This window comes from Phaseolus vulgaris, chromosome 10 (assembly GCF_051622355.1).
Source record: "Phaseolus vulgaris cultivar YP4 chromosome 10, ASM5162235v1, whole genome shotgun sequence".
NCBI classification, from domain to species: Eukaryota; Viridiplantae; Streptophyta; class Magnoliopsida; order Fabales; family Fabaceae; genus Phaseolus; species Phaseolus vulgaris.
Genome location: NC_143507.1, coordinates 11,221,138 through 11,282,085, shown reverse-complemented (window position 1 = coordinate 11,282,085; position 60,948 = coordinate 11,221,138). Strand labels below are relative to the sequence as shown.

Genomic DNA, 60,948 nt, shown 5'->3' with positions numbered 1-60,948 from the left:
GGTCTCTAAGAAACTTATTTAACCCACTTTCTCCCCACCTCATGCCCCTCCCCAACCAAGACGAACACTCACTTCTCATTTCCATAAAAAAATTTCTTGGGTTTGTGCAGGAAGTGTAATGTGGGTCACCACATATTCCTACTAGGGTCACCACATATTGTCACTCTATAAGTTGAGTGAATTTTTGTGTTCACTTCACACTGTCCTACTCTCATGACCTTGCACTTGCAACAATGAAGGACAATGTGCACTGCAACAATGAAGGACAATGTGCACAACATTTGCCCGAGAATGAAGGATGTGCACAACACTTGCAGCAATAAAGAACAATGTGCACGACACTTACACGAGAATGAAGGAACGTGAACAAGAATACACTTACACGAGAATGAAGGAACGTGAACAAGAATGAAAAAGACAATGGCTACGGAAGAAGAAGACACCCCAATATCTTAAACCCTAATTTTTATCCTTTCTGACCTTTAAAGAAATTTTTAATCTATTAAACGTATTAAACTGCTCCACAACTTCAATAAAATAATATTAACTTTCACACTACTTTGACACGTAGATAGTTGTATGATTGAGCAACTGCGGTGCCAGTGGTTTAACCATCATTTTCCTTATAAAAACCAACGAACTTTATTTATCATTTGACAATTGACTTTTCAGTTCTTTGAGAAACAAGAAAACGATGGAAAGTACTGAGAAAAGAGTGAACAAAGCAGAGGAAAATGGTGGCTTCTTTTGTTCTCTTTCATTTTAAATAATGACATGAACTTCAACATTAGCACGCAGTATCATGCAAATGGCATGTTCAAGAGTGTGTTTGGGTGTTCTGATTCCTCTGATATTGTTCCATAAGTTGCATGCTTCATCTTCCTTGTCTCTCTCCGTAGAGAAGTTGAAAGAAGACGTGATAGTGTCATCACCCAAACCAACATTCACAGCAGGCTTTTACGCCGTCGGACAAAACGCTTTCTGCTTCGCAATATGGTACACCAACTCACCCAACACCCTCGTTTGGATCGCCAACCGGGACCACCCCGTTAACGGAAAACGCTCCACCCTCTCCCTTCTCAAATCCGGCAACCTCGTTCTCACCGACGCCGCCCAGTTCCAAGTCTGGTCCACCAACACTGCCGCCACATCTAAACAAGTCCAGTTACGTTTGCAAGACAACGGCAACCTCGTACTCCTCGAAAGCCAGAACATTTCCTCCGACGTTGTGATATGGCAGAGCTTCGATTTCCCAACCGACACGCTTCTTCCTGGTCAAGCTCTCACGAAGAGCACCAGCCTGGTTTCTTCGAGAAGCGGGAGCAACCACTCCTCCGGTTTCTACAAGCTCTTCTTCGACTCCGAGAATGTTCTTCGCATCATGTACGAGGGTCCTCAAGTTTCCAGCGTTTATTGGCCTGACCCTTGGCTTCAGAACAACAACTTCGGAAACGGTGGCACGGGAAATGGTAGATCCACTTACAACGATAGCAGGGTCGCGGTGCTTGATGATTTCGGCTACTTGGTTTCTTCCGATAACTTCACTTTCAGAAGCATTGACTACGGGGCGGTGCTGAAACGGAGGTTGACCCTCGATCACGACGGTGGTGCGAGGTTGTACAGCAAGAACGATGGGGAAGAGAATTGGACAATGTCAGGGGAATTTCGTTCACATCCTTGCTACGTTCATGGGATTTGTGGGGCTAACAGCTATTGCAGATACGACCCTCCCAGTGGTCGAAAGTGTTCGTGCCTTCCAGGTATGAGAACGAAACATGTTAAACTTTTCCAAAACTAGATTTCAGTTTTTTGTGTTAACAACTTTTCTGAAGATTAACTTTTTGGAAAGTATATATATAATGGACCATTTTAAGGGGAGGTTCTGTTTCTAATTGCGTTTCTTCTTCAACAAGTTTTTCTTTAAATTAGTTTTAACTTACATGAAAAATATTGTGATTTTACCGTGTCAACATGTTCATGAGCTGATTAACGTACAAAACTCTTGTGTTCTTTTACTTTCTTGATTCCTTTTTCTATAACAACATATTATGTTCTTTTGTTGTGAGTGTTTAATGAGAGGAATTATGTAAATAGGTCATTCGTGGGTTGATAGTGAAGACTGGTCACAAGGTTGCAAACCAACTTTCCAACATTTGTGCAGCAAAAAGAACAGCACCGACGAGTATGAGGCTCGCTTCCTGCACATACCTGATGTTGATTTCTACGGATACGACCTTGGCTACTTTGGAAATTACAGCTACCAACAGTGTGAGAGTCTCTGCAAGCAGTTGTGCGAATGCAAAGGGTTTCAACACAGCTTTTCAGACGAAAATGCTTTCTTTCAGTGCTACCCAAAGACGCATTTGCGTAATGGGAATAGTCAACCAGGTTTCAAGGGATCATTCTTCCTCAGACTTCCTTTATCGTCTCGTGATGAGTACGAGAACACCATCCAAAATAATGGCTTGGTTTGTGGGGGAGATACTGAGGGCTCAGAGCTGCTTAAAAGATCGTATGTTCAAGGGGGAGAAAATGGATCGGTTAAGTTCATGCTGTGGTTTGCAAGCGTTTTGGGGGGAGTTGAGCTGGTGTGCATCTTTCTGGTGTGGTGTTTCTTGTTTAGGAATAATAGAACGTTACCCTCAGGGGCTGAAGGACAAGGGTATGTTCTTGCAGCAGCTGCGGGGTTCAGGAAATTCAGTTACTCTGAACTGAAACAAGCCACCAAAGGTTTCAGCGAAGAGATTGGAAGGGGTGGTGGTGGTACAGTGTATAAGGGTGTCTTGACAGATAATCAAGTGGTGGCAATAAAGCGTCTTCATGAAGTAGCAAACCAAGGAGAAAGCGAGTTTCTGGCTGAGATAAGCATCATTGGTAGGCTTAACCACATGAACTTAATATCCATGTTGGGGTATTGTGCGGAAGGAAAGCATAGGTTGTTGGTTTATGAGTACATGGAGAATGGTTCTTTAGCTCACAACCTTTCATCAGCTTCAAATGCACTTGACTGGAGCAAAAGGTATAACATTGCTGTGGGAACAGCAAGGGGTCTGGCCTACTTGCATGAAGAATGCTTGGAGTGGGTTTTGCATTGTGACATCAAGCCTCAAAACATACTTCTTGACTCTGATTATAAACCAAAAGTAGGGGATTTTGGGTTGTCTAAGCTACTTAACCGGAACAATCTTAACAATTCAAGCTTCTCAAGGATAAGAGGAACAAGAGGTTACATGGCACCTGAATGGGTTTTCAACTTGCCAATCACTTCCAAGGTTGATGTGTACAGCTATGGCATTGTTCTCTTGGAGATGATCACTGGAAGGAGCCCAACAACAGGTGTCCAACTCACAGAGTTAGAAGCAGAGTCACCTCATCATGAGAGGTTGGTGACATGGGTGAGGGAGAAAAGGATGAAAGGATCAGAAGTTGGATCATCTTGGGTGGATCAAATCGTTGACCCTGCTTTGGGATCAAACTATGACATGAATGAAATGGAGATATTGGCAACAGTGGCTTTGGAATGTGTAGAGGAAGAGAAAAATGCTAGGCCCAGCATGAGTCGAGTAGCAGAGAAGCTGCAGGGTCATCACACGATTGTTGATGCTTTGAACAAAGAATAGCCATGCATCTCTTCTATGACAGCAAAGTCACTTCCAGTGATCCTATTCTTGATAATAATGCAATTAATATTTTTAATTCAGTTATGGACTGTGTGCATCTTTATTTTCATTTGTTTGTTACCATGTTGTTCTCTTGAAACAGTGGCTTAGTGTGTATTGTAAAACTAGTTTGAATACTTCTTTTTTCTGTTCTAGAAGGTAGGAATAGATTAGTTGACTTTTTCTTTTCCAAAATAAATTATGTCCAACACTCATAAACTGGTTGCTAATAAGTACAAGCCTTCTGATGAGAATGAAGCAAAGTGTTTGTGTGAGAGTGGAAGTACCAACAGAATCCAGGGCACAACATTCTTACAAACCTGTGCAACTAAATAAAATTGACTATTTTTTACATTAATTTATATATATTGTTACATGTGAAAAAATACAAACAGTTAGATATAATTTTATTCCATGTAAAAAAAAAGGAATGTTAGTTTATATTTCTATAACTTCTATTTTTTATCCTTCTAAAATTGATTTTTTTTTTATCTTTTATATCTAAAATATGTGTTCTAAATAGTCTTGATTAGTATTTGTGCTATAATGTTAGCATGCAACACTCCTAACAAATATTAAACTTCATAAAATAAATTAAATTTATTTATCTTGTGTACTATTCATCCCTTTCCAAATAATAAATCTTTAGTTTGATTCAAAAGTTGTTTTTGATATGAAGTAATGTAAAGTAGCTAAACTGGTTAAAGAAAGAGAGTATTTGGCATTGGCAATGTAGGAAACAAAACACACATTTCCATCATCTTTACACAAGGAAGCCAACATGTCCATTTTTTGCTCCAACAAATCTGATTCATCTTCTCGTTTAGCAAGAAGCTTCAAAAACTCTGCATGGAGCATGAGCTCCCTAATGACTGCATTGCCAGAATCTCCCTCCACCATCTGCAGCCACGCCTCAACCATACTTCCTCCCAACACACGCCACTCCCTTCATTCAAACACAACACACCATGCCACTGAGTTCTCCACTCCAAGAGACCACGTTCGTACAATTACCACCCCTTCAAGAAACTCCTTCTTTGCCTCATCTTCCAATGAATCTTTCTACCATAATAATCACTTTCTCCTTTACTTTGTTATCACCCACCTAAGTTTTCTTGCTGCATTCCATTTGATTCTTTCTAGCTATTTCTTTTCCGGGTTCTTGAAAATGTTTCCCATTTTTCATGTGTCACTGATACAAATTTTCTTGATTCACCATCATGCATGTTGTTGACTGGTTTGCTTTACGTCATCATTGAACAAACATAATGGACTCACTCTAATCTACCCTGTTGGTTTTTTTTGGATTCCCAGAGCTTTGGCATGGCCTGCAATATTGACAATGACGACAACAACATCAAGTTCTCCACTTGCCTCTCAGATATTGATGAATGGTTGGAACATGCCAATAAGTTCTGCAGATCCTCTAACCATCTTACAGGTTTGTCACGTGATCTCATGTCTATCTGGTTGCTGCTTTCTAGTAGTGTGTTTAGATTCATGTTACATGATTTAGAATTGATTTTGAGTTGAACTAGTTTAGCATTAGTTTGAAGAAAAAAAATACCACTGAGTTTGACTACTAACTTGTTTGTAGAATAAAAACTATTTGGACACAAGTCACTTCAAAATCAATTTTACAAAATCCAATTAGTAAACAGATTAACTAAACACACTAAAAGCTATTATTCATTACACCTATTCTAATGTTTTGATCAGAATCTATTGATTCGGGGCAAAATGGAAGCCAAGAAGAAGAAGACTCGAGACTCTCAGCAATGTGCAACAGCTACCTTGTGGCTCCAGAACATCGTGAACTTCACAACATAACATTACCCTGTGTAAGAGAAGATAGTCCTGTTTTCAAAGGCCAGACCTGCCTTACCTGCACTCACAGAGCCGCAAAGTGTGGAGGCTATGAACGAACAAGATTGATTGGACCATATGATGAATTTTTCGATGATGTCAGGAGGAGGAAACAGGAAGCAGAAAGAGATGCACATAAAGCCAAGCATGTTGAACTTATGCTCAAGTGAGTGAGAACAAAGCAAAAATTTCTCAAACCTCTCACTTTTTGTTTGTGTGATTGTCATTGAGACAGTAACAAAGCAAGTTTTGATAAATTTGGTGATAGGATGAGAAGAAAGGAACACGCCATAAATGATTGGGAGTTACAGCAAACAAGAAAAGTTATGGACAAGATGGATAAAATTCAGGCATGTAAGCTTGTTCCATCTATATTACATTTAAATATGTAGATTGTGCACACATTTCACCCTTAATAGGGTAGAAGAACAAAGCACAAACTGTGCAGTATCAAACTGCTTGTTTAACATTGAATTGTGTACATCAACCCTCAAATGCTCTGAAGGATTAAACACAATGCAAACTTGAACTCTAGTTATCTGGTAAAGTAGCAAGAGCTTCACATAAGGATCATAGGAAGTAAGAACCCAAGTTTAACAGCGTCTCCTCATGTTTTGACTGAAATGTTAGCGACTCCACAGAGAACCAAATACACAGTAAGATTTTGAGAAGGGTTACAAGTCTATTTGGAAAAACTTCTTCATAAATAATTCTAAAAGAGAAAAGTAAAATTAACTTCTACATGAGAAGTAAATAACAGAGAAACTGATTTCAGTTTTCATTTTGTCTTTATCTTCTACCTGATAAGTTTCTCTACACAGTGTCCTTTTATGCCACATTAGCAACACAAGTAGATTCTTAAGCAAATGCATGTCTTCATTGTACCCTCCTCTTTTTTTTCATAAATCCTTTATCGCCTGTGATTACAGAATGATCTGGAGAGGAAGCAATTTAAGGCCTCAGTGAGGACTCAAAAGAAACTATGCCTAGTGAGGGAAAAAGCAGAGAAGCAAAAGCTAGATTTGAGACGATCAACAATGAAAAGATTTCAACAGATGAAAACATCTGAGACTCTCTCCCCTTCAGAACCTTCTTGGGGTTCAGACCTCCCATTACGTCAAAATGGTTCCTTCTACTAGAGCTTTGTTCCTCGTTGTTTGTAAAATGGTTGGTTAGAGTTTATATATGCTCATGGTGAAGTTGAAATAAGGGATACTGTGACACTTTCAGGTTTTTTTCCCTTTATTTGGACAGGACACTGACCACATTAGGAAACTTTTTATGTGTGCAAATTCCTTTGCCAAAAAAGCTGAAGATGCCACACTCATGGCATGCCTAAGTTCCAAAGTGTTTCCAGTAAGATATCTTGAGAAGGGTTGGAAGATGAGGGAGATAGTTTTAGAGATTCTTCACCTTTTTGTAATAGAAATTGTTTCCTCCACAGTTAACAAATTGGTTGAATCATGTTCTGTAAGCTTCACTTCATTTTAATTTGTTCTCTTCCGTCTTCAAATTAATTTTGACCTTTTATTTATGTTTCTTTGCAACTTATAAATAAATATAAATATTATAAAACAAATTCTTTTATAAAATTTATCATTAGTTTTCAAACTTATTTTTCACTTATCCATAAGCACTGGCGTATCCAAAGTTACTTCAGGATTAACAGTTGCACTCTATCATTTTTCTAAATATACAATTAAATATATTTAATTTGCATATTTTTTACACCTCTTAATATATATATATATATATATATTGATCTTCTGGTTTCATGTATTTACATATAAGAGTTGGTAATTATACTGTTTGCCCTCACTGATCCGTGGTCTTACATATGTTTAAATATGTTTCAGAGAAGTGTTTATGAAAAAAAAAATTAGGAAAGGTTAAAGAGATTAGATATGATGAATCAGTGATAACGAGCTTATATAAACAATTTATAAAAGCACTTTTCGTTTGTTTTACTTGTAAAACGGTTGCTTTATTATATAACAAGTCATTCATATTTGCCTTTATTTATTAAAAAGTATATTCTGTAATTTACATAAACATGTACATAATTAAAATGACAAATTTATAAACATATTTTTAATAAAATAAATTCAAAATACTTACTGAAAAGTATTATAAAATAAAAAAATTTATGTAAATTTTTTCATAGAAGAAACCACATGCATATTCAAGGAGAAAGAATTAAGAGGCATGAAAAAGAAGAGAATTTCACTAAAACATGATATACAAAGTAGAAAGTGTTAGATTACAATTGAGGAAATAGTCCTAACTAACATGGTTAGGGTTAACTGGCTAACCTACACAAACTAACAAGTATGAAAAGACTATATTGACACTCAGACCCAACCAGACACCATGTTGTCATCCACTGGTTTTGGACCTCCACAAGATCTTGACACAGATTCAAAAAGCTTTTCGATCTCTGGGGCACATCTGATGAAACTCCGGTTCCAGAAGTTATACCTAGGATTCTGCAATATCACAAGAAAATATTACAAAGAGAGAAGAGAAGTGATTTGGTTAATAAGCTGTAATATGCACCAAAATAGAAAATACCTTGATAAGTTCAATAAAGGTAATGAGGAGGCCCCAGGGATGAGGACGGTTAACAATTAGGCGTTCCAACAAGACTCTAGTAATTTGTTCTTGGATAACTTCCTGCTGTCAAAACATGAGTATATAGTTAAATAATAATTGGAAATATGTCTGACATAGCTTAAGATAAAAGGCATGGCAAGAGTTAGGTGTACCTGGTTTGATTCAGCAAACAAGTAAAGAAGGATGAAAGAAAAGTAGTGTGTGTTGGTATTAGGATAACGCAGTTGGTTGGCAATGGCATTTAGAAAAAGGTAGCGGCCTTCGGTGTCCAAGTCCACGATGAGTGTCTGGAAAATATCCAAAGCAGCACCAACAGAAAATACGGCCAAGGGGAAAGCATTTGCTGAAGATTGTGCATGGGGAGTTCTTCCCTGAAGCTGATGGATTGCCTGTTATACCAAAACATTATTTAGATCTTTGCATTGTGATCATAAATATGATAGGATCTAACATGCTATGCTTAGAACAAAAAACTTCAGCAACTTTAAAACTCCAATTTAAAATGGCAATCTTAATCTATAACAGGTGGTTATTGTTATAGACTCATTAATGCAGAGGCAAATATGAAAAATAAGAGTTTCCCATTTAATGTACCTGCATTCCAACATATAGCACAAGTGAGTTGATTAATGGCACATTGTATCGAGTACCAGCAGAGGCAGCTTCATTGGGTGCGAGAAGCATCTTATCCTTCAGTTCGGACAAAAATGGAGAACTTTGTTGCCTTGTCTGCAAAAAAAGTGATTGGAAACTTATGAAAAAAAAGGTAGGAAAGTAAAAATAGATTGGAGAGAAACAACTAAGGAAATAAAAGGTAGAAAATCTTGACCAAAAAGAATTCACATGTTGTAGACAAGCAACAAATGCATAAAGCATAATCATTCTACTCAATTATAACATAGCAAACCAACTATGAACAACAAACCAATTCGAGGAGGGAAGGGCGGACCTTGAGGTAGTCATCTACATCAGCCTTCATCTGCTTTGCTTTAAGTGCAGCATCAACCTCAGAAAGAATGCGGGGTGATTGGGTAATTTCTTGAAGTAAATCAATCTGCATACAAAAGCACAAGGCAGTAACATCAACTTAAAGCTCCTTAACCTTAACAAAACGTTTAGGGGGGAATCCGAGATTCTAAGACCTTCAAATTAGGAGTAGATGGATCGGGCAGTCTCATACTACGTGGAAATGCACTTAGAATGATATTCCTCATCTGTATGCAACTTGGAGGTATAACATCACAAAAGGTAAAGTGATAGTCACATAGAAACTCGGGGAAGTCATGAAGTAGCACTAAGAGCACCCTAAGTGTCCCTTTGTAGAGGACACGGACCTGATCACAACAGAAAAATTAAAAAAAAAGTGTAGATGTAGAGAAGCATTATTGTGCATAGACCCAGTTAGAAGCTGTTAGAAAACCTATAAGAATTATCCTATAATATATTTGTGTAAAATAGATAATAGGATATTTCTTAGAATTTCTAATAAAAGAAAATAATTGAGGCATAGATAGAGACAAACCGGGTCTCCCAGTTCAGCATGCCTCAGAAAGGGCTCCATAAATTGGAACAGGTCTACAAGTAACCGTTGGATATAAGGCCAACCCTTTTGACCATTACCAGTCAACATTTTAGGCATGAAGCTCCTGTGACTTATCAGCTCAAGCCATGCAAAACTGAAGAAACATGCACATAAAGGAACTAAGTTAAAAATACAAAAACAAACGAAGCATTAAAAATGTATATATAAACATACACACACACACACATATAAACATGTGTGTGTGTGTGTGTGTATGCCGTGAGCACGATAAAAAGTGATCTGTAGACATTACAGACAGAATTGTTAATGAGACTAGGCAGAACCTATATATAAATATATACACACACACACACATCATAAAGACTCTACAAGTAAATATACTCACTCAAAACAATGATAAATACTAGCATCAGGACAATTAACATTCATAATCATTCTAACAAATTACTATATTCTGTATTTCACTCGTCAAAGGTACAAAAAAATTGTCCAAAGTCTAACACGATGATACAAGAGAATATAGAAAGTTCAACCAATATAGAGGACACATTATTACAATATGATAAATTCAGGAACATTAAAGGTGGGATAGCTTGCCAAAAGACAGACATCCAACACAATTACATATAGATAGAGATCCACATTTCAATAAAAAGAAAATCGGTAAAATAAGTCATATCATAAACAATAATGAGGAGCATGTCAAATAATGCCTGCTCAGATTGGATTTAAAATGTATTCTTAGGTCAAGTCCGCCTTAATTTTGAGATTGCATTAAGCAACGCGTATATAATCAACCCAAATCCCAACATAATTCACAAACAAAGTTAAAGCGTTTTAAATTTCTGATGAATTCAGAGCCCGCTAATCATTTTACTCAACATAACCTCTTCCACAAAAAAAGGGGCATCATCTTTAGCAAGTAAATATCTGACAAAGTAAACTAAAAGTATATGATCCTTAATCAACAATGTTTATACATCTCTCCACAAAAAATAGGAATTGGAATTCTTAAATGACAGAACAGAAAATAATAGAACAATAAAACAGTCTGCATAACAAAAAAAATAGCATTCCATTACAAGATTGTTAAACCAAAATACAGCAAACTATGAATCAAAAGTAGACATTCCTAACCTGAACGCAGGAACTTTAAGCGGCTGCAATGCATGAAATGCATTGGCAAAAGCAGTCAAAATCTGCAATTCATGAAGCGGTATTAGTCAAGCCTGTTCTTAACTTATTGGGTGATGGAAAGGGGGTTGAAATGCTTTGGCAAAATCAATACAAACAAAATAACCAGCCTAATTGGCAGGTCATTACCAGTCAATAATAAAAGTATCTACTGATAAAATTCCTGACAGTTTCAAATTCACACATGTATGAACAAATTTAATGGTTATAAACAGTTTGAACCCACGTTTGTACCCAAAAAATATACAAATAAATAAACTATTCAAGTAAATGAAAGTAACAAACACCTGAAGATTTGCACCGTCAGTAACAGGCTCAAGGGAACCAAGATCTAGAAGCCAGTTGATGAATAATCTGAAAAGTGGTCTTGGATTAAAAGATGCTTTCTTCTCCTCTGCATCTTTTATAATGAATCTGACAGCAACTGCCAGAATCTATCATAAAGCAATGGGAAGTATTAGACAACAATTATATAATTAGTAATGCCTGGGAGAAAGAGAGACTGCATTAAAACTTTAGTTTATAACACACCTTGGAAAGAAGAAAGGGTTTGTTTGATCCCTGTTCCAGAAACCAACAGAACAGCTAAGATGCTAAAAATACCCAAAAAAAAAATGAGAAAAGAAAAAGATATACAGTTGACAACCTTCAAGATTGAGAAGACAAGCTTTGCATAAATATCAACTGCAAGAAATGACATTGTCTGCAGCTGTTGGGATTGTAGTGACCCTGAATTAATCATTTCAGTGGATAAGCAATGTGCAACCGCAAGCTCCTGGAAAAAAAGAACAAGGAAAGTGGTTAAACTGACAATCCTGGTCGTTAGTAGAAATGAATAGCTAGCATGAAGAAAGAAAAGCCACCAGTAATAGGCGGAAGAATCGATCTGTAAGATCATCCCCCTTCAGCAGGCCATTCTGATGCAATTGCAAGATGAAGTGGGCGGAGACTGTATCATTGGCGCCAGGAAGTTCACATATCCTATACCATTCTGTAAACAAAATGGAAACCTACAATTTGTGCATAAAATAAGTAATCATTAGAAGTTCAAAATTTTGTTTCTGGTCCAACACATACATAATTAAAGAAAGATTTGATGCCAATGTCCCTTTGCTAAACAAAGGAAAAATAAAAGGTAAGAAATAAAGGGAAAAAACTACTCAACATCTGAAACTACACGCAACTCAGCATTCTGAGCAAGATCACGCTTACAAAAGCAGTAAAGTCATAACTTGCAAAATATATTTTCTCCTTTTATGAAATGCAATAGTATCAGATTTTAGGGTTTTCAATTGGTTCTACATGACACTTCCTAAGGCTAAAAGGAGCCAGTGAAATTTTCATTTCTTTTTGCATAACTTCACAAGGGTGTGTTTTCAAAAGGCTTACTGTACACCTTATGTGGACTTGTATTATAACATATGATATGTCTCTACTAAGGTGTTTTCTTTATTTGAATCAGAACTTCAAATAGCTTACGAAAACAAGTTAAATTTTTTTCATTCAAATGAAAAAATAACTTATACATAAGCACTTCATTAAGCTGTCTATCCAAAATGGAAAAAAAATATAAACTCTCACTGTTGTGCTCATTCTTTTATTTCAAGAGCTTATAGATCTTACAAAGACAAAAAAAGTATTAATTTTTTAGTGCAATTCTAAGGTGTAATTAACTCATACATCAACTATTCTACTCAGTCATAACACAGGTACATTTGGATGAAATAAAATCTTCAATAAAACATTAAAATAAAAGTGGCAGGCGGGAAAAATATAATTAAGCCAAAATGTGAAGCAGTTATGTTGTGCCAAATAGCCAAGCAACAAAATTCACACTAATCTATCAATTTCGACATCAAGATACCTGCTCCCGGAACCCAGCTGGATCTGGTTCAATAGAATCCACGCTGTTGAACTCTTCCCTGTTCGCAGGTAGCAGACCAGGAACCTGCTTTGACACGATGACAAAAATACCCAGATTTCAGGAAAACCAAAAGCAACAACTGATAAAAAAACAGAAGAGAAGACAAAAAGTGCATGAACAATAGTGGCAGCTGAACCACATTGCTCGTGTGACCTTAATGTCTCTTGATTGTCTTGCCTTGTCCTCTTTTCCAGCATTGCCAGAGGTTAGAGCACCAGGATTCTTGATCATTTCAAGAAGTTGTGGTAATGGCTCAGGGCATCCAGGTTTTGTAGCAAGCTGAAAAATAAAATATTGTTAGGAATTTAAGGCACACACTAAGGAATGCAGAGATTCATGTAAATACAAACCTTAGCCAAAGCATCAACAAGATTGTGAAGTTCTGAAATAACTTTAGGTTCCTCGATAACCAGGGTTTGAAGAAGGGAAATGGAAAATTCCGTTGCAGCCTCTGCACATTCACCCAGTAAGTTGCTTCATTATAGTAGTATAGAAAAAGTAAAGCCTAAAAAAATATTTTCTTTGGACATACTGTTCCTTCCTCCATCAATAAGTTTTGCCATATGAACATTGTACTCAGTAAGATTTAGCAATTCACTACGGATGAGGCCAATAGTAGTTTCTTTGTTATATTTCCTTTCTTCTTCTGAGTAAATTACCTACAAGGAGTACACAATGTACAGTTTAAAACAAATCAAGAGCAATTAGGTGTCATTAAATATAAACACTTACTTAAATCATTGAAATCTATGAATATTGGAATAAAAAATAAATATACTGACATTAGTAATTAAATAATTAACTAGCTTAACTACTTTAACTGGTCTTGATGAATTAAATATTTGTTTTTTTACAAGACAAGGAGGGAGGTGTTAGTTTTAGGGTAAATAAGAAACATCTTTGGTAACAATCAAATATTGTTTCCCATCTTCAAATGAATTGTTCTTTATCAGCAAACAACAGACGTTACCTAAATTGTCAAATTTAAGGAATGAGAACAACAATATGCCATTCATAATATGCAATTTTGTAAAACAAAACTACCAAGTATACATAACATACTACAAAATGTAAGTTAAAAAGTGTCAAAAATTAAATTCTAACAATCTATAGAACATTCAACTCATGGCAACTTTTGTGAGTTCAACAGTACATACCCAACTAGTAAGCTCCTTCACAGCAAGCTTGCAAACATCACGAATGGCAGTCAAGATTGCAAGATGAGCAGAGACATGGATGTTGTTTGATGCATTATCGTATAAACCCTTGAAAACCTGTTTAAAAAAACTAACAATTGTCAATCCCATCAACCGAAAGTGGAGGTATCAGAAATGACACGGACAATAAGTATGAAACTATTGAAGTAATCAATTCAAGATAACATATATAGCCTTAACGTTCAGTAAAATTCATCAATAACAAAATTCTCCGCAGGGGAAGCACACCTTTTGAGCCACTGCTAAAGCTGCCTCATCTCGACTAACACATCTAAGTATGATCTCTGGAACCTCAGAGATGACACCCTGAACATCATTAAGAGCCCAAAACAGATATTAAAACAAGTGGAAAAGAAACTATCAAGGTAAAAAAAATGCCAGTAACCGTAATTCATATTAGGCGAAACAGTACAGACTGTATAAGTTATGTGAACCACAGTAAAATACCTGGATTTCTGCATCCCTGGAATCATTGCTGACCATAGCTTCCAACTGAAACCAATGACATAAAGACAGTCAATAAACATCTGAAAGAAACATTGCATCCTAATAATAAAAAAAAATTAATCAACAATCCATAGCACAATTGGTGGTCCTGCTTCAAAAATTATTTTACTGCACCTGCGTGAAAAATTGTAGCTTGATCGGAGATGAAAAGAAAATCAAAACAAAAAATGAAAGAATAACATAAGCAAAATTCCATTGAAGCAAAGGTATCATTTTCAAAAGTATATCTTGCAGGAAAACTTATTCCTTTTCAAACACATGCAATTTCCTTACCAGCCATAAGTTAAATTTACAATTTCCATTATCATAAAAGGTTAACCTAACAAGAAAAACCTCAAGAACAGCACCTTAATTTCCATCCTCGGTTGCATTTGCATTTAATCATAAAAAGATAACATAACATAAAAAGACATTCCCAAAATTATCTAAAAAATGCATCAATTCACCAATAACTTCAAAAACCTAGTTACCTAGGGCAAGTCTTCCATCACAACATACACACATAATATGTTATGAAACTTCTCTAATTGGCATGTTTTGCACAAGAGTGCGATGTATATGACAACCAGCGAAATTCCAACATACTCTAAATAATAAAAGCCTGGTATAAATTAATGAAACACACCGTGTAATGAAGCAATAGTAACATTCATTAGTACAATTATATAGAAATAAAATATATTGGTTATATTAACCTTCTATAATGGGATATACACAAAGAGACACAATAATCTGAAAGATTAGCAACAACCTTATGTGCAACAATTTGGAATTTATCTAGGGCATCTCTTGTTGTGAGAGAAGGCTCCAAGAAACTACTTCCAAGGCGCTCCATAGCACCTGATGTGACTAGTGTCTGTGAAGAAGTTCCAGATTCCTGGCCATAAATCACAAACATTTAGTCTATAATCATGACATGTTGAAGCAATAATAATGTTTATTTAAAATTCTCACTTTCACATCAGACGAATCCACTGCATGCAACTCAGGCGTGGAAGCAGCTGAAGGAAATGAGGCAACAGACTCTTTCTCCAAACTTAGCTGGGAAGCACTATCAGATGCTCTAATGTGAATTGAGGAAGCACTGAAACATTCAATGCAGATTGTAAATAAATTTGAATTTATAGACCTATAAGACAGAAAAACAGCCATAGAAAATAACAGGTGGGAACCTAAAATGTTGAGCCAAGTTAGACTCTGTCATATCTTCTAATGGTCGAGATACTCCTTCATATCCTGTACTCACAGGGTAACCAGGGTTAACCTGACCAGAGACAGAACCATTCGTGCTAGGAAGACCAGTATTGCCAGATTGACCAGCAACACCAGCAGACATAGAATGTGAGCTCTGGCTAGACTGGTTTTGCCATGGAAGCCGAACAAAGTCCTAATATAAAGGAACAGAAATTAAAAACTGGTGTTAATCTCTACAAATCCCAGCAAAAATTGAATACATGCCAAATGCATTTCCTAATATAAATAAACAGAAATTAAACTCTGGTGTTAATCTCTACAAATCCCAGCAAAAATTGAATACATGCCAAATGCATACCTCATATACACGCTGTTGTGACAGTGACAACTGGCCAGGCTTAGGGCGAAGAGGCTCTGGAACACCACCCATAGAACCTTGTGGATACAAATTTGCATCAAAAAATGTAGAACCCATACCTTCTCGATGCTTCCTTCTCAAAGAGAGTTGTTGACCAATCTCTGTATCGATGGTGTTTATTGCCTATAAGATAGCATCACAGACAACAAGCCAGTTAAATTGGATTTATCACTGTAAATGCAAAGTCAGAAGAGAAATGGCAGTTGTAGCCACCACTATCAACCAAATATTTTACTGATGTTACACCTAAAACAATTTGTAAAATTAGTGACATGAAATAATAAAATGTCTTGTCGCAATTATAAAAGAATTAAACTAAGAAATATTATTTTTCCTTCAGTAAAAGATTTAAACAGTCTACATAGACCCCAAAAGCAAATACTATATGTCAAAAGAAGCTATAACCTACACAATGTACATTGACATTGCGCCTCTTTTTGTTTACTCTTCACATTCATACTTCTTCAAAACAACATACAATCAAAACAAGATAAGGAAAATATAAATGGAGAGCTATGGAGGTACTTCTACTCCATCCCCAATGTGTTTCATCAGTTAACTATAACGCAAAAAAGCATTTCACATAGTAATCAAACAATCACATACAAGGAAGGATACAATTTGATAAATACTCATTCTTACAAACCCAACAATTTTACAGATGTGAGCAATTGGTGGTTCATATATCCGTATCTAACAATATACTTCAGTAATAAACAATGGAGACATCTAAATAATGTCTACATTCTAAAATTAATTATTATATTACCAAATGAAAGAAGCAACAAAAGAATTTTTCACCATTGTTGGCATTGCCACTAATAGCTATAACCACAGATATTTAGCAACTAACCTTATCAGTAGCAGCCTGTTCAATGACAGCACAGCCTAGATCAAGATTATCATTGGTGACAAGTTGCACAGCTTGTTCCAAAATTTCATTAGCAATATTTAGGTTCTGCAGTGAAGTCCTCAATTGACCAGAGATCGATGCCCGTAATGGCTCCTAGAAATTGAGATGCATTAACCAGAAGAAAATAAAACAAAAGTAGCCTAAAAACATAACACTCTAAAAGAATTAGCTAACTAACATATATGCAACAGAATAGATATCATATTTAAGGGCATTACTTTGCAAGTAACATGAGCCAAACTCCCAGCAAGACTTGCGACCATTAAGTGTGCTGCATTTAATATGCGTGTCTCATCAGATTCCATGGCATAATCCTGCATATGATTTACATAAATTAAAATCAAGAAAAAAAAAACTAAAAAAGCTGTTTATCTACACAACTAATCAAGAGTTAAAAAGATCGTTACTAAAAGAGGCGACATTATAAACCATATCATCCTAGATATATCCAATGAAAAGATTACATCAGGAATTACAACAAATGGAATTTCAAAAATCAAGCAGTTAAAGCAAGGCTTCAGTAATATGTAAACCTTTAAAACAAGCTCCTTTGTAGTTTGTGTTGCTATGGAAACACTACGCTGCACAATACTAGACACTATCTCTTTGATAGCTCTATCCATTGCAATGGGTACCGCTCTGTAATAAAAAAATAGTATCCAAATCACACATATATTCAAACAAGAAGTACAACATAGTGATAGCACCATACCTCTGAAAATGCATTTGCAAACCAAAACCACTGAGCTTTTGATTAATAATAACGTGAGTCCCAATGTTAGGTATCTGTGTTGGAAGCTGTAACCACAAGAAGCAACAATCAGTGATGCTTAAAAATAACCTTCAATTAATCTATAAATAGTCCAAAAAGGAGGGAAACGAGATTTTGATTCCAAACCTGGCTAATAGAAAACGGTGCTTGGGCAGGAGTAGCTTGTAACAGCCCTTGAGCAGAGGGAAGTTGATCAGACAATCCCAAAGGTGTTACCTTTTCATCTTCCATCAATGCACCCGAAGACATATGAAGAGGACCAGCATACTATCCACACAGAAATATTCAAAGAAATATTTATAAATCAACAAAAGGAAAAGATCACCATAGACCAAAAAGAACGCAAAAACAAACCTGAGACAGCATATGTGGATGAGCACCCGTATTTGATTGATTGGTGACTTCAAGTGGCAATTCCACTTGATTTACTGGAGGTACAAGACCAGATTTTATGTCAGTAATCATTTGTGATTGAGATGCTCCAACATCTTTATTAGAGAAATCAGGATTTCCTTCAAATTCTCTTTTTCGATCCTTCAGGAGAGAAGTTGGGGTGACATCCTTCATATCAACACCAAGATTTTTGAATAAAACCTGTATAGCACAATTATTACATTAAATAGGTGGATGAGTAACAAAATTATGCAAATGATACTCCAGCATGGAAAGAGAAAAGAAACTGACCTCTATGTCAAACTTGAGGTTCATTTTCAAGTTTGGCATTGAATAAATTTCAACAAGCAATCCCAAAATGCCCATAGTCCAAGGATTAGGAGGTTGGTATGCAAGACTGCTTTGGCATGGTTCAAGGACCTATAGCATAAAATTGAATGACAATGTAGCATGCCTATTGAATATAACCAATGAAAAATAATCACAACCAAAAATTATACCTTTGATGTAAATGGAATAACAGCAATCATTAGCCCCTTCTCATATGCCTACAATGTGGAAAACAATTTGATAAGCAAATGATAACTTGAAATGCCATCTACTCCTAAAATATATTCAATTTCGAATTTACCTCCATAATCAAAGACTTTGGGTCTATTTCACGAGCCCTCAAAACCTGATTCCGGCCAATTGTTAACTTTCCAAGCCAGCTCCCCAAATTTTTAAGCAAAGAGCGTTCCTCTGAACTTGATTTTATGAGTTCAGATCCTAAAAGAACCTGAAGATTATGCAAACACAAAGTATTATTTCAAACATTTTACACATCTACTCATAAATCAAGCAAGGAACAGAAACAAGAATCAAAACCTTGCAATTTTCATAAGTTGCCTGAACAATCTCTTTGTTCAAAGCCTTTGAATTAACTTTGTCCAGGAATTTCAGGTACAGGTCATGGAAATTTGGTTCAATGCTTGCTCTGGAAGGAAGTATCAGTTGGTATTAAGTATATGCATAAAAAAAATAGAGGTACCATTTTGATAAGATAAATATAAAAGCTGTGTATAGTAAGATGTGCCAAAAACAGTTTGAAAAAATAATTCCTATGTTAATGAACACAAAATAAAATATGAAACTTCTACTATCTACCCCCATGTTCTGTCTCAACTTCTACCTTCTCAAAATTCAATTGAGAGAAACGGAAATTATTAACAATGGTTTGCTAGATTCATCTAATACTCACTATTTCCATGTTAAACCCAAGTTCTTGGTTTAATTTATTTTGTAATGGAGTACACTGAAAATATCTATGAACTCAACAGTCTCTGTAATGGAAGAATAAAAACATGTGGTTTATACTGATCAACAACTCAATAATAGCAGGACCTAGAATAGTTACAAAACCAAATTTCTATGCTTCTAAGACCTGTTAAATGCTCTACACCTTTTAATTCTCTATTTACCCCCAACAATCCAATTAAACCTCCTTGCACTTAATCACTGTAAAGCAGGACTTAGAAAATATACAAATCCAAATTTTGTAGTCTCTAAGATCTGTTTAGTTACCCTACTCATTTATTTATTAGCCCCAATAGTCCATTTAAGCTTCCCTGCTGACCCTTAGTAAATTCGCTTTCTGCACAGTCAATATACCTACGTGGATGTAACATTTTAAGCAATTGTATGACATGTGACATAACACGAAGCAAAACTAACCTTTTCATAACCATATACTGCGCAAACCAAGGATAGTACTGTTCTTTCAAAATTTCAGTGAACTCTTTTGATTTAGCTTCAATATTAGCAGCAGAAACATTATTAATTATAAATAATATCTTGTCCTGAACTTCTGACCCTGGAGCCTGTTAGCAAAAAAATGAGGCTTAAACTACAGCAAGTAAAAGAAACACAATTTAAATTCATATAAGAAATTAAAGTAAAACAGGGACCAGGTGAAACATAAAAAACATCAAAATTATTTGTAAGCAGGTATGTAAATCCATTAAAAAACTCAAGAAAGCAGCCAATCCCATAAATTAATTGTAAGAGGCTAGAGCACCTCAATAGGAATTTCTCTTTTCTCAGCAGCAGCAACCAAAGTTTCAATGTTCAAGGCAGATCCAAACCCTACATCAGATGCACATATCAAAGGGGTACAAAATATATTCAGAAAATAAGAACATAATTAAAGGATACTATCTATGACTTTATGCTATGTAAAGGAAACTGTTAACAAGTAAAAAATATATACTGGTAGAAGTAGGGACACGGGAAGGGCGGACAAAACCAGGAGAAGAAGATAGCATTGACGAGGTGCTGACTGAGCTATGCAACTGCAATTGTAGCAACAAAACTAAGTCCCGGTATAAAAATATGAGAATGTGAAATATAATAAAGCATGGTAAACAGAGAAAGTTAAGCAGAGAAAAATAAAATCCGAAATATTCTGAGAAAATCACTGATAAAATTTGTGGTTCAATATATGAAAATCACTGACTACGTAACAACCAACAACCATGAGTTACAATGGAAACATATAGCTTCCGTAACTGAAAGTAGACTATCCTTCTCAACTACCCAAGTATGTCACTAACACAATATAAGTAAGAATACAGAATATTACAATGCTCAAAGAACAATATAAAAGTATAATACCTTATTGGTATTAGAAGCATCAGTAGGTGTTAGTACTGAAGATTGCCCTAGAGAAGATAACTGTGGTTTGACATCAGTAGATGAACCAACAGAAGCTTTGTGACGATCATCCAAGAGATTTTCACGTCTCTGTTGAAGCTGCAGTGACAAATGTTGCTGCCCAGGTTGTATGACTGTGGGGCCACTGAGCTGCTATAAGGATACAGCATAAATAAAATGTTAGCCGGACAGAAATTCAATAAAAAGTAATTGAAAGGAAAATAAAATAACATCTATTATCCATAATCTTTTTTTTATGATATAACCTTATCAAGTGACAAGTAATAATAACAGGTTTCTTTCCCCACCACAAATATCCCAGAAAAACAAACCCTGCAGCAATGGGTCTCCACGGAATAACAACAAAGACCCTACCATACTAATGATTCACACAATGGGAAACAAAACACCTAGATGTGATACAACCGATCTTCCGCTCATAAATGGAGCAAATGACTATTATTCAGAGAAGCAGCGTAGTCTATAATGTGATGAATATGAAAAAAGTTTTAGGGCGATATGCAAAAAAGTTTCGGCTTATACTAAGGAAGCCCAAGTCAATGAGAAAAAGCTGGATAGAATAAATAAACAAATAGAACATAAGGGACACTCATCCCTGAGGTTAAAGTCCCTTGAGTATCCACAATGGAATTAAACACAGGAAGCAGATCGGGAAAATTGGGGATCACTGCGGAGAGCAATTTTACTCACAAAATCAATGAATGGAATCATTCATCATGTCAATCCTGCCAGATGTGTGCAGGCTCAAGCTCCTAGTAAATCAATTGACCCAACTCATGTAGTTGGAAACTCCAAATAGGATATTGCAAACCAACTTTAATATTTTTTTTAAAAATAACCATCTTTTCCCTTAGGGTTCCCAGTTGCAAATTAGAGAATATATGAAGCATTCTTCACAACTCCACTTCTTCACTAAAAGGAGCACCAAATAAACAACACTGCCATAGTCATCTTTGGACATTGTCATTGTCAGTCATCGCAATGCACATACTGTAGTCACTTGCCATTGCAGAGGTGGCTTTGTGGTCTCTGGCCGTCAGCAAGGCTCACAGCAACACCAACTACTACATTGTGTGTGACTGTTTTTGGATATTGCTGGCTGTTCTGAGCAATTTTATGACATGTGAACCTATTTCCAATTGTTTTAACTAATGGATCTTAAAATTTAAGATTTATTGTTAGTTATTTTCTTCTCTATATTATTTTTAATACATGTGCAGGTCTGTAAATATAGTTATTCATATATGCATAACTCTTACAAGTCAAATTAAGATCTCATGTTATGATATTTTATCCCCCTCCAATCCCCGAGTTTCACAACATCAATGGCAGCGCATAAGATTTTCAGATGTATCTGCCAATTCCAATCACATTCCCTTAATAAAGCCCAATTTGCACAGGACCACAACTCCAAATCGCAACCTTGCCTCTCACTTTGTTTCTGCAGACACAAAGCCCTAATAGTTTGATTGGATAGGTGAAGATAAAAAAGAGTTACTTTGTTTGTATCATAGATTTAGAGTACTTTTCCACTCTATATCCAACCTATTTCCACTATGCTCTCTCTCTCTCATTTCCTCTCTATTTTATTCAACCAGAATAACTGTAACTTTCATTTTATCTCTTACCTATTTCACTCATCCTGGAATATGACCCAAGATCCTCAATAACCAAGGCAGCTGCAAGGACCAAGGCTGCCATGGTCGCAATTTGGGTGAAACCCACTACACTATAGAGCTATTGTGCCACAATAACTGATATAGTTAACAACACCCTCAGCCAAAAACAAAATACATCAAGCACAAACAGAAGTATGATCATATTGAACATAGGTACATAAATAAATAATCTTTAATACGAAAACTAGGTTTAGAACAACCAACTTAGGCACAATGTTACAATGTCATAAACCATTAACGTAAAAATATATAATATGTAACAGAAAAAGGTATAAAATTTAATTATAACTGACTATCCATGAGCAATTGCACTTCTAATGTAAAATTAAAACCAGACTCTTAAATCTGACTCATTTTAGAAAATAGAATACAAGACAAACACAAATGATAACAAGTTATTCTTACCTCTACATGCCCTAATGTAGCCGGTGCAGAATGATGGTTACTAATAACAGAAGCATGACTTGCCCCATCACCATCCGAATGACCAGAAGAAATCCTAGCAAGGGCCTGCTCAATGAAAGCAACTATTTCTGAATGTGTACTGCGCAAATGGGAAATTTGAAGAATATGATTGCAATACTGAGGCCACTCAATTAGACGATCCACAAACTGCTCCAATGCCAGACTTCCAAACAAAAACATCTGTACAAAAGTTTCGTCAGCCCTCACATCAAATGAAAACTTCAAAGGAATTCACTATTCAAAACAACACAAACTTTTGAATCTGCAGGCTTGCGCAATGCATCAAGAACATAACGCAGTGCAATCCCCAAAGACAGATGAGTTACAAGCTGATGCTTGATCACAGAACCTGGTACATGATATAAAAATAAATGAAGGAAAAAATGGTACCAAAGAATATGAATGTGGTGCAAAATCGTGGACCGATAATGTTAGCAAAAGCACGCACTGTGCGTACTAAAAAACATAATTTTAATAATGACACCCAATGAAGAAAACCCCAAAATTTATATGCACTACATACGTATAGGATAAGAAGTTTACAAGTTAGAAAAACAGTCTAAGGGAATAAATTTTCTAACAGAGTATGTAACTATCATTGTCACAGGTTCAACTTAGCCTGGTCAATTTTGTCAGCAAACGGAATTATTAATGCACATTATCATCTAAATGCATGATTGCAGCCTTATGCTTACATGATGAACATATACGAGCACAACTCTGACTAAAAACATTTTACATTACTTACCAATTCACCAATCCAGATCAAAAGTTGCTTGGTTGAAATGAAACACTATCATAAACCTCAATAGTTGATGATCATATGAAGTTAAATTTCATCATCTACAATGCCAAAAGAGAAACTTACCAAAGAGAACTGCAGCTATTTTGAGTTGCCTTTCAGGATACTTTGGAAAAAATCTATACTCCTCGAATAAGTTTGCAATCATGCAATCAAAAATCGATTTCTCCCTGTTAACTCACCAAGAGAGAAAGGATTTTAGTACTTAGCCCAAAAACCACAAACTTAATGCCATTGACAGAATTTCCAACCAAGGGACCAGGGTTGGCAAATCAATCCACTTATCAACCATTCACCCGTTAGTCCACAAGTAAATTCATCTAATTATGCATTACAAAAATATAAAAAAATGGATTCATCAACACCATCCATCTAATTTTAGGATGCTTGATCTATCCACTATTATTCAAAATCCAACAGATCATCCTATCAATACTTAATGGATTAAAGATAGTGCAGCTAATTTTTCATTATTAAATTATTCTTAAAATTTCATTTTTAAAAACTTTTCAAAATTCCACTTTTAAATTTTTGGCAAAATTTATTTCTGAATTTTTTTAAAAATAAATCATTATATTTTTTAAAAAAATTTAATTTTATGAATGGATTGGATATTCATCCATACAAAATAATTGTGAAAGAATTGGATTGCATTATTATTAAAAGGAACAGATTGGATTAGATTTTTAATTAAACTGTTAATGTATCCAATCCATTATAATTCAAAAAAAAAATCAATCCAACCAGTCTGGAACCCCTACAAGGTAAAAAAGAACACACATGCGTTGAACATGAAAGTTTAATTTTCTTTTTCCTCAGGGAAGGTTTTAAGAGGCATAATTAACAGCTAGAGTGAGCCTCAAAAACCTTGATACAAATGGTTACTAAACTTTTATAAAATTCACAAGGCCAGAACTTCAAAAATAACACAACACTAAGATGGTATTTACAACAACAGATTGACCAGAGGAAATTTTAGAAATTATCACCTCTTCACTGAAGATTCCTTGAATCTAGCAAGCATTTGTACCATTGCATTAATGGTTAACTGATCAGAGAACATTTGATGGAAGTAAGAGTTTGCTTCTGCTTCAATGTCATCCGCATATCCATCAGAAGTAGATGAATCAGCTGCTCCACCATTCTGAATCCTTGGATTTGAATCTATAATAGATATATGCAGCCTCTCCAACTCCTCAGAAAGATGTCTAGGGGCAACCAAGTCATTATGAGATTTAAGAACCTGTAATCTAAAAAGGTCAGATACAACAGTAAAAATGAAAACAAATGAGGCTATAGGAGAGGCAGAGAAACCAAATGATTTAAAGTATAACCTTCAAGACAGTAGCAGTTGTCTCAGCATATAGACTCAGAACAGCACTAGATGGATGAAAAGATTGGCCAGAAAGGTTCTGTGATCCACCAAAATGGGCATCCTTCAAGAACTTGAGACACTCCTGCAAGGTAGGCCAAATAATGTCAGCCACTTTTCTGCTACGATAAATTCAGAGAAGTACAACTAAAAATGCTATGAACAAAAAACCAAAAGAATGCATAAATCTATAATGCTACTGCCATTAAAATTTAGAAATCAAGTAATGAGGGAAGGCATTATTACCTCAAAAAAGGTTTCCTTGTATGTAATTAAGTTGCTACTCAACCACTTCTCAAAGTCAAGTAATTCTTTTCTTGATGCAACAGCTGCTAACCTTATACTATAATGAGAAGGAATAACTTCCACCACAGATGATAAAATCTGTAAAACAAATATGATAGATTAGAAATGGCAAGAAAAAAATAACAGAAACATGAGATTGGTATTCATGAAGACAAATTTAAAAGCTTATAGCAAGGTAACTAAAAGGACTCAAGGAATGTGAGAGCTGCTCATTTTAACAAAGTTTAGACTTAAACAAGAAAAAAAAACAATACCTAACAGTAAAATCCATATATAAGAAAACAATCAAAATGAAAAATACAAACTTAACAATAAAACAACCTTTAGCTCCTGGCAGATGTCCACAATTCTTATAATACTGTCTGAGTCATGGTTTTGAGAATCAATTATCCCTCTAAAGACCAAGTTAGGATTTACATGCCAAAGGTGTAGAATCATCCCACTGCCTACAGCACTTTTTACAATCATGGGAAAAACAATTAGAGATACTTCCTGCTGCAAGAGATTGTAGGCCGTCTGCAAGAACAACAAATAAAAACTTCATATCAAGAAAAGAGAGGAAATGGAAAACTGTTGAGAACTAACAAATATGAATCCATTAAATTTTACATTAATGTGTGCCATCCCAAGAAGCAAGACTTCAGGACAGTGCTTAAGGGGATAATCAAGGATTGATCGAACAACACTGGCATGACCTTTTTCAGCTAGCTGGCAGAGGACATCTAAAAGGTCAAGACACAGCCATGAATGATTGGGATGTCCATTTTGAAGTTTGTGGCCATTAATTGCATCAGCATATACCTGAAAAGCAATTTGTTGCCATAAAATATGTAGATGGGAACAAGTAATAGAATTAGTGAAAAACGATCACCATACCAGCTGTCTTCCAGAGTGTGAAAAGGTAAACATTTCCGGTGCTGCTGATACAGCATATTTAAGGAGCGACAACTGACCCTCAGTATTCTTCCAGACAGACCCACAGATGGCATGGAGAGGAAACGGTTCCTGCTAGGCCCATTTCATACATTCAGGATTTTATAACAGAGCTTGCATGTATATCAATTAAGCTCAAGGGAAAGTATATGTAGTGTTCTGATATCATACCTTACAGGCATGTTTATATACGGACATGAGAAAAGAGAATGCCTCTTCACTAGGAAGAAAAAACCCTTCATGATCAAGATTTTCAATAACACGTACCCAATTGGTATGAGGTGCCTATATCAGAAAAATGAAAACATTTATCTCATTTATTCCAATTCCAGCAACAGGAATAAGAGCACATGACAAGATGGAATTTTAAGCTTTATTGAAGAAAACTCACAAGATGCTTGACTGTATCAATCAAGACATCAATATTCCAAGAGTTCAGCGGCGGCAACTCAGACACGTTGTATCCATGGGCCGCACGAAAATTTAAGTATGTGTTTTGGTTGTCCTCCAACCCAGTATGGGTACAAGCAATAGCACCAAGTAATTTAGAGAGTGTATGTTCAGTTAAAGGTAAGAAGAGTGAAAATATATCCTTGCACTGTGAAACATCAACAGTGCATCCATAGCCTAGCTCCTTCACAATATCACCCATGTTCATTTCCTTCTGTATGTCTGCCAAAATAGCATCAAAATCATTTTCTCCAGAGTCGTGGAACAACTCCATATTCCTGTAATTTGCAGATAGAGAAACATCATAACCCCAGGATTTAATCATTTATTATTAATAATGTAAATCAAAAATACAGTTTTATTCAAACGTGAAGCTGATTGTAATTTGCCAGCATTTTAAATTTAATTAATGATTAAAAGGGTTCAACTTAACTACTTATTTCAGGGGTTAAATAAAATAAATATTATTCACAGAACAGTGAGTAGTTAACTTCATACATGGTAATCAGTCAGTAATAATCTATAATTATCATGACTTTTTTACCATAATTTTATCACCCATACAATACAAAAAGGATAGGTATATAAGTTACCACCTTAAAAAATCAGCCTCATGCATCTCATCAGGAAGCAATGGAGTCAAGACGAAAGGTGGTGTGTCTTTGAACTCCACAAGTGATAATATCTGCATAAAGGAATCCACGTGCTTGGAAAGACCCTCGGACTGCTTTAGGAACATGATAATACTGTGAATTTGCTCATGAAAACTCATAGAACCAGGGTTGGCACACAATTCCTCAATCTGAGACATGCAAAAGTTTTTTCCTAAACACAAGCAAAATTTCTGATCAAATAACGTAATATATAAACATAAAACTACATAATACTCTGAGAAAATATTGATGTGATAGATAATACAGAAATGACCACGAAACGAACATTACAAAAATATATAAACATTATTTATCAAGCAAAATGTTCATAAGAAAAAACATTTAAAAAAACTGAAACTAGAAATTAACTTCATACTTACCACACAGCCTGACATCAGGATTCTCAGAATCAGATAAAGCAAGACTGATGACCATCTTTTCCAATAAAGATAACTGCAATCCATTACAAAAAATTTCTAGAAAGCTTTCATTAATTTCCATATTCTTCATGGACTCAGAAAACACTGTGCTGAAGTTTGGTTTGTCCAAGAGGTATTTAATGACTGCCCCAAGAATTGGCTCATGCTGCATGTCTTTCGTATCTCTTCTGGCATAACCATAGTGATCCAAGCAAGTTTGAAGCAGCAAAATGCATCCAGTGGTTCCAAATTCAGCAAACTGTCAGCCAAACAAAGTACAAGTCAATAACAAATCCAAAAACAGACAGCCAATACAGAGAAAATTTCAAATATGAATAAATTAAAAAGTAAGAACACACAAAAGAAAATCCACTAAGGTGTGCAGAAGCTAATAGTTGCCTACTATTCTAAGATTAGGGTAATTCGCAGGGAGCAAATGCAGAGAGAGAGAGAGCACCGTGCAAGACAGGACATAAACAAAGACGCAAAGTCCATAAAACAGCAGAAAAATAACAGGTCAGAAATGGCATACACAAATCATAGTCATATTATAACCACCAGAGAAAGAATATAGACACTGGATCATTACCAAATTACAGTGACACTGAACCTTAGCATCTTATATTTGTTTGCTAAATACCATTAATTTCTCTCAGGAATCCCAGATGATTAAAAACCAAATGCTAAAAACCTCGAGATCCTATCCACTACAATCACCTCCACAACACTATCTACTCTTCAGCTGAGCATAATCTCAAAACACCGCAAAAATAATTATGATCAGGCCACACCTTCTACAAAGGCCAAAGCCCATCCGTAAATCATTTCATACTCCAATTTACTAAAGCACAGTAGTGAGCAAAAATAATGTAGCTAGATTGATTATTCTCCTTATCACAGGAAGACAACAACATCTAACAAAGCATTTCAAAAGAATACAAACAAACATCATGCGCAAAAAAGGTAAATTTGAAAAGGTAACACCAGTACCATAAACCCTAGAAACACACAACTACATAAATCTACAAAATCATTTCCACACACAGCATATTCGAGCACCGCACACCAAGGTCGCAAAAGTAAAGCATTGAACACACGCATTAAACAAACAAAAGCACGTCAAGTCGATTTTAAATTGGATTCCCTCAAAGGGAATTTGCGCAGCCCCCGGGTGAGAAAGGAGGAAACTTTATCAAGCACGGAGCACGAACACAAAATTGGAGAGAAACCCAGAAAAAATTAGCGTAAGAAATGAGATGGGGTTTTGAGGAGGAAGAACATGGAGAAATGGATGAATGAATGACCTGAGAGAGTTGATGGAAAACGGAGTCAAAGTTGACTTCGTTCAAGGTGGTGAGGAGAAAGCGAATCTGGTTGGAGGAAAAGTTGGACATGGATGGCAAGGAATGAAGAAGAGTCTTCATCACAGAGAATGCTGGAAATGGTAGAGAAGAGAAGAGAATGCGTGAGATTTGAGTGTGAAGAAGGTTGCTTTGCTGCTTGATTTGGGTCTGAAAGGAACCATGTTGTCCTTCTTCCTCTTTATCTTGGGCTTATGGGAATAATCTTGCAGGCCTTGACCCATTTTTAGCGGGCGGGCCTTCTGGATCTTTTTGGGTGTTTCTTCCTGCACCCCTATATTTTAAAATACCAAAATAGCCTTGTTATTTTTATTTGAAAAGGCACCATTATGGGGTTTATAAGTTTCCAGAATGTGGGTTCCGCAAAATTTATGGATTAGTGGATCTGGAATGTTTTTTTTTTGACTTATGAATTGGTGAATCCGGAATGTATTTTTTGACTTATGGATTGGTGAATTCGAAATGCATTTTTTGACTTATGGATTGGTGGATGCGGAGTGTATTTTTTTACTTCTGATGTTTGGTTGTGGTTTTGGTAAGATGTAAATTTGTAGAAGTATGGACAATGACAAAGGATTTGTTGAACTTCATTATTAATCAATTTTACAACTCATTGAAAAACATAAACATAAATATTCTTATACAATCGCCAAAGATTGGTCTTGATATGTAGTTATAAGGTTGTAATCGAATTCATAAATTAATATGTAAACATACATTGTGACTATTATAAATGTGAAAGAACAAATTCACTCACTATTGTGTAAAAACTAATTTCATTACCCTTTAAAATAATAATGTAAACAATGTGTAGCTTCATCAAATTACAAAATAGAAATACAACTAAAAACATAAAAGATATAAATAATCATCGTTGTCCATGTCATTGTTTGCGAACATACACACACGTCATACGAATGGGCTACATGATTTTCATAAGTTGTCAACCTCATAACTACATATGAAGACCAAACTTTGACAATTGGATATAATGTTTATGTTTATGTTTTCTAATGAGTCTTAAAATTGATTAATAGTGAAGTTCAACAAATCCTTCGGTATTGTCCATACTTCTACAAATTAACATACCATGAAATTCCAACAAATTATTGAAAACCACAACCAAACATCAAAAGTTAAAAAATGCATTATGGATTCATCAATCCATAAGTCAAAATAAGCATTCTGGATTCACCAATCAATACGTTAAAAAAATGCATTCCGGATCCACCAATCCATAAGTTAAAAAATACATTTCGGATCACCAATCCATAAGTCAAAAAATTGAATTCCAGATTCGTCAATCATAAGTAAAAAAAATGCATTATGGATCCACCAATCCATAAATATCCTGAAACCCAATTTTCGAAAATCTATAAACACCATAATAATGCCTTTTTTCAAATAAAAATAACAAGGCTAGTTTTGGTATTTTTAAAATGTAGGGGTGCAGGAAGAAACATTCATTTGTTTGTGGGTTAATTCTTCCTGCACACATGATGAATTTTTACCTACACCCGATCCACTTTTAATTTTTTTCATTTTGAATTGAAAATTAGAATATAAAAAGTACACTTTGGAAAAGCCAACTCGGAATAGATTGTATGTTATGGAAATAAAATTCCTAGATAGAATTAGGAAATGAAAATCTTATTCTAGAAAAGCAATTTCACAATACAAAAAATACATTTTGGAAAACAAAATCTATACATAATACAAATGGAGAGGACTCTCATGGTAAGTTTAAACATGTGTCCTCTCCATAAAATTTAGCAGAAAAAAACCAAAAAGTTTTAATAGTAAAAGTAGAAAAACTTCCACCAATCAACACAACACACCTGAGCAAACGAAAACGTGTCACGTTTTAAAACTCACTTTGTTGTTTGGTTTCCCCATTCTCCCTCATTTCGCTTTCTCGATTGTCTCTCTTTAACACTCTTTTTCTCTCTCATCCTTTTTTTCTTTGAAACCCTAAACTCCTCTCAATCTTTTGCCCCTTTCTCTCCTTTTTTCCTTTACTTTTTTCACCATTTCAGCAACTACAGAGCTACTCTATTGGAAAGTAGTTTTGCCTAAAAACACCATTACCATCTGTAGAAATGGCGCCTTCTTTTGAATTTTGAAATGGTAATGACGATTTTTTTTCACTATAAATTGTGTTGTATCAAACGCTTTTTCATTTCTGTTCGATTTTCTTCTGTTCATTCTCCATGGACCAGGTAATATTTTATATCGTTTGTTCATCTCATTATCACATCTATGTTGTGTTTTTAGGGTTTTCTGATTAAAAGATATCTCCTTTTTATGGTTAATTTTTATTTTGATGCAAATCCACCATATATTCAGTCATCGATTGAAGATTTTTTTCCTTTTTTGCATTCTAGGGTTTTTGAGGGTTTAATCGTTAATGGCGTTGTTGGTTTTTAAGTATATGGTTTTAGGGTTGATGATATGAATCCAAATAGAAATGACAATAAAATTGAGAATTTAGGGTTACGGAACGGAATAAATTCAAAACAGTAACAATAGAAACCTGGATAAAGGAAGGCGCCACAAACAAAGTTTGATAAGCCTAAGGATGATCGCCACAAGAATTGCTGGATTCTTGATAAGATCGCAAGATACAAGGAAAAACCCTAGCAGAGAAACACTCTCTAAAATTGTCAAAATATTCGTCCCTATTCTGAGTTTCAACAGTGTATAAATTACAAAGGTCTTTTCTTGTTTGTAAGAAAATAAGACGATACTACAATCCCTATATTTCAAGAATGATCATTTGTCCCAGTGGTTAGGTTGATACTTTGTACTTGTTCCTGAGTTCAAATCCTAACTCCAAATAAAATAATAATATTATTTTATTTTAATATTCCAATCTTGTTGTGCGTGGCCCTTGGGCTTGGATGTCCGCATCACTCCCTCACTCTTGAGAAAGACCTTGGAGGATGTCCGCATCATTCCCTCCCTCTTGAAAAAGACTTGAAGTTAAATCCAAAGCTTCTCCAGGATCAAAGATTACTTTCTTTCTTCCTTTGTTAACTTGTTTAGAATAACCTTCACCTTTTTCTTCAACTTGTGCTTCAACCTTTTTATGTTGCTTTCTCACATAGTCAACCTTAGCCTATGTATCTTTATTCTTTAAAACAGAAATGCTCGGCATAGTTAACAAATCTATTGGAGTTAAAGGATTTAATCCATACAAAATTTCAAATGGATCACAATTCGATGTGCTTTCAACAACCATATTGTAAGCAAACTCAATCTGATGTAAACATAATTCTTGGATAACCATCACCTTTTCATAATCTACATGAACTCCTTTGGTACTTACCACAAAACACAAGAATGCAATTTGTTCAGTACAAAATGTGCATTTCTCAAGATTAGCATACAACTTTTCTGTTCTAAGAACATTTAAAACAACACACAAATGTTCCTCATGTAATTCCAAACTAGTGCTATAGATCAAGATGTCATCAAAATACACCACAAAAAATTTGCCCAAAAATTCTCTCAAAACATAGTTCATTAATCTCATAAAAGTGCTTGAGGCATTTGTTAGCCCAAATAGCAACACACGCCAGTCATACAATCCATATTTTGTTGTAAAGACAGTTTTCCATTCATTCTCATTCCTAATCCTAATTTGATGGCAACCACTTCTTAAGTCAATTTTTGAAAATATACAACCACCATACAATTCATCCATTAAATCATCTAACCTGGGAATATGGTGTTTATACTTAATGGTAATTTTATTGAGTGCTCTGTAATCTGTGCACATCCTCCAATAACCATCATTTTTAGGCACCAAAATTACTGGAACAACACATGGGCTCATGGTCTCTTGTACCCATCCTGTGTTCATCAATTCTTCAACTTGAGTTTGGATTTCCTGCAAAACAGAATCAACACTAGGAAGCAAATTAATTTGGTTAGAATGGTCAGCAACCAAAGTGTTGTTTTTGCAATAAGGTAAATAAAGAGGTTTGCTAGAAAGTAGCAACTTCTTCACTTCATTCACTTGTAGTAATCCACTCATTTTTATCTCATGTGTTTCTCTCTTTTTAAGTGTTTCACTCTTGCTCTGTTTAGGTGTTTCACTCATCTCTCTTTTCTCTTGGACTCTCTTTTCTCTCAATTTGATTTGATCCTCACAAACCTCTCTAGGAGATAAGGGTTTGAGAATGATCTTCTTATTATTCTGCATGAAAGAGATTTTATTGGTGAAACCATCATGAATAGCCTTGGTGTCAAACTGCCACGGCCTCCCTAACAAAATGTGAGTTGCCTCCATTGGAACCACATCACACAAGACATTGTCATTATATTGTCCTATGGATAGGTTCACCTCCACTTGCTTACTCACTGTCATCTCTCCATCTTCACTAAGCCATTGAAGCTTGTATGGCCTTGGGTGCGGTTTTGTCTCCAAATTCAATTTGGTAACTAGTCTTGAGCTAGCTACATTGGTGCAATTTCCTCCATCAACTATGAGTGAACATATTTTCCCTTGAATGGAACATCTAGTATGGAAAATATTTTCCCTTTGGGTTTGGTCCAAAGCTTGCATTTTGCTTCCTAAAAGCCTTCGAATCATCAACAAATCACCCTCCAATGCATCCAACTCCACCTCTACATCCTCTTTCTCTTTTTCACTTGAAGGTTCACTGTCTATTTGTCCATTTGATAACATGTACATAGTTTTTTTTTGTTGGACATTCTGCAGCATAATGTCCCTTTCCTAAGCATTTGAAACATTTGACATCACTTGTCTTCCTTTTAGGTGGTGAATTATTATATCTATTAGATGACTTCCCACTTGAAGACATGACTGAACTTGAGGGAACTCCTTTATCCTTCATCACCTTATCCTTCCAATTGTAATTATTATTATTGTTAGAACTCCTCCTCATGATTCCTTTCCTCTTGAGTTGTTGTTCTACTTGGTTAGCCTTGAGCAACAAGTCCTCAATGTCAACATACTCTTGCAGCTCCACAACATCCCTAATATCATAGTTTAGTCCATTAAAAAACCTAGCCATGATTGCTTCGTTTTCTTCATTCATTCCAGCTCTAATCATGGTTACCTCCATCTCTTTAAAATACTCTTCCACACTTTTATTTCCTTGAGTCATTCTCTGGAGTTTGAGTTGCAAATCCCTATTGTAGCTTGCTGGAATATATCTCTTCCTCATAATCCTTTTCATTTTTGTCCAAGATTCTACCATGGATTCTTCATATCTAGTTCTGTCCCTTTGGTATTTATTCCACCAAGTTAAAGCATAAGCTGAAAATTCAGCTGCTGCCAACTTCATCTTCTGCTCCTCATTGTACTCATTGCAAGCAAACACATGCTCTACTTTAATTTCCCACTCCAAGTAAGCATCAGGATCACTTTTCCCATTGAATGTGGGAATATTTAATTTTATTCCATCAATTCTCAGAGTTCTTTGTTCTCCATCATTTTCTTTTCTCCTCCTCCTATCTCCCCCTCTATTTTCTGGATTTACTTGTTGTGCTTGCTCCATTTGATCCAACTTCTCATGGAGTCCATCACTTTGTTGTTTCATTATCCTTTCCAAGTGTTGTGTTAAGGCTTGCATCTGTAGTTGAGACAGTCCACTATCTGACGGTTCCCCTGCCATGCTCAAGTAAACAGATTACAAATAACAATAAGTTTGGGCCTCACACCACTTTCTCACGTGTTTACACTTAACACTCGTGTTTCACACAATAAGGCTTTTTTTTCTAATGATCACACTGCCTTTTACCACTCTTTCTCCACTTAAGGTTCTTACAAGAATCAAACAATCAATAATCCAGAATTACTTTCAAAAGTAGCAATCAGAATCAATTAAAAATAATAGTAAAGAACAAAATAGTGAAAAACAATTTCACTATCAACAAACAAGCAAGACAATTAAAAAACAGAAAGCAAAAACAATATATAGAGAAAATAAAATATGTAGACAGGACACTTTTAGAACTTTTAACAAACACCACGTATGCACTGAATAAGAACTATTTTTTTTTTCTGTTTTCCTCTTGTTCTTTTTTTTTCTATTTCTGTTTTCCTCTTGTTCTTTTTTTTTCTATTTCTGTTTTCCTCTTCTTCTTCCTTTTTTTTTCTTTTCTTTTTTCTATTTCTTTTTTTTTGTTTCTGCTTTTTTTAAAAAAAAATTAAAAAAATGAACAGTCCCGTGAACAGTAACGTGAACAGTACCGTGAACAGCCCGTGAATAGTAATGAGGGAAAAAAAATACAGGATGCACAATTATATTATGATTCAAACCTTTGCTCTGAATACCAACTGATATGAATCCAAATAGAAATGACAATAAAATTGAGAATTTAGGGTTACGGAACGAAATAAATTCAAAACAGTAACAATAGAAACCTAGATAAAGGAAGACGCCACAAACAAAGTTTGATAAGCCTAAGGATGATCGCCACAAGAATTGGTGGATTCTTGATAAGATTGCAAGATACAGGGAAAAACCCTAGCAGAGGAACACTCTCTAAAATTGTCAAAATATTCGTCCCTATTCTGAGTTTCAACATTGTATAAATTACAAAGGTCTTTTCTTGTTTGTAAGAAAATAAGACGATACTACAATCCTTATATTTCAAGAATGATCATTTGTCCCAGTGGTTAGGTTGATACTTTGTACTTGTTCCTGAGTTCAAATCCTAACTCCAAATAAAATAATAATATTATTTTATTTTAATATTCCAATCTTGTTGTGCGTGGCCCTTGGGCTTGGATGTCCGCATCAGTTGAAAACGTGCGTGGCCCTTGGGCTTGGATTAACAGAGGACGTAAAAGGTAATGATGGTTCATTTTTATGGTGAACATTAAAAGATATCTCCTTTTTATAGTTAATTTTTATTTTGATATATTTCCAAATCCACCGTATATTCGGTCAGCGATTGAAGATTTTTTTCCTTTTTTGCATTCTAGGGTTTTTGAGGGTTTAATCGTAAAAGGTACTAATTTTTGACCTCCTTTTTGGATGCATTTGATATTCATGTTCATCTCATTTAATTGTTTGTTGTGTGTTATTCTCATTCCATGGTTCATTTCATTTCATATTTATTTTCATTTTGATTTTGTCCTCTTTCATATTGATGTTCATTTAATTTCATATTGATGTTCATTCTGATTTTGTCCTCTTTCATATTGATGTTCATATTGATTATGGTAAGATTGTTATATGCTTATGGGATGAGAATTTCTTTTTTGCTTACTTGATACATTCAACTACTTCCACAGTCTTTGTTCTCTGTTTCTTATTATTTTTTTCAGTTTTGTTGATATGAAGGTTTCCTAGATAGGAAGTTTTCTTAGATATTTACAAGATCTTCATTTCTTCTTCTCTTCCAGATTTCTCAGATATTTACTTCAGCAAGTAATCATTATCATATATTATTATTATTATTATTATTAATTATACTGTGGATGTTCTTTATTCTTTATACAATGCCTTCAGCATATTAATTTATTTTTTTAATGCAAATTTTTTAGATATTTGTTGCAGCAAGTAATCATTATGAGAACATTAAACTATTGGGATTCTGAGAAATTTAAATTTTTTATATATTATGTTATACTGTGCCTGTTTTGTATTCTTTATTCTTTGTTTATATATTCTTTATTTTTTGCTTTTTCCATATATTGTGACAGTACTTTGTGCTTTATACACGACTTTCAAGATCATTATTTCTTCTTTCTAAATTTAGTGCAACAAGTAATCATTATATATTATTTTATATAATGTAGCCTTTTTTTTATTCTTTAAACCCTGATTTCAACACACTCCGTTATTATTCAGAGTCCTACTTTCTTTTCCACTACCTTACTTCTATTGTTCTATTATTCACTGTCACGGCACCCACTGCTGAAGAAATTGTTAAACTTGACACACGAGGTCTGTTTTGTTCAATGAACATCTGCGGTGAAGTATGTATTTTTTTTGTATTTTCATAAAATTTATACTTTTATACAGTTTCTATAGTTGCTTACTTTTATTCTTTATTTCAAAATTTATAGCTTGTGTTTGTTGATCGTGCATTTGCTATTGAGTTTAAAAAAGAACTTGGTGAAGAGTGGACCCTTGCAGATAACGCAGGGAATGTACATATAGTAGAATATAACCAAGATTTGTTGTCACCAGAAATCATGACAGGGTGGTGGACTTTGGCTGATTTTTATGGGTTTGAAGGGGATCACACTATCTTATTCCATTACGTCAGCGAAAACGCTTTCCATATAACTGTTTATATGGAAGATGTCCCTGAAATTTATTTCAATCGTTATTTGGATGGAGTTGAAGGGAGGAAATCATTGACCATTGGTCCCTTTCACCATTTTTCCATTAAGTTGTCTACTCTAGACGTAAATGAAAGTTCTCTAGTGAGTTTATCATTGATTTTTTTTTTAAATACGTTTGCTATATTGTATTCCTTTTGTTTACTTATTATTTTGATGTTATTGAAGGGTATACCTCCTGTATTTTCTGAATATTTTCGCCAAGGTAGATTCAAAACGGTTACGCTGCATGGACTATTGAAGGATGTTGAATGCAAGGTTTTAAAATGAAGGTTTTTTTTATAGAACCATTAAAATTGGTAGCGGCTGGAAGTATAATAATATAATAATATGAAAATAAGAATATTAAACTTGAAAATGAATTCAAATAGAAAAGATTCTGTGGACATTTATAATTTTTGTACTTTAATAATAAATAAGACAAATTGAAAAATGTTGAATAATATAAAATAATTATTTATCAACTTTGAAAATAGCAAGATTCTATTTTTTAAATTAATGAAAAATTAAGTATAATAATGTAATAATATCACATAATATGAACATAAGAATATTAAACTTGAAAATAAATTCAAATACAAAAGATTATAATGTAACTGTAATGTTATTTAAGCAAATGGAGGATTAGGTTTGTATAGATAGTGTCAAATCAATTAAAGAAATTCATTTTTTTTCCAGCTCATACAAAGTTTTTCTTAAAAGATGCATTACTTTCTTGCCTTCTTAGGGATTTGACTATTGTTGCAGAGTCCTTACTCTGTCACATCTGCCATTTTCTACTCTATTTAAAGTTACACCTAATTTTCTTCCTTCACCGCCTCTCTTCCATTTTGTGTTATTTGTTTATCACATTTGCTCTATCCCAGCCACCGCTACTTTCATAGGTTTTCCTTTTTTTCCATGTTTGTGAAACTGAATCCACGGTATATCAACCCCAAGGTACGATTTTTTCGTTCTTTTTTACGCATGGGAAAACAGTACTATATCATGAAATGAAATTGGTAAGAACTTCGTCATTTCCTAAACCTCACATTACCTTTTGTTGGAAGTTTGACTCAGAATGTTTTGCTTAGCATAGTGATTTTCCCCCAAACTGTGTTAAACCTTTTCATAGGTTTCCCTTTTTTGCCATGTTTGTGAAACTGAATCCACGGTATATAAACCCCCAAGGTACGATTTTTTCGTTCTTTTGTACGCATGGGAAAACAATACTGTATCATGAAATGAAAGTGGTAAGAACTTCGTCATTTCCTAAACACCACATTACTTTTGTTGGATGTTTGACTCATAATGTTTTGCTTAGCATATTGATTTTTTCCCAAACTGTGTTAAACCTTTTTATGTATATTTATGACATTTTACCTTTTTTGTGATCCTTACATTCTGCAATCTTCGTAGGCATTAGGGTTCGTCCTTGATTCTAAATTTGAAAAGTTAATTTTATTAGGTCAAGTTTGAAAGCTTGCAATCTGTGTTTTATAGATAGGTTTCAAAGCAAGGGTTCCTTTTTTTGTAAAGCAGAAAGGTTCTTTTGCAATTCTGCAAAAAAACTCATGTCAAGTTTCCATTTTTGGAACATCTTTCTATAAATTTACAATTTTTTTTACTTTGGTTTTCATCTCTTTTACATATTGCATGGACGTCAGTTTGTATAACGTGATATTTTTCTCTTTTTAAAGTCAAACAACATTTTCATTAATGGTAATGCTTAAAGTAGAATGATGTTTTTTGGAGTAGAAAAACAATTTTGTTTCCACGACCTAAAAGTTAAGAATTTTATGACAATGTTAATGTATTAGACCATTTTATGGTTTGATTCTTTCAAAAATCTTTTCCTTTTCATGAAACATTGTATAAATCAATAATCATTTATTGTTAATGATTTTCTTTATTTAGTTCTTCTTTGTGTCACAATACTCATTGTTTTTCTTACTATTCGTACTCATTTTGAAATCTAAATTTTAATTATTTTTTACTTTTTCAAAATAAATAAGAACCAATTCTTCTATATAAATAGATGTGTGGTATGTTCTTTGGAGTCACATTTAGTATCAGCATTTGTAGTCTGCATTTTCCTTTTACTTAAAAAGTCAGGCTTACAATGTCTTTGTTAAGACAAAATACAAATGCAATTAAAGATATCAATCCAGAGAATGAAAATTGGATTTTGATAGCAAGAGTAATTCGATTATGGTTTGTGTCGGACTTCAAGAAAAGCAAGTTTCCATTCTCAATGGAAATGGTGATTCAAGATAAAGAGGTCAATTGTTTTATCATTTCCTTTCTTATTGTTTTGTACTAAATATATCAATATCAATTATTCTAATCATGGTTAATCTTGAATCTTCTTTTCTAGGGTGATAGAATTCATGTTTTTGTTAGAAAAACACTAATTTATAAATTTCAAAATAATATTTTTGAGGATAAGGTTTATTCCTTCAATTTCTTTAGTGTGGAAACTATTAAGGATCTTAGAGAACAACCCGTCACAAGTATAAGATTAATTTCCAGTTTGGAACTAAGGTAAGCTGTGTAGGTAATGATCTGGTATCAAGTGCAATACCTCAGTACACCTCAATGTCTATGATAAGAGCCCCTGATTTTGATATTGATTATTTAGTTGGTAAGTTTACTTATAATGGTTTTGGTTCAACATATTTGTTTCCATATGTGCTTACATACTTTTCTTCTTCCAGATGTTATTGGTTTACTGACTGGTGTAGGCATTGAGAGGGAGATTAATAGAATAGGCTCATCAACAAAGTTAAATGTGATTTCCATTAAAGCTGATGGGTAAGCTAAAATTTCGTAGTACAACCATTCCAATTTTTTTTTTACACAAATCAAATTTTATTTACAACAACTTGCGAAAGGAGTGTACATTATTTGGCAATTATGTTGATGAACTCAATGCATTTTTGTCATCTGGAAAGTTGCAAAATGTGGTCATCAATTTGCAATTTGCTAAAGTCAAGATTTTCCAGGGTATGTTTACTCATGAAACTTATTTTTTTATTATTCTACTTAAATTTATGTACTTATAACATAATGTATTTTATTTTGATTGTAGACAAGGTTTGTCTGCAAAACTACTTGGATTGTACAAAATTAATATATAACTTACAGTCTAAAGAGGCAAACGAACTTAAGAAAAGGTTACTTCAATACGTACTTTGTCATTCTGTACTTGAAAATTATGACACATTCTAATTACAAATTTAACATTTGTAGGATCATGGAAAATACAGATTCTCCTACTCAATGACTCAGTCAGTTGTGTGATTCTGGAAAACAGAATGTTGATGATGAATTTATCCACTTGATTCAAAGAAACACTATTCAAGGCTTGAAAGATTGCAAGGAGGTATCATTATATTTTTTTTATCAAAATTTAATTAAATCAATTATGTATGCTTTAACTGCAGTGTTGAATCAAGTGTGTTCAAGCTTTGAAGAATCCAAACCCTTTGAAGGTTGATGAAAGGCTGGATGTGCTTGCTGTTGCAAAGCTGTCTTTAGATAGGATCTGGGGTAGAATTTATGTGTAAATCAACTCTTGATTGAATCCAAAGCTTAAGCATTCTCAAACCTTTTAAAAGAAAAGTGTTTTTCAAACTAAGTGAAAAACAACTTGTTGTTTTGTCGAAACAACCGATTGTTTTATACTTAAGTGTTTTTAGAAAGGTTGAAAACTGTTTTTGATGCTTGACTTGCTGTCAAACCAAAACAACCGATTGATTCATGAAAACAACCGATTGTTTATTTTGGGACCATAACAAAAAATTGTTTTGTGCTTTGACTGAGCATTAAATGATTTTATAACTGAATACGCTTTAGTTTTAAATGCTTTGACCAGGCTTTGAATGCAATAAATAATTTGTTCAAATTTTGTAACAAACAACTTAGTTTTAATCAAAGAAAATCAGATTTGAGTGTTTCACTGATTTTGCTTTTGAAGAGTTGGAGATTGCTTTTGAGATTGCTTGGATCAAAGAGAGTGTGATATAGGATTTTCATCTTGTATTTGATTTCAGATCTCTTTTGTAACAAGTGTAATCCTTTGTGCCTTTGAAGAAACTCTGTGTGTGTAGTTGAGAAGTGTTGTGTGTTCGTGAGGTTGTCAAGATCAACATTCTTAGTGGTGTTGTGCTGAGCCAAAGGAGGTATGTGTCTTGAGGGGATAAAGGTCACTTCTTTGGTGGTGTTGTAAGTAATCTAGGGTTGATTGCTTAGTGAATTCCCTAGTGGTTTCTGGGAAGACTGGATGTAGCTCTTGGTTAAGAGTGAACCAGTATAAACATGTGTGTTCAATCTCTCTATCCTTAAACTCTTTAATTTCAGTTTTATATTTGTGAACTGGTATAAACAACCGATTGTTTATGCGAAACAACCGATTGTTTTTTTGGTGCTTTGCTTATTTGCTTTGTGTTTTGGCAAACTGATTTCTTAATCAAGGTTTTCTCGAAGTAATTTCATTCTAGACTTAAAAGTTTGCGAAAACCCTCTTTAAACCATTCACTCCCCCTCTAGTTTAAAGTCATAGATTCTAACAATTGGTATCAGAGCTTGGTACTTGAAAGATAATCAAGTTTGATTCGAAAATCTTTTTCTATGGCTGGAAAACTATCTTTTGAGGAAGGTGCTTCAATCTACGAACCACCTTTATTCTGTGGATTGAATTACAAGTACTGGGAGGCTAGAATGAAAATCTTTGTAGAATCTATTGATCAAGGAATGTGGGATTCAATCGAGAATGGTCTTTTCATTCCAAAGCTTAAAAAGAATGGTTCTTTTATTGCAAAACCTTGGTCCCAATGGACCAATGAAGAATGTAAGATGGCCAAGCTTGATTGTACTGCTCAAAATATAATAGCTTCTGCACTAGATACTAATGAGTTTTTCAGGATATCAAAATGCAAAACTGCTAAAGAGATGTGGGACACACTCAAAGCTACTCATGGGAACATCAATGAATCAATGGAAGTAAGGTCAAGAAGTCAAGCACGAAGGAAAAGAAGGCAAAACAGAAAAAGCCTCAACCTCTGCTTCATGGCCAAAAAGGAAGATGACTCAAGTAGTGTAAGTTCTTCCAACTCCTCAAATTCTGAAAATTACAGTCAATTGCTTCAAGCCTTTCAAGAAACACATGAAGAAGCTAACCGATTGACCCTTTTGAACAACCGGTTAAAGGGAATGAATAGCTGGCTTGAAAACAGAGTCAAAACACTGGAAGAGTAATTGGAAAATTCAAAAACAGATTTTGAAAACCTTGAAATAGTTTACAAAAACTCCTCTTGCAAGTGTGATACTCGTATTTGTGAAAATTGTGAAAATCTTGAAAAGAAAGTTCATTATCTTGTTAAAAATGTGAACAAGTTTTCTAAAGGTCAATACAACTTTGAGAATGTTTTGGCATCTCAAAACTGTGTTTTTGGAAAAGCTGGATTGGGTTTTAACCCACAGAACAAGCAAGATAGATTTTCAAAGTCATTTTCGAAACTGCCAGAAAAACAACCGATTGGACCATCGAAACAACCGGATGTTACATGCTTCTACTGCATGAAAAGAGGCCATTCTGTCAGATTCTATAAAATCAGAAAATATGTTGTTCCTAGGGGCTTTATGAAGTGGATTCCCAAATGTAGTAAAGATTCAAATGATGAAAGTAAACAAAGGACCCACATTCATAAGGGGACCAAATCTTTGTACTTGAAAATCTTCTTTGTAGGAAAACTTGGAGGAGAGCATGCAACAATGGTACTTGGACAATGGGTGCTCCAAGCACATGACTGGGGACAAATCAAAGTTTCTAAGCATCTCCTTTAAGCAAGAAGGACACGTTACCTATGGAGACAACAACAAGGGAAGGATTCTTAGGAGAGGATCCATAGGAGACAAAGATATCTTAGTCATCCATGATGTTCTCTATGTAGAAGGATTAAAGCACAATCTGTTGAGCATTAGTCAATTGTGTGACAAAGGATATCAGGTTACCTTCAAAACAAACTCCTGTGAAATCTGTCTTCCCAACACAAAAGAGGTAGTGTTGATTGGTAAGAGAATCAATAATGTTTATCTTCTAGATATCTCTTCACCTTGTTCAATTGGTTGTCTTCTATCCAAGCATGATTAGTCTTGGCTTTGGCATAGAAGAATTGCTCACATTCACATGAATCACTTGAATAAGTTAATTTCAAGAGATCTTGTGATTGGGCTACCAAAGCTCAAGTTTGAGAAGGACCATATTTGTGAAGCTTGCCAAAAGGGGAAACAAGTGAAAAATTCTTTTAAAATTAAAAATGTTGTTTCTTCTTTAAAACCTCTTGAGCTACTTCACATGGACCTTCAAGAACCATGAGGCTTGGTGGAAACTACTATGCTCTTGTTATTGTGGATGATTTTTCTAGGTTCACTTGGACTCTCTTCTTGGAATAAAAAAGTGATGCCTTTTCTGCATTCAAGAAGCTTGCAAGAAGATTGCAAAATACAAAGAACAACAACATAGGATCAATAAGAAGTGATCATGGAGGAGAATTCCAAAATGAAAAGTTCAGCAAGTTTTGTGAAAAGATGGGAATTCTGCATAATTTCTCTGCTCCAAGAACTCCACAACAGAATGGTGTGGTTGAGAGGAAGAATATGTGCCTTGAAGAGCTAGCTAGAACAATGCTAAGTGAATCTTCTCTTCCTAAGTATTTTTGGGCTAATGCAGTTAGCACTTCTTGTTATGTGATGAATAGAGTGCTAACTAGGCCAATTATGAAGAAGACTCCTTATGAACTCTTCAATGGAAGGAAGCCAAACATCAATCATCTCAGAGTTTTCGGTTGCAGCTGTTTTGTTCTCAACAATGGAAAGGAAAATCTAGGGAAGTTTGATGAAAAAGCTGATCTTGGTATCTTCATAGGCTATTCTTTAACAAGTCATGCATACAAAATCTACAACAAGAGGCTAATGACTGTAGAAGAGTCTGTTCATGTTGTCTTTGATGAGGTGGATCGCAAAAGCATTCAAATCCCGAAGAACAGTGCTGAAGAGGATGAGCAGAACATCAGTTTGGAGAAGCTGGACATCAATGCAGAAAAACAATCGGTTGATTCCTCGAAACAACCGATTGAAATTCTGCAACAGAGTGAGTTGCCCAAAGAATGGAGGATTCCTAGAGATATGTCAGTGGAAAACATCATTGGGCAGATAAAGGAAGGTGTCTCAACACGTAGCTCCATCTCAAACTTCTGTAGGCACACTGCTTTTGTCTCTCAAATTGAACCAAAGTCAATTGATGAAGCCCTCAAGGATGGAAAATGGGTTGAAGATATGCATGAAGAGCTTAATCAGTTTGCAAGGAATGAGGTATGGTTTCTTGTCCCTAAAACAGCTAAGATGAACATCATTGGTTTGAAGTGGGTGTTCAAAAACAAACTGGATGATGATGGTGTGATCACAAGGAACAAAGCAAGGCTAGTTGCCAAAAGGCTACAATCAAGAGGAGGGAATTGATTATGGTGAAACCTTTGCTCCTGTTGCAAGATTGGAGGCTGTGAGGTTATTGCTGGCTTTTGCATGTATGAGTGGTTTTAAACTCTTTCAAATGGATGTCAAGAGTGCTTTTTTGAATGGCTACATCAATGAGGAAGTGTATGTGGATCAACCACCGGGCTTTGAAGATCATCAACATCCCAATCATGTCTTCAAGCTGAAAAAGGCTTTGTATGGGTTGATGCAAGCTCCAAGGCAGTGGTATGAAAGGCTTAGCAACTTCCTGCTGTCTCATGGCTATGAAAGGGGAATGATTGACAAGACTCTCTTCATCAAAAAGTCAAATTCTGAAATTATCCTTGTGCAAATCTATGTTGATGACATCATCTTTGGTGCTACACAAGATAGTTTGTGTGAAGAATTTGTGGCTGCTATGAAAAGTGAGTTTGAAATGTCTATGATGGGAGAATTGTCTTTATTTCTTGGATTGCAGGTTAAGCAAACAAAGGATGGAATCTTCCCATGCCAATCAAAGTATTGTAAAGAGATTCTCAAGAAATTTGAAATGGAGAGTTGCAAGGAAGCAAGCACACCTATGCCTTCAAGTTGCTACATGGATGCAGATACTGCTGGAAAATGGGTAGATCAAACTAAATACAGAGATTTGATTGGCTCTTTGCTATATCTTACAGCAAGTAGACCGGACATCATGTTTGCAGTAAGTCTTTGTGCAAGATATGAAGCAAATCCTAAGGAGTCACACTTCAAAGCTGCAAAGAGAATTCTGAAATATCTCAAAGGAACATCAACTGTTGGGTTTTGGTATCCTTCTCACTCTCCCATTCATTTGATTGGCTATTCAGATTCTGATTTTGCAGGATGCAAGCTAGATAGGAAAAGCACAAGTGGTACTTGCCACCTTCTTGGTTCAAGCCTCATCTCATGGCATAACAAGAAGCAAGCATGTGTAGCTCTCTCTACTGCTGAGGCTGAGTGCATAGCTGCTGGAGGCTGTTGTGCACAAATTCTATGGCTCAAACAGCAACTTGCAGACTTTGGATTGTAAATCAGCAAGGTCCCTTTGATGTGTGACAACACAAGTGCTATCAATCTTACCAAAAATTAGATTCAGCACTCAAGAACTAAGCATACTGAGATACACCATCATTTCATCAGGGATCATGTAAGCAATGGGGACTGTGAAGTGAAGTTTGTTGATACTAAACTGCAGTTAGCTGACATCTTCACAAAACCATTACCAAAAGAGAGGTTCTTCTTCTTAAGAAATGAGTTAGGTATCCTTGACCTTCATAATCTTTCCTAAATCTGTTTTAATACATGTTAGAGTCTATTTGTGAAGACAAATAGGGGGAGAATTGATTGGTTCTTGTGTATCTTTCTCTGAAACTGTTTAAATCTGCTGAAATCTCTAATATCAAAATTGTTTATGCTTCTGCTGATAGAAACAACCGATTGTTTCGTGTAAACAACCGATTGTTCGTCTGGAAATCTGCTTTCAATATGTGAAAATCTAACCTGCTGCTGTAAGAAGCATTGGATTGTATATATGTTGTTTTTGCAGGAACTGCTTCAGATTCAATCAAATCCAATACAAGCAACCAGGGATTTATCTTCATTAAATAGGGGGAGATTGTTGAATCAAGTGTGTTCAAGTTTTGAAGAATCCAAACCCTTTTAAGGTTGATGAAAGGCTGGATGCGCTTGTTGTTGCAGAGCTGTCTTTAGATAGGATCTGGGGTAGAATTTATGTGTAAATCCACTCTTGATTGAATCCAAAGCTTAAGCATTCTCAAACCTTTTAAAAGAAAAGTGTTTTTCAAACTAAGTGAAAAACAACCTGTGGTTTTATCGATACAACCAGTTGTTTTATACTTAGGTGTTTTTAGAAAGGTTGAAAACTGTTTTTGAGGGTTGACTTGCTGTCAAACCAAAACAACCGATTGATTCGTGAAAACAACTGATTGTTTGTTTTGGTACCATAACAAAAAACTATTTTGTGCTTTGACTGAGCATTACATGATTTTATAACTGAATACGCTCCAGTTTTAAATGCTTTGACCAGGCTTTGAATGCAATAAATAGTTTGTTCAGATTTTGTAACAAACAACTTAGTTTTAATCAAAGAAAAACATATTTGAGTTTTTCACTGATTTTGCTTTTGAAGAGTTGGAGATTGCTTTTGAGATTGCTTGGATCAAAGAGAGTGTGATATAGGATTTTCATCTTATATTGATTTCAAATCTCTTCTGTAACAAGTGTAATCCTTTGTACCTTTGAAGAAACTCTGTGTGTGTAGCTGATAAGTGTTGTGTATTCTTGAGGTTGTCAAGATCAACGTTCTTAGTGGTGTTGTGCTGAGCCAAAGGAAGTGTGTGTCTTGAGGGGATAAAGGTCACTTCTTTGGTGGTGTTGTAAGTAATCTAGGGTTGATTGCTTAGTGAATTCCCTAGTGGTTTCGGGGAAGACTGGATGTAGCTCTTGGTTAAGAGTGAACCAGTATAAATCTATGTGTTCAATCTCTCTATCCTTAAACTCTTTAATTTCAGTTTTATATTTGTGAACTAGTATAAACAACCAATTGTTTTTCTGGTGTTGTGCTTATTTGCTTTGTGTTTTGGCAAACTGATTTCTTAATCAAGGTTTTCTCGAAGTAATTTCATTCTAGACTTAAAAGTTTGCGAAAACCCTCTTTAAACCATTCACCTCACCTCTAGTTTAAAGCCATACATTCTAACATGCAAAATCTCTTTTTTGTTTTCAGGAAAGCACTTTTGTTGTTTTAGCTACTATAAAACATATTGTAGCTGATGATGAATGGTGGTACACGACTTGCTTATGCAATAAAGCCGTTTACCCGGATTCGAAAATGTTTGTTTGTGAGAAATGTAATAAGCATGTTATGAAAGTGCAACCAAGGTATTCTTTGTAAACGCCGTCTTTTTTTTTATTACTTTCTATATTAGTAAAATCTATTATATTATATTTCTTAACCTTTTATTTATATTTTATATTTCAGGTATAAGCTGAAGGTGTGAGTAATGGATGAGACAGACTTCACCACTTTTATTCTTTTTGACAGGGATGCAACTACACTGATCAATAAATCTTGTGCGGAATTATTTGAAAGTAATGACAAGGTAATTTTCCAATAATGCATATGTCTATTGATGCATATATGAAAAGGTTATTGTATAAATTAATATACTAATATATTTTTTTTAATTTCTAGAACGCTGACTCTGGCGTACTACCCAAAGAATTTGGTCTTTTGATAGACAAAGTCGTGTTGTTTAATGTTGGTTGTGTCAAAAAAATTTGTACTGATGAGAGTATTATCCAAAGATTTTCTCATGGTGGTTCTGAAAGTTGTGTATGTATTTTTATTTTATTTTATTATATTTTGTGTTGCATTTTATTTCTAAATTAATTATGTATATCTTTTAATTTAATTTTTATGTTGACAAGGAACCTCATACTCAGAAGAAAAGACTCAGCAGTATTAAAGATGTCGAACAAGACGATTCCTCTGTCGAAGTTCCTCAGGTATTTTATATTTAAATGATTAGTTTAAAAAACTAAATCTTACTAATATTTCTACTTCATGTTGCAGGATTTGTTTAAAAAAATTTCCAATGAAGTTGTTGAATTGCATTCTGAAACTGTTGACTTAACGAGAGACAGACAGTTAAGTGCTGAAGTAGTTCATCCAGGGCTTAAAAGAGATTTTGCTTCACACAGCCGATGATGATGTTCCATTAAGGGTATTAAGGAAAAATATCAAGATCGAAAAGGGAGTACTATGAAAGATGATTTTTGATGTATTTCTGTCACTCTTGGACATTTTTAGTTTGTACTTGTAATTTTGTTTACTCTTTCTAATTTCTATTCACAATATTTTAAGATGTATCAGTATAATTACTTTTTAAAGTCTATTTATTTAATATTGTTGATTTCATCATTGGACCTTATCTTTAAGGTACGTAATTCCTTTATAGTTAATTTTGGCCTTCTACTTAAGAATTTCACTTAGTTTGTGTGTAATTAATATAATGGCTTATTTTTTGGAAGAATGTTAGGCACATAATCTTACAGGTTTGCAAATTATGTAATAAGGATAATTATTCTAGATATTACTTTTCAACTTCTATAACTTATCTGTTCTTCCATTTTTTTTAAGATGATTACAATAATATTTTGCTTTCAGAGGAAGTATTATTACAGGTATGTATATTTGCTTACAACAGTTATTTATACACGCTTCAAAATTATTGTGCCTGTTCAATTATTTTTCACATTTATCTTTTATATGTGTTTTTAATCGTTTTTTTTAGAAGTCATAATGATTTTACTCTTTTTAATCCTTATTTTATATTTATGATTGTACTCACCTTTTTGTGTAAAGTAAGTTATTTTTAATTAATAATATGCATTAAATGGCTGTCAGAATTGTGGTCGTTCTCTATCCCTTATACACTCTTTTCAACGTAGACTTTTAATCTTCCTAAGTATTTCTCATAGATATGGCAACAAGTAATCATTTCAGTATATAGATAAAGTAGGTAAAAATTATAAGTCTATTTGTTTTATTATTAAATTATTACATAGGTAAAAATTATATAGATATATTATTATTTCCAATTACGTTAATTGTTTGTTTTTTTCATATAAATACTAATTATTAGTAAATAAAATTGCACTACTGACAAATATTATTATTAGAATAAAAATTATTATTTCATTTGTTATAAAAATTAGAATAATTGTAATAATTATTATTTCATTATTGTTTAATAAGATACTTGAACGACAAGTATCCTGTTCTATAATGCATTGGAAAATTGAAAGGTCATAAAATACAATGGTGTAGCAATAATTACAGTTAACATACTTATCTTATCTTCTATTCATGATTCATTACTCAGAATCCTACTCTTTTCTTCTATCTACGTTTCTATATTACTGTTGCCTAATTCCTTCACTCTCCATTGTTTATTATTCACTTAGATGGCTTATATTGCTAAAGAAATTCATGAACTTGATACACGAGGTCTTTTTTGTTCAATGTACATCCACGGGCAAGTATGTAGTTTATTTTATTTTTCTTCAATACCTACTTTTTTCATCAATGCATTTTGTTGACTTCTTTTATTTTTCACAATGGATAGAATGGTTATGTTGATCGTATACTCGCTGTTGAGTTTCAAGGAGAACTTGCTAAGGAGTGGACCCTCGCAGATAGTGTAGGGAACGTCCATACAATATATTATAACCAAGATTTATTGTCTCCCCAAATTTTGGATGGATGGTCGACTTTGAGTTCCATTTATGGCTTTAAAGGTGACCACTCTATACTCTTCCGTTACGGCGGTCAAAGTTGTTTCAAAATAACTGTTTTTATGGGAAAGATCTGGGAAATTGGTGTTAATCATTATTTGAAGGAAGTTCATGGAAGGGAACCGTTGACCAAGGGTCCCTTTGAAGATTTTGACATTACGTTGTCTTCTTTTCATATCAAAGGAAATTATCTGGTAAGTTTAAGAATCCTTTCTTTTAAATGCTTTGGTTTATATTGTATTGCTTTTCTTCAATACTTACTCTCATTTTGTTGAAGGATCTGCGCGGTGCATTTGCGAAATATCTTTTGAAAACGAAATTCAGAAACATGGTACATGGACTGCTACATGATGTTCAATGCAAAGTGTTAAGAGGAAGGTTTCCTTCAACAAAAATCAAGCTTGGCAGGAGCTGGAAAATTTTTTGTAGTCTTCATTCCTTCCGTGAAGACGACAAAATTATATTTGAATGTCATATGATGATGCCTTTTTCTGATATTAGGGTTCTGCTGCTCATGAAAAGTCACTATAAAAGACAGTCCAAACTCTGTTATTAGATTTCTTAATGTTTTTGGATAATTCTTTCTATTGTTTTGAAAGGAGAAAAACTATTTACTTTTTGTGGTTTAATTGAGTTTCCCTCTCTTGGAAACCAGAACAATTTATTATTATTAATGTTTATGTTTATTTTATTGTTATTATGTTTAATATTTATTTGATTTCATTTGATTTTTTTTTTGGTTTTATGCTTTACTTCAAGCTTTCATTCATTATCAGGCGAGTACATTAAACTCAGAAATCTTTCATTATTTTTTACCTGGTATTCATTTGGTTTTAATATATTGTGCAAATGTGATTGTTATTATATTGTTCATTATTAATCACTCAGTGATGTATTAAATCCTTTGATTGTTTTGACGTGTTTTGGCATACATTTTGACTTCTGTTATATGAAATTTTAAATTTCTTTTGTTTCTATGAGCACTATATGTTTTTATTAATATTTGATCATTTGTCATTCTATATTTCATACATTTGATTTTAATTTATATCAAAGAAGGTGGTCGCATAATTTAATATGCTTTTCACCTAAAACATGTTTCTGTTAAGGAACAAACATAGAATGACAAAGATAGTGTAAACACTAAGTAATTATAACAATAGGATTTGTATACTTGAAAATAGTTTGTTCTAAGTACAATACTCTCTGAAGTTATGGAGGAACTGAGGACAAAGTTTACTACAAGAAACGGAGTTGGTTCCCATTCTCAGGCAAACGGTAATGTATCAGGGAATACAACTACATTTATATTTACGTTTCTTGAGTCATATATGTTCTTCATTGTCTTTCTGAGCATGCACATCAGTGTAGTTTTTATTCGTAAATATTATTTGTTAGCCAAAATAATGAGAAAACAGTTTATGATACAAAATACTTGAAATATTCTTATTTTTTTTTTCTATTTCCACCAAAGAAATCCAACTTTTTTTTAATTATAGCATCAAAATTTTTACTTTTTGTTGTTAATTCCAATACAAGTCATTCCAAATGGAATACCATTAACTTAGATAACGATTTCAACTTGAATTGAATCTATGCTATCTTATTTTATATTTCACATATATGTATATAATAGAATGTATTGTTATTTGCAGAACACGTCATTCCCAACAGAACACTGTTAATTGATATAACCAATGGTAAGTTTATTTATTTTTTGGGTTTGGTTTAAATGATAAATCTTAGTGTATATTTTTTACTTAATTTTATAATTTATTTTGTTTAGTTTGTCATCTTGAAAATGCAACAAATGGAAGAACAACAAGATCTGATCATCAAAATCAGAAAGCAATATCCTTATTTGGGAGAAGCCTTGGTAAACTTAATTTTATCTAAATTTTTAGTTCAAACTAATGTATGTTATGTATATTTTTTTGACTAATTACTTTTGTTTTAGTTTTCGATCCTGATGATGCAAACTATGCCATAAGAAAAAAAAACGGTCTAAATTGCGCAATACAAATATCAAAAGACCAGGTACTATACCTCTCTTTATATTACAATTACAGTTAAAATTATTGCTTTACTAGATTGAATTGTGTAAAAAAATAATTAATTTAAACTATTCTATCAATTCATTTGTAACAATGACATTTCTTTTTGTTTGACTGTCACACTATGTCATTGGTTTGTTAATTACATTATGTTCTTACGATGAATTGTTTACTAATTATAGTATTATAGTACTGAAGATAATTCACATCACTGATTTGAAATTATTTGTTGTAGGTCAAAATACTGCCAACTCAATTCATTATGTTTCTTCTCAATCATCGGTTATTATGGGCAGAGATTATCCAGTGTGTGAAAACATGACTCCTAACAAACAATACAACAACATGCATTCAACTACAAAAGTAGTGTCATCACTGGGAACAATTACTAATGGACAAAGTAGCCTTACAGAAGACCTTGATGGTGATTTCATAACTCCTCATTTACTTAGGATGATTATAATTGATACTGATAGTACAAAGTTAAACATATACTAATATAGAAACATGTTAATTTTTTTTTATTAATCCAGATGTTTTCAAAGATACAGGAGGAAATAACAAAAACTTAATTGCTAGATTGCGCAAAAAATATAACCCATGAAGAGGTACTACATTTATAATGGAGAAACGCCCAAGTTCGCACAACTTTACATATATGATACTCAAAATGAAGTCTCAAACAGAGTATCTCACTTTGGGTATGTGTTACATTAGGTTAGTTTATTTTCAGCAAATTCATTTATAAAATCCTTTTGAATTAATTATTTATTTAAATTTTATGTAGGTCCAATTTGAAAGAGTTGAAGTTTGATAAATCATTGATTCAAGATCTTACCAAGATGATTGATGATAACAATGTTCTGGCAAAAAGTTTTAGAAGGGTCAAAGATTTTGTAAATTTTGATGTACATTCAGATTTTGAATTGAGGTCATTTAGACATCGGTGCAAAGATCCAAGAGTGTACAATAGCCCTACAACTGATGAGATAACAACGTTAATTGTGGGTGATATGAGCAACTTGGATGAAGGACGAGATATTATAGTGAAAAAAAATTTGGACAATTGTTTAGGTTGCATGAGACACATACAACCTTCATCCCATTACAATATCCTTTAATATTCCCCTTTAGAGAAGATGGGTATCATGCATACGTCGATTGTTTCAACAACTCTTGGTTGATGCATATACTATGGTTGAAGCTCAAAGATTGTCGTTCATAAGGGGAAACCAAAAAATAATACGTTGTGATATTCTCCACGGTGTACAAGAGGCAATGAATAAAGGAGAAACAAATTCTTCTGCAGTTGAGAAGCGTATAGTTTTACCTTCATCATTTACAGGAGGAATGAGGTACATGTTCAACAATTGCCAAGATGCAATGACAATTTGTAAAAGGTTTGGATATCTTGATTTATTTATCATATCACCTACAATGTAAACTGGTCTGAAATATGTGAGTTTGTTACATCAAGAGGATTAACTGCTGCTGATAGGCCAGACATAGTTTGTAGAGTATTCAAGATGAAATTAGATCAAATGATGGTTGACTTAAAAAAAGATGAATATTTTGGCAAAGTTAATGCAGGTAATGACATTAATCCATATTTTAAAATTTCGTTGAGGTTTTATGCATTATAATTCAAACAATTTCTATCTTATTATAGGTATGTACACTGTGGAATTTTAAAAAAGGGGTTTGCCTCATGCCCACATATTATTGTGGTTGAATGGAGAGAAAAAGTTAAGAACTCCAACAAACATTGATGGAGTAATTTCACTAGAATTACCGCATGCAGATTTATATCCTAAATTGTCAAAGGCAGTTGCAACATACATGATACATGGTCCATGCGGAGCCGCTCAGTTTTCCTCACCTTGCATGACTAACGGTACATGTTCAAAATTTTACCCAAAGAAATTTAAATTGTTGAGTATTATTGATGAGGATGGATATCCATGTTACAAACGTCGAGATAAAGGAATATTCATGGATATCCAACTACTATTCGCGTTGTTCTTATAAATTCCTTGTCTTCATAATGGCCTATCCATCAGATAAATATCAATAACCCTTTCCTTCATGGGGATTTGGACACCCTTGTTTACATGCAACAATCTCCTGGGTTTTCTTCAGAAGAATCTTCTCTTGTTTGTCGATTAAACAAAGTCATTTATGGCTTTAAGGAGACTCCACGTTCGTGGTTTCATAAACTTACCAACTTGGACAATCACAAGTGTACCACAAGTTACTCATCTTCGTTGGCCATAATCTTATCTCGTGGTCTTTAAAGAAACAAAATGTTGTTTCAAGAAGCAACACAAAAATGAATATAAGAGTGTAGTTATTGCCCTTGTTGATATAATTTGGATACAACCCTTGATGCATGAGCTTCAAATTACTTCTCCTACACCAAAACTATTATGACAATATGAGAGTTGTTCAACTTGCTGCAAATCCCATCATGCACTCACGGTCTAAGCATTTTCGAACTGGACTTTTCACTTTCATCCACTTACTTTTTCAATTTCAAATGGTTGATATTTTAACTAAGCTTATATATGGTCTCTTTTCCATACTTTCAAGTGTAAACTTTGGGTGTTTAATCAACCCCCTTAAAGGTAGTTGTTAACATAGTGCATGCTACGTGAATTACGTAGTGCATGACTCTACTTGTATTTCTCTTTGTGTAGGATCTCTCACTCTCTAATATTAGTTAAGATTCAGAGGATAATGGACAACTAATTAGGTCTTATAGAATTAATACATCTTTCACTATTAATAAGGGGACTCAACTTGAATGTCTTTGAAACATTTTAAACGTTGAACGAAACAGTAATAATAAAAAACAAAAATATAATTAAAAACCAATTATTATAATAATTATTAAAAAAAATAATTTAACATTCATACTAAAATTATAAAATGTGTATTTTATTAACTTTTATATAATATTATAATTGCAAAGTGTTATTGTAATTTTTTTATCAAGATAAAATTCATTTTAGATAAATTATTTTATATATTATTGTTCTTGATGGTTGACTGCCTCCCTGGTAGTCAGAATCTCGTCTCCTGGTCGTATTGGAGTATGGTTCCGTTGTGACAGAGGGTGCCCTACCTGTTGATTACACTCCGACGATCAAGTCAGTTAGGGCTTATCAAAGTAGCATCTAGGTCAAATGTCTTAGAAAACGTACCTTTACCTAAAGATCCACTACTCATTTATAACCACTTTTGCAACAACACGCGCTCAAGGAAATAAATCCTAACTCAAAATAGAACTGAGCACATAAAATAATAACAGAAAACCCACCTGACATGGGCGTCAATTATTCAACATTTTGTTATAAGCGCACACCCTTATCTTTTAGGGTTGTTATCAACATCTATCAAAATACTTTATATGTATTCCACACGCAACACACAAACATACACAATTATCTATAAGCACATACACACAACAAGTCCCACCCCTACGTAAGGGCAACCACGTTGTGTTCGTTTTCGACAGACTCCTTCAATTGGGCCAAAACTCATAATCTCCGCCCAGGCCCAATAGCCGAGTTGACCACTCGCCAGCCCGCACTGAGGACCGAGCTATTCTCGGGATAAACCGTTGACTGAGCCCCTGCCCAGTACACAAGCCCCCTAGGCTCAAGTTGAGCTAAGCTAAGCAAAGAGTCTGAGTGCCTCAACAATTGACATGATGGTTTCACAGGGGTTAGGTAGGCACGGTGCACGGAGCATCATTGACACAATGTTTCCCCTTAATTAATCTCTAGCGCACACATGGCGCAACATCAAGGGTTGAGAGGAACTTAACGTTTCGAATTCCTTTCTCTGTATATATGTTGCCAAACGTTCATTCGCGCCACGATACCTTATTTTTCTAAATTCGAAACCCTTCTTCTCCTTCGAGCTCGCCTTTCATTCTTCTTGTGCCCTCCTCTTCAGAGTTGCTCCTTTTTAACTTCAACGAGTATTTTCTCTTTTCAATCTATCTATATCTTTGAATACTTATATCTATACTGCTTGAGCTGGGTTTGCATCCAAATTTCATGGTTTCCACTGGTGATCATGCATGTTCCTCCTTTGTTTGTATCATCACAACTTTAAATGTTCATGCTTTTGGCTTGTTATTATTTATTCTGTTTGGTCTGAATTTTGTCTTTTGCAACCTGCCTGTATGTTGTGTTTTTAATTAAACCTTGTCATGGATTACAAAGCCTTATACCCTTGGGCTCCCCAAAACCTTTTGGAAGAGACCTCCTCCTCCACTTCCTCTTCTCGAATAGTAACCCTTAGGAAAAACGACTGCCCTTTTGGTAGGGAAAATGATAGGATACATGTAGTTCCCTGTAGAGAAGATGAACCAGTATGTTGTGATGAGTCTTCTGATCCCGGGAAACCTTTATGCTTTTTCTATGTAACCGTATTCAAGAAGGTCCGCCTACGTCTTCCTCTTACTTACTTCGAAAAAGAGCTTTTAATCGAGTTAAACATCGCTCCAATAGTTGGGCATTTGTCCGAGCATTTGCTGTTCTTTGTACGCAGTTCAATCTTACACCGTCTGTGGAGGTTTTCCTATAGTTTTTTTAGGCCAAAAAACTGGGCCGCCAACTCTAGGTATCCTTCAATGGCACTCCTTGGAGGGGCTTGTTTACCCTTTTTCAATATTCTTACAAGAACTTCAAAGATCACTTCTTAAAATTTCGTGCTAATAAATATCATCCTAGCCTTCTGGACGGGTTCCCCTTATATTGGATCGAAAAGCCTTGTTTTACTGTGGCCCGACGTCTGGAAGACCTACCATCCTCTGACCAGGAAGTTTGTAAGCTCTTATCGAAATTACAAGTTGTCTTTGACACCGCGTACCTGCTGAGTAGAGAATTCGATCCAAATGCCTTAGAGAGTTACACCGATACATTTCTTTTTTCTTTTCTTACACTTATCGAGCTATCTTTTTCTTTATAGATTGTAATCTCTTGTTTCTATCTTACTATAGGGAGGATGTTGGCCAAATTTAGCAAAGAAAAACTGGAGAAGATGGCGAGGAAAGCCAAAATGGCCAGCCAAAAGCCATTGAAAGTTGTTGAGGCCCCTACACCTACCGAGGATGAAGAAGACACATGCTTGGGGCTAGTCTTTCCCCGAAAAAAGAAAGCGTTCTTCATCCCTACTATTACCTCCCATTCTCATGGTCGGGCCAACTCCGCCCAAGTGTCTCCATCCAGAGATCCGTCCCCCTCCCCAGTGTCCAACTTCTAAGGGGTGCTGACAACTCCAGGAGGAAAAGATTATGGGACCCCAACCTCGACGTTGCTTTTCATATTGAGGGTGCCCTGTTGCTACCTGAAGACGAGGAGAGGTTGAGGGCTCATAATGGACGCCATTTGCTCGAAGAAGCCATAAAACAATTTGGACAGGCTCTGGCCACAAGCTGCTTAGCTGTGAAGAAGATACAAAACCAAGAGGCCGCCACCGAATCCAAGATTTAAGAGAATGACGAACTTCATCGAAAGGTGGCTGCCATGCAACAAAAGCTTCAACACCTCCAAACTCTCTATCAACGTACCGAGCAACTCTTGGCCGAGAAGACCAAAGCGGCCAAGGAGCAAGCAACTATGGAGCTGAGTCATTGCGAAAAGTTGCAGCAGGAGTTGGCTCAGAAGGATGAATTCCTTTCTAGTGAGATCGAAGTCTACAAAGAGGAAGCGATCCAAGCCTTCTTGGTGGGATTTGGAGTTACTGTAGAGCAAGCTTCCAGTGTTTACCTCAAAGTGGATTTTTCACAATTAGAACCGGGCAAAGTTGTGGTGGATGGGGAGCTCAAAGAGGGGTGATCAAGAATGCCACAAAACTGATTTAACTATGCTTTGCTAGTAAACAATTTACTTTTGCGTTTCATTGATATTATCTTATGTAGCACCATATATTTAAGTCTTGCCTTAATGCCTATTTCTCACCCCTTAAAGTAACTAAGATAACAATGCAACTAATCACTTAATTTAGACAAGTTTCAAACTCAATCATCAAAAGTAATTAATCTTTTACCTTAAACGAGCGCAGGATCATGAAGTTCTACGAATCACTTCTTTTACTTTGATCACGACTTCACACTGTGTCTATTCATGGATCCCTTAGATATCAAACTCATTATTGTTAGAAATGATGGCTTAAACAAGAGGGGGGTTAACTGTTTTATCAAAGATTTTCGCAAATACTTGCTTCAGAATGAATTCTTAACAAACAACTCAGATAAGCACTTAAGGAAGGCAATCAAACAATTTAACAGAAACAGTTATCAGAATTTCAACTGGTTAAAGTTACGATTTAATCGGTTGTTTATAGCAGCAAAATATCAAACAGTTAGAGAGTTTGAGGGAAAGATAGATTTACACACAAGAATTATACTGGTTCACTCAATCACTAAGCTACATCCAGCCCTCAGTAAAACCACTGAGTATTCCACTATGTAACCAATCACAGATTACAAAAACCACACCACAAAGAGGTGACTTTGAATCCCACAAAGCCTACTCACCCCCTTTGCACACACCACACCTCTAGACAGAACACCCTCTGTCTTTACAGGTTTTCAAATACAAACAATATGTAATATGAACAATTACAAGATACTAAACAGGATAGAAAGCACCTGGATTTACAGAACCAGAGATCCAATGATCAGCACTTGTTACCACACAATAAAGCTTGACAACAATCTTTTTTTTAAAATCCTTTCTTAAAATCAAATCTCTTTCTCAAATCTGAATCAATACATGTTGTATTTCTCGTGTCTTTTGATTTGAAAATGAAGCTATATTTATAGCCTTTGAAAAGCTATCGTTCAAGGCAGATTTGAACAACTAAATCAGTTTAAACAGGTTTTCAAAATACTGTTATGAAAACACACATTTAACTGGTTGAAACCACGATTAAATCGGTTTAATGAGTCAAACAGTTACACAACTGATTTAAAAAGCAGTTTCAAACTTCCAGCCAGCTAGGTAACAAACAACCGGTTATTTCGATAAATCAATCGGTTGTTTTCCCTTTGCTTGGAAAAACACTTAGTTTCTTAAAACAATTTTAATCAAGTTTTGTGCAGGCTTTAAGAACTAATCTTATAAAGATTCTAAACACCCTACTCTTAAACCCAAACCTAGAAAACAGCACAGCTCCAGGCTTCATGTGGATTTGATACATAAAAGCTCTCATCTTCAACAGTTGTTACCCGGGCTTCTATACACCATTCATATCCAACGGGGCGCATAAACCCAAGTGGATCGAGTTAACAAATATTATCCTGATTAAAGTCTATTCTATGATCGAGCACACAGTACAGAGAAGCCATTACAGTTCCCTCAACTATAATTCCTGATATTGTTCAAGTCAGCCAACAATAATAGATACATTAAATGTACCTTACTAATTGAAGAATCAAACATCAATAGGCTTCCAATAAGTGTTGATATCTGATCCTGCCTGTTGACCGGAACGCTGGAAACTGCCTCGTCAAAGGATCGACGTGCGCACCGCTTCAAACCTCCGTTCTTCTTCGAGATCCACCTCAAGAACCTGCAAAGGAACAGAGCGGCGCCGCTGCGGCCGATCGCACTCCAACGCCCAAGTCAGTGACCGAATCACCAAATACTAAGAGAACAGGAACCGTGCAAATTCTCTCTCACAGTGTGCTCTATAACTCGCAAGCGTAAAGAGTATAATCTGAACGTGCGTACCTCAGAAAGTTCGTTGAGAACTCTTATATACCTGGTTACTTTCTCTCTCCTGGCAGTTACAGACTTGGACACGTGGCTCGCATCTAGTCGTACACGTGCCTTCATCTGGAGCCTCCTTGACTTGGGCGCTGCTTCTGACTCTCTTCTTGGCTAAGTTATTTATGCATGGTGCTGCCCAGTACATAGCTAACTTGGGAGTGCGATCTCTACTGGAACTGGCGAGTTAGGGTGCCTTCATACACCTTCCCTGTGGTCTCGCCGGCCGCCTTCATAATCTGCACCACCTTCATCTCTGGCGATGTGCTTGCTCTGGCGATCTCCAATCACTAGGTCGCCTGAGTTTACATCTGGCGACTTCATCTTTAACCCGGTGATCGCCGATTCTGGTATGCTGGAGATCGGAACACGCCAACTTAATAACTGGCGACTTCACGAGCCCCCCGACTTCCTTCCCCTCTGCCAACCTGGCGCCTTGTCAACACGCCTATACTGTAGCTGGATGCCACGTCATCACTTCCAACTACCAGGGCGGTACACAAACCCCCCAGTCTTAAGCGAAGACTTGTCCAGCGAAAAGACTAGAAGAGTCACGTCAACACCGGTCTACGTGGCACTGAC

The 60,948-nt window shown here is 34.8% G+C and overlaps 3 protein-coding genes and 1 pseudogene across 15 annotated transcripts; 2 read left to right on the top strand and 2 right to left on the bottom strand.

Moving 5' to 3' along the window:
- Positions 1-655: 655 nt before the first annotated feature.
- LOC137819342 (putative receptor protein kinase ZmPK1) lies at positions 656-3,858 on the top strand. The gene is made up of 2 exons (XM_068623152.2): positions 656-1,760; positions 2,095-3,858. Exons 1-2 carry the CDS (start codon positions 803-805, stop codon positions 3,618-3,620), a joined length of 2,484 nt encoding a protein of 827 aa, XP_068479253.1. The 5' UTR covers positions 656-802; the 3' UTR covers positions 3,621-3,858.
- Positions 3,859-4,440: 582 nt separating this feature from the next.
- Positions 4,441-6,664, top strand: LOC150024227 (uncharacterized). Its single transcript, XM_090296063.1, has 5 exons — positions 4,441-4,659; positions 4,974-5,100; positions 5,379-5,691; positions 5,794-5,875; positions 6,455-6,664. Exons 1-5 carry the CDS (start codon positions 4,441-4,443, stop codon positions 6,662-6,664), a joined length of 951 nt encoding a protein of 316 aa, XP_090152189.1.
- Positions 6,665-7,721: 1,057 nt separating this feature from the next.
- Positions 7,722-29,526, bottom strand: LOC137819672 (transcription regulator). Of its 13 annotated transcripts, none has more exons than XM_068623581.2 (51): positions 29,309-29,526; positions 27,966-28,263; positions 27,529-27,757; positions 26,874-27,210; positions 26,654-26,767; positions 26,426-26,554; positions 26,159-26,350; positions 25,871-26,065; positions 25,490-25,627; positions 25,206-25,328; positions 24,861-25,114; positions 23,938-24,041; positions 23,324-23,418; positions 23,010-23,249; positions 20,866-21,057; positions 20,462-20,543; positions 20,270-20,337; positions 19,927-20,072; positions 19,081-19,189; positions 18,845-18,991; positions 18,714-18,761; positions 18,505-18,633; positions 18,175-18,414; positions 17,947-18,087; positions 17,761-17,846; positions 17,582-17,687; positions 17,267-17,362; positions 16,989-17,141; positions 16,076-16,258; positions 15,696-15,910; positions 15,478-15,607; positions 15,275-15,400; positions 14,464-14,508; positions 14,245-14,322; positions 13,957-14,073; positions 13,332-13,458; positions 13,150-13,250; positions 12,953-13,078; positions 12,740-12,823; positions 11,739-11,885; positions 11,522-11,650; positions 11,407-11,436; positions 11,163-11,309; positions 10,819-10,880; positions 9,661-9,814; positions 9,281-9,472; positions 9,064-9,192; positions 8,733-8,867; positions 8,291-8,527; positions 8,097-8,201; positions 7,722-8,011 (listed from the first exon to the last, which is right to left on the bottom strand). In XM_068623581.2, the coding sequence occupies exons 1-51, from the start codon at positions 29,426-29,428 to the stop codon at positions 7,877-7,879; spliced, it is 7,245 nt and encodes a 2,414-aa protein (XP_068479682.1). In that variant the 5' UTR covers positions 29,429-29,526; the 3' UTR covers positions 7,722-7,876. The 13 variants fall into 13 exon arrangements, with proteins under 13 accessions (XP_068479682.1, XP_068479679.1, XP_068479686.1 ...); XM_068623578.2 differs by having other exon boundaries at positions 8,097-8,198; XM_068623585.2 differs by having other exon boundaries at positions 9,088-9,192.
- Positions 29,527-32,483: 2,957 nt separating this feature from the next.
- Positions 32,484-34,587, bottom strand: LOC150024226 (uncharacterized; annotated as a pseudogene).
- Positions 34,588-60,948: the final 26,361 nt, after the last annotated feature.

What these genes read in the sequence shown, in the direction of transcription:
- LOC150024227 (XM_090296063.1), top strand. Translation starts at nt 4,441, where the DNA reads ATGTCCATTTTTTGCTCCAACAAATCTGATTCATCTTCTCGTTTAGCA. An exon ending in TCTCCACTCCAAGAGACCAC is followed by an intron (nt 4,660 to 4,973) that starts GTTCGTACAATT and finishes TTGGATTCCCAG; the next exon opens with AGCTTTGGCATGGCCTGCAA. An exon ending in ACAAGATGGATAAAATTCAG is followed by an intron (nt 5,876 to 6,454) that starts GCATGTAAGCTT and finishes CTGTGATTACAG; the next exon opens with AATGATCTGGAGAGGAAGCA.
- LOC137819672 (XM_068623581.2), bottom strand. Translation starts at nt 29,428, where the DNA reads ATGAAGACTCTTCTTCATTCCTTGCCATCCATGTCCAACTTTTCCTCC. An exon ending in CAACTGCTACTGTCTTGAAG is followed by an intron (nt 25,115 to 25,205) that starts GTTATACTTTAA and finishes TTTAGATTACAG; the next exon opens with GTTCTTAAATCTCATAATGA. An exon ending in GCAAGCCTGCAGATTCAAAA is followed by an intron (nt 23,250 to 23,323) that starts GTTTGTGTTGTT and finishes ACTTTTGTACAG; the next exon opens with ATGTTTTTGTTTGGAAGTCT.
- LOC137819342 (XM_068623152.2), top strand. Translation starts at nt 803, where the DNA reads ATGCAAATGGCATGTTCAAGAGTGTGTTTGGGTGTTCTGATTCCTCTG. An exon ending in AAAGTGTTCGTGCCTTCCAG is followed by an intron (nt 1,761 to 2,094) that starts GTATGAGAACGA and finishes TTATGTAAATAG; the next exon opens with GTCATTCGTGGGTTGATAGT.